At 35.3% G+C, this 64,316-nt stretch overlaps 2 protein-coding genes across 2 annotated transcripts; one reads left to right on the top strand and one right to left on the bottom strand.

Annotated features, from left to right (window-relative positions):
- Nucleotides 1-18,725: 18,725 nt before the first annotated feature.
- Nucleotides 18,726-23,885, top strand: LOC148865027 (vacuolar protein sorting-associated protein 2 homolog 3-like). The gene is made up of 11 exons (XM_088981570.1): nucleotides 18,726-18,971; nucleotides 19,202-19,246; nucleotides 20,583-20,617; nucleotides 20,695-20,745; nucleotides 20,905-21,009; nucleotides 21,120-21,191; nucleotides 21,339-21,410; nucleotides 21,537-21,617; nucleotides 22,310-22,345; nucleotides 22,443-22,498; nucleotides 23,383-23,885. The coding sequence occupies exons 1-11, from the start codon at nucleotides 18,938-18,940 to the stop codon at nucleotides 23,432-23,434; spliced, it is 639 nt and encodes a 212-aa protein (XP_088837696.1). The 5' UTR covers nucleotides 18,726-18,937; the 3' UTR covers nucleotides 23,435-23,885.
- A 12,269-nt stretch (nucleotides 23,886-36,154) lies between these two features.
- LOC148865026 (casein kinase 1-like protein 10) lies at nucleotides 36,155-63,958 on the bottom strand. Its single transcript, XM_088976934.1, has 14 exons — nucleotides 62,652-63,958; nucleotides 62,485-62,525; nucleotides 59,272-59,341; nucleotides 58,910-59,058; nucleotides 58,727-58,822; nucleotides 46,010-46,080; nucleotides 41,004-41,065; nucleotides 40,816-40,879; nucleotides 40,617-40,701; nucleotides 40,289-40,415; nucleotides 40,101-40,174; nucleotides 39,954-40,017; nucleotides 39,196-39,329; nucleotides 36,155-36,744 (listed from the first exon to the last, which is right to left on the bottom strand). The coding sequence occupies exons 1-14, from the start codon at nucleotides 62,725-62,727 to the stop codon at nucleotides 36,466-36,468; spliced, it is 1,392 nt and encodes a 463-aa protein (XP_088833060.1). The 5' UTR covers nucleotides 62,728-63,958; the 3' UTR covers nucleotides 36,155-36,465.
- Nucleotides 63,959-64,316: the final 358 nt, after the last annotated feature.

Below are 64,316 nucleotides of genomic sequence, written 5' to 3'. Positions count from 1 at the left end.
CATGAGTTAACCTAAACTATTGAGTTCTTGAACCATTCCCCGAATGGAAAACATTTTCCTTTTTAAGACAATTTTAAAATTTGTATTCTATTTCTACCATCAATAAAATTAATTTGTATTTGTCATACTCGTTTTCTTTAATATGATGGCTATATAATATTAGAGATGCCCCAACTATTCTATAAAACTTTATATTTTTTAATTTTATTGTTCAATTATAATAACATGGGTTCACCCTTTTGGTTTTAAATTTTGTATTTCATTACATCATTAATAAAAGTAATTATTGTTTATTACACTTATATTTTTTTCATATGAAAATATATAATATTAGAGATGTGTAAAATTTTCTATTTTATGTATTATTATGTAAATTTTTGTATTTTTCTATTTTTTAAAGATATTATTTAACTATGACATTAAGGGTTGATTCAGTGATCTTAATAGTTGAACCATTTGATCCCCTATTCAAGGAGGAAAATGGTTTCATTTATGGATCAATTTTGAATTTTGTATCCATTTCCATCATTAAAAAAAACTAGAAAGGCATATAAAAATGGGGATTAAATTTTGAAACATCTCTTTATTATTCTAACTATCTTTTCTATTGTATGTTAACGGAATTGTTCAAAGCATTATACGTATAGGTTTTCAGGGTTACCCAATTTTAAATGGTAGAACCCCTCTTAATGCATATGTCTTTGAATTTATGTATTGAATTGTAAAATAAAATGTATTACGGTAATTAAGGGAAAATTTAAGAACCATAAAGCAGAACATAAGAAAGAAAGGTGGGATGTATATAATGTATTAGAGTAATTTACCAAAAAATGTAAAGATAAGATTAGGTGATTAATTAAAACACAAATATCTTTTGAGTTGAACACCTGTAAATCAGTTACTTAGGGTTCCAAAGGGGTTCTTTTCTAGAGCTGAATCATGGATTTGAGTACATAGACAAAAGGAAGCATCTTCATTGTCACTTGTATAAAGCACCTTTTGCCTAGTGCTTTAAATCCTGGTCCAACCTGGCCCATGGTTGGACAAGTTTTCCCTTTTGGTCAATCATTCAACTATTCATACAGAGATGACAAAATGGAGAAGTATGGGATTGGAGAGAGAGAGAGAGAGAGAGAGAGAGAGAGAGAGAGAGAGAGAGAGAGAGAGAGAGAGAAATATTATATTATATATCAAAATATATTTATATTTTATTTTTTTTTAATTATCTTATTTTAAGTAAATCTGTTTTTTAAAAATAAATTTAATTTAAAAATTTCAGGGATTCAGGTCCCCCAACAGGAAACCCATCTCTGCCTGGGATTGGGGATGGAGGGTCATTTTTATCCCTGACGGGGTCAGGGACAGGCATTTGTTGCAAAGTTAAAGGGGGGACGAGAAGCATGATACCCACTCTAAACCCACCCCATTACCATTCCTACATTCAGATCAACTAGGGGTGTACATTCCTATCTGAAAAGAAACAGCAAATTTGGTTGATCAGTTTTTTATAATACACACCCCCATCGGTTTGGCTAACCATAGGCTTTTTCCCAAGTCAGCCAAAATGGAACAAAAAAATGGGAACTCTTAAAAATGAACCAAAACCAAATTGATAGATTGGGTTACCCTTTTTTTAGTTTGGATTGTCGGTTCTGGTTTGGTTTTCAGTTTTTTCATAAGCACCCTAAGATGAACCGATCACCTCATGATGTAATTATTATTAAAAAACTTAATATAGTATAAAAACCATTAACCCATTGAATGGGTCAGATGGGCCAATGGTCCAATGTTGGCTAATACAACCTTTTTTAATATAAAATGTTAGAGGTTGAGTCGAACCAGACTTGTATTAGGTCACTGGTGTTTTTCCCCTTTTAAGATATGGTTAAGTAATTTACCGAAACACCACCACCTTTCATTTTTTGTATTGATACTTCAACATATGCACTTTTTCTGTTATGGCTCAGTTTGGAAAGAGTATAAATGCAAATATGTACAGTATAAATACATACAAAATGATACAAAATATAAGGTTTTGCACTCTACATATTTACATTTATACTCCTTCCAAACTCAGCCTAATGGGTTTTTCTCTTGATCCAATTTCAGGCTAGAGAGGCTAAAGTTATATCAATCAAACGTGGTAAAGGACCCCCACATGCCCATGAAAAGAGAAATGAAAACAATAAAAAAAAGTTTGGCTTTGAGTCTTTTCACTTGTAAGGACAAAAGCTTTAATAGAAAGATTGATGGAAGGGACCAAAGAGAGTCACATGTCAATAACCACAGAATTTGTATTCACAAGGCGCCTTCTTTGGTATTTTATGCTAGCATTTGGATGCGTTTGAATTGATTTGGGAGGGAAACAAGGAAACATTGAAAGTGGAAGCAAGAGGGCAAACGTATTAGGTATTTTCCTTTTTTTTTTTCAATTCAGAATGATTTGTTCTATCTAATGAAATCCAAAAGCATGAGTAGCTTTCCTCTCCCACTCACCTACCCACCTACCTTGAATTTTCTCTACCACTACTTTGCCAATCCATGATATTGGATGTCTACGCATGGATCCAACTTTTTGGTACAAAGTTGTATACGTTTCAATTCATCAATTAAAACTTGGGTCGACGGAAGTTTCATTTTGCTAATTGTGGAAACAATACGTTATGTTTTTGTTTTACAAATCAGATTCATTTATATTGACAAACACGTAACACCCCCTTAGATAAGCGATGGGATTTTCTGCAAACAAAATCTTTGTACAAACTCTGAAAGTATGGAAATTCAGATGTGGGAACATCTCTCCATGAATTTAACACACATGTATGGGACATATTCTTAATGTACAACTAGGTGTTATGTGCACGAAGGTTTTACTTGCAGGAGATCTGAGCTCCTTGGGTTAACATAAAAATTCCATATAGGCCAATGTATATCATTTTTTCCGACTAAGGGGCATAATATACCCGCCAACACCAAGGGGTGTTCGAAGCATGGCTCACTTTGTTTTTGAAATTAAAAACAACTGCCACATCAATTGTTTTCATTAACATGGAAGTTATTTTTATTTTAAAAAACAAAACGAGCCATATTGCCAAACACCCCCTAAATTTAAATTTATCAAACCCATTCAATATAGATATAGTTTTCTTTTGTAGCATACCGATAAGGGTTGATAGACTCAATATAAACCAATATAGGGATCAATATGGTCCAATATACATTGATAATTCTAAAAATAACTCTATATTAAATTTGTATTTTTAATTAATTAAAGTACAATACAAATACTTGTAAAAATGTGCTATACACAATTACTTGCATATTAAGTTGGATTGATTTGTAGAGATTTCCAGATCCCACGCATATATTACACATTTTATAATGTAGTATTTAAGTTTGAATGCATTATGCATATTTATTTACATTAATTTACAATTTAGGTCTACATGTTGACTCAATTATCAGTAAGGTTAGTTCTCAGCTTTCATTTTAAACTTAGACTATAAAATGTTTTTTCTTTTTTTAAATTTTCAGTAAAGATAATAGGGTTGGTATTGGTTTTACCTATTCCAACCTGATTAAAAGCCCAGACTGTTTCTCATTTTATTGGGGATATATAAGATACATTGAGAAGGGAGAGAAAAAAGAGGATCAGTGGGCTTGTTCTTAGAATATAAAACTAAAGGCTTGTCAATTATAGTGGGGTCTTATCAGGTCAGGCCCAATAATTGATAAGCCCAACTAATAACGGGGTCGGTTTTGGATTTAATACATACAAGCCCTATAAGAATTGGGTCCACGGGATCAACATGTTTTCTTTGTTAGGTCAGGATGAACCGTAGAATTAGTGTCGTCAAAGTATTTGTGATATTTATGTGGGTTTCCCTACCATATCTCTGTGTGTCTCAATTAGATCTCTTCATAGGCGGGACTCAGGTTGAGCTTTTGCCAAATTTTGAATGAATCCAGGTTGAAGCCCAAGACTGAACAGTGTAAAATGTTTATGGGCTGGGTTTAGGTGTGTCAATGGTCCAGTATTTATTGGATTGGATTGGATTTAACCAGTATCAGGTCCATTGATAGAAGATAAGAATATAGGTGTCAATGGATCAGGATTGAATTAAAACTTAAAACCAATCTAAATTAAAATAAATTTGAACAGATTGGACGGCCCAATCCAATTGACACCCCTAGGTCTAATCTCAATTATCCCACTGTACGTTACTAGGTTGACATTTTTCAAGCATACCGTTTAAAACCAATCGAAACGGAATACTTTGGGCTGTGTTCCATTTTTTCCTCACACTTTGGGCTGTGTTTGGTTTGATAGAAAATAAGAGAAAAACAGAAAATGTCAACTTCACTTGAGGGGAGGAGAAAAACAGAGTGAATGCGTGCCGTACTACTGCAGATAATGGCTACCTCAGTAACATTGAGGTAAAGGTTAAAACTGGTTTCCACTTGTACTTTGGGTGCAACCATTTCCTACAAGGGCATTTGTCATATATATACAAAATGAAAATGAGAAATGAGAACAATCTTATCAAACAAGTACTTGGTATATTCCTCACCTACCAACCAAGTCACGAATGAAGAAAGAGGACGAGAGGACCAGCTATTGTATGTCTCATCTAAATGAGTGTATGTACCAGAATTCAGCAGAAACAGACCAATCCGTAAGAAGAAAATAATGCATCTCAATTCTTTTCCTTAAAGAGTCAACAATATATAATAAGCGTTCGAGATTTAGACAAATAATATGAAAAATGTCTAATTCTTTGATTGATCAGTTAATTTCCATCCATATTTATCCATGGTTTGGAGCTATTTGGATATTGGATTGAATATGAATCCTACGAACGAGCCCACAAGGTGTGAGCATGCCAATGACCAATAGTTGAGATCAAGGTTTTTAAATCCGATCCGGATAACGAACTGCTCAGTGTCGGGTTCCTGGGTTGAATGGTCCGATCGTTCAAATTGAACGGTTGATTCGTTCTGACAAAAAATTAGAAAAAATAAAAAAAAATCAAAACCATTAAATGGTTCGAATGGTTCAACCGCCTGGGTCGATGATTTGTTGACAAAATCAACATTTTATTTTGGCTAAAAACCAGTTTTGGTGAAAAACGGAACAAGTCACCTATCGATTCCGGGTTTTTTCAGTCCGGTTTTGAAAATCATGGCTAAGATGGTTTGTCAGCAGACTCCAATGAGTTTTGAACACAGTAGTGCTTTAATATGATATTGGCTTGATGCGATATTTAGTTTTTGGGAAAATTATAGTCTGTACATTTAAATTTACGCTGCATGTTGGTTCATAAACCAATAAAATTCTGACAATCATTTGTACATAAATTATGAAAGTCTCTTCCATGTCATCAGATGCTTATGTGGCTATTGCCAACATGGGACTATTAATCCATATTGGACACAACATGAATTATTTGGAAATAAGAAAAAAAGAGTTTTCACTTTTTCTCCCGCTCCCTTTGTCTCTCCCACTCCCTCTACCTCTCGATCTCCCTCCCACTGTCTCACTCTCATTGTCATTTCTCGATCTCCCACTCCCTTTGTCCCTCCCACTCTCTCAGTTTTTGTCTACAACCAAATCAAACTCCCCTCTCTCTCTCTCTCTCATTCTCTGTCAATCTCTTCTATCGCCCTCAGTCTTTCTCCTGCTCCCTCCCTTGTTTTTTTTTTCTTAGAAACTTATACGGTATTAATCAGCCCGTATAAGTTATAAGTTAGTCAAAGGACCAACAACTTGTACAATCAAGTTATACATTTTGATCAAGTTGGTATAGATTTCATAGCCAAGAGTTTCTTGTGAATTTTTATCAAATTGGATTGAGGGAGTTAGAACCATACCAAGTTGGTTTTATGTTCTTTAATACGGTCTAGTTAATACCATATAACTGTGTAGGAAAAAATATATAAAAAAAGAACAAGAGAGGGAATGGGAAAAACTGAGAGAGAATAATAGGGATTGAGAGAGAGAATGAAGGAGAAGAGAGATCAACTGAAAGAGAAAATGACGGGGAAGGAGAGATTAAATAAAAAACAAAATGAGAGAGATTGAGGGAGAATGGTAGATTGACAGAAAGGGAGAGAACGATAAAGATTAACTAGGAGAATGTAAAAACCTTTTCTCAAATCACATAGTCGTTGAGCAGGGAGAGACAACTGTAGTAGTGAGAATGGGAAGGAGATTTAAAGATAGAGGGAGTGGGAGAGAAGTTGATTTTTTTTTTTGTTTTTAAATTTTCAAATAATTAATGCTGTGTCCAACAAAGATTAAAAATCCCATGTTGACAACAACCACATAAACCTTCGATGACATGGCAGGGGTTTTCATAATTTGAAATGTGCAGCATAAATTTAAATGTATAGTTGGCTCTGACTATAGATTTCCCTTAGTTTTTCCATCGAATGATAGAGTGTTCAAAAATCATTGGGGGGTCTTGGGTTTATCCTACAACGTGGTCGTAGGAAATGTGTTCTCCTCTTCAATGAGGAATAGGACCAAATCCACATAACTACAGGTTCTATGGTAAGGTCAATGGACCTCATGTGCACCCTACATTGTTCTCACTCCTTAGTCCCCATATAATGTGTATGAGTATTTGGCTGAATAAAATCTAGGGGGCATTTTATAGAAGTTGAATTTAATGAACTAAATGCTATTCCTTTACTAGTAAAAGTGCAATTATGTTGCACATGACAAATGCAAATAACAATAATAATTTCAATATCCTTATTATAACTCATTAAAAAGGATAAATAATTAAATCATAATATATTAGTGGAATTAATTTTTTTTTATTTTCATTGTTAATAAAAATACTTATTATTTATTATACTTATTTTTCTTAATATCATAAACATATAATATTAGAGATGCATAAACTTTTTGAAAAATTTCTTATTTTCTATAATTTTTTTATTTCTATCTATTGCTTGAGTTTTTATTATATAATTATGACATCTTGTAATGACATATTTGACTTGAAAGATAAAACAATTTCATTTTCGGGAAGTTTTAAGTTTTATATTTTATTTCCATAATTAATTGTAAAAATAATTATTGTTTATCACATTTATCTTTGTTTAGTGTGACAAATTTATAGTATTTGAGATATACCAAATTCTTCTATAAATTTTCTTATTTTTTTGTAATTCTATTTATTTTTATTTTCTTATTATTTAATTATGACATCATTGGTTGACCTATTTTATCCAAATAGTTTGATTGTTAGGGTACAAGTTGTGCATGCTAGCACAAGTTTGTGCCCAACCTAGACCTAACCCGATACATTGGGCCTAAGGGTCGAGCCCAAGTTCAAGCTTAATTTGTCCAACTTAGCCAGCCCACATTGAAATTTGATGCACTTGGGTTGGGCTCGAGCTTGGATTGGTCAATCATCCCCATGCTAAAATTTGACATAAATGTATTTGTATATGTATACATGTATTCTAATATGTAAGTATGTATGTATGTATGTATTTAAACCAGGCTTGGGCTCCTAGGTGCAGCTTGAAAATAGAAGAGCCCAAACTTTTGGGCCTAGGGCCAGACCCATCTTAAGGATTGGAAATCCATGCCAGTTCATCTAAAATTACAAGCTCGGTTGGTCCGGGCTCAGATTGATCCCACCCAATTTGCACCTGTGTGGATCACTCACCACCAATTAACTAGATAGAAAAGTAGTTTTTCTTTAATATGATGAGATACATAATATTAGAGATGTACCTAGGTGTTTTCTACACTTTTTTTTTTATTTTTTAATAATTTTGTCTATCTTTTTTTTAAATTGTTAATTAATTAATTAATTAATAATGGCAATATGAGTTGACTAATTTGACCTAAAAGGTCGAACCATCGACCCACCACTTGAATAGGAAATGGTTTCATTTCTAGGGGTTGGCTTTAAATTTGTGTTTGATTTCTATCATTAATAAAATGATAGGAATTTTGTTAATTAATTAATTAATAATGGCAATATGAGTTGACTAATTTGACCTAAAAGGTCGAACCATTGACCCACCACTTGAATAGGAAATGGTTTCATTTCTAGGGGTTGGCTTTAAATTTGTGTTTCATTTCTATCATTAATAAAACGACTTATTATTTATCATACTTATTTTTTCTTAACATAATAAATATATGATTTTACGGATATGTCTATTTTTTTTTGTAATTTTTATATTTTTATGTGCTTTTAAACCTTTATTGTTTAACAGTGAGACTATTGGATGACCCATTTGACCCTTATGGTTGAACTACACATCGCCACATGGACAAAAGGATAATTTAGTTTTCATGTTAGGTTAGAACACATAGGTCTTGTATTGTTAAAATTATCAAGTATAGATTTCATTAGTAAAATTTATTTGTAAGAAACAAAAATGTTTCAAATAAAGGATCTAAGGAGGGAGAATAGGGTTAGCACTTTAATGAGAGAGAATCAAATAAAGTGAAAAATAGTAATTTAAATTACATTTTCTTCCCTCATAGTTAGAAAATGACCAAATTCAAAAGTATGGGTGTTTTAGCCAAAAACAAGTCCACAAGACTCATGTATTTAATATATTGTAAACATAGATTTAATGAGATGGGGTGAAAGTCAATGCCTTAAATATAAGACTTAATAAGAGAGAATGGAATAAATTTAATATAAGTAGTAGTCAAAATTATGTTTTTTGCCTTTATAATAAAGAGGACTAAATTCAAGAATAGGGATATTTCAGTCAAGAAAAATTTCAGAATCTAGGCCTCATTCCCGCTTTTAATAGTATAGTCTTGTATATATAGATAAGATAATCAAATAATTTGAATATTAAATATTTAAGGTATAGTAGTCTATGCTTCAGCTTCAGCCATTAAAGGAGCCTACAACCCCCTTAACCCCTTAAAAATTCACTAATTTGGTCCCTAAAACTTTTATAGTGTTGTAGTTTTGTTAGACTTGGGAAAACATTGGTTGTCATGTCTGTTAACCTCATATGACACGTGCTCTCCCTATTAAAACAAGGATTAAAATATCAATACGTCCATGCCCAATATCAAGCATATCTATATAGGTGCATAAGGATATGGTATATTCTATGAACAGGAGTCCACCTCACTTTTACACTAAGTCATATCATTAAATTCATGCACCTGAACTTGACACATGGCATAGCTAATCATCTATAAAATCCACCCAAACGAACATTGTCCAAGTATTGTACTTGGGCCCACAAAGGAGAACATCGGATTGGTTGAAATCAAACCGACTAAAACCAGCCTTGGTAATAACCAAATTTAATTCGGTTATAAATTAACATTGGTCGGTTTCGGTTGGTTTTTAAATCAACCCGATGTAATCGGTTCAGTTGACAAAAATAGGCAAACCGATCTGACCCATGTACATGCCTAAGATAATCCTTACAAACCTTGTACAAGTAATTTTATGGACTTTTTGCAAAAATAAATGACAAAATTCAATACATTTGCAAATTCGGTTACATTTTGAAAAATATAACCAAATCAGTGAACGAGACAAAATTTAAAAATTTTTAGACAAAACTTCCCTTAATAACAAAATAAAAGAAGAAAGCTTGACACTGACAACAGTACCGACCTTTACGAACCCATTCTAGGGAAAGGAAGGGAAAGAGAGAATTGTTTCTTTGTATTTGGAAAACAACTATAACAGATCGATCAAATCAATTGTAGAAAAAAATCAATACAGATTATCAAGGTGGGTCTGTCTTTCCAAAGCAAATACAAAGTTAAAAAGGAGATTTGATCATATTTCTGATCGTTGGGGATTTACAAAACAAAGACTCCCCGGAGAAGGCATGGACGATGATATCTTGGTGCTGTCACAAGTTCAGAGATTAGAAACACTGCACTTCGTAGCAATTGTTCCAAATCCTTTGCTTCGAACATATGTTTCTTTAATATATTTCTAACATTGAATAAGATCATGGTATGGGGTTCTCCAGCTATTTTCACCACTGGAATTGGGGGAACCAACAGCCAAAACCGTAGCTGGAATTGGGAGGAATCGGTAGTTATACTTTGTCTCGGCTTGAGGGTTGAAGATGTGTTTCATCAGTTCTGTTTTGATTTTCAGTGGGCTTTACAAACAATTGGAGAGCATACCCAGATGGTTGCTGATACGGTTCAAGGAGGAGCCATGGTATCTTCACAGAAGGGGGTTCTTCTGACTCATGCAGATTTCTCCATTGCTTCACATGGTAGTCCATACAGAGAGAGAGAGAGAGAGAGAGAGAGAGAGTTTGCTTCATTGCTGTAACATTTGAAGGAAGGAGACAATGAACGATGCCATGGAAATTTGGGTTGGTGTGGAAAATTTAAGAAAATGGTAATTTAGTCCCTAAAAAGAAACATTTTGTTGTTACCACTATTTTTGTAATATGTTTCTAAACATATTTGATTTTATTAATTCATCAAAATTTGTAATTTCTTTTTTTTTTTGTAAAAATCCCTTATTTTGTTCCATTCATCATCATAAGATGCAAGATAGCTTAGTGGTTTAAGGTTTCATTTAAGATTTAGGTGTAGGGTGACTTGGATTTGAATTGCATATTTCTTAAATACAACCTTAAACCACTATGCCATCTTGAATCTTGTGACAATAAATAAAACAAAATAATTTTTATTGACTTTAGTATTCACATGCAATTCAAACAAAAAATATCCCACTATTCATTTGTCCAATCACCTATACAAGTGGCTGGGTTGTACTCATTTCTGGATTTATTGATAATTGTCACCTATAATTGATATTTTTTCTTCAAATAATTAAACCCATTTTTTAGTTGTTTTCGTGATTGCACTTTCCCATTATCTTTTTTTTCTTTTCTTTTTTTTTGAATCTGTATATAGGATTCTTTCCTTAGCGATCCACCTTGTCTTCCATGGATAGACACTTCATCAAGGCATAGGTCCATTAATAGTTTTTGTAATGTTGAATCCTTCCAATTGGTTTTATCAAAATTATCTCCCAAAGCCATTCCTAACCCTATAAACATTACCACACAAAACCAATCATTCTCCTTGTCAAACACTTATTAGTAGACTGTCAAATACTTCTATTTTTCTATCAATGATAAGGTATGAACCAGGTCAAAGTAGAAAACATAATCTCAAAGCAATTAGAAGTATCACAAAAAAAAAAAAAAATCTCAAAGCAATAAGAAATAATAGACCAACTTCCAAAAAAAAATCTCAAAGCAATTGATGGGAGCTCTATGATTGGATCTTGAAAAACAAATCATTTCACGCCTCACAGATTTACCATGAGAAGAAAACATGCTTTCCTGTCCTATGTCTTACTTCTATGTGGACCCAATAGTCAAAAGAGTTCTATTCAATAACTGTAACAAAAGGTTGGGGCCAGATAACATTCGAGGGGGATACAAGTATTGGACTAGGAGATGAGAAGTGATCCTTTTCATCCTGAAGCAAGTGCAGCAGTTGTCAAAATAATATCATCTCTACTAGAACATGGACATCCTTGACGGAAGAGTTAAGTCAAGAATCCAATGTACATATAGGGTCAAATGTGTTGATTAATGTCTAATTCCACACCCTAATTCTATAAACAACTTGTAGAAATAGGGAAAACAGCGATCACTATGCACATATTTATAGCAATCATGTGTGTTCTTCACTTATATTATGACTTTGAACTTCAAACAAAAGGTTTTGTTTTCTTCCATCTTGTTAGCTCAAGAGCTTGCATTCCAATTAGACTTGTTCATGGGATGGGTCGGGCTTTGCCTATGTATCAATAGAATACATTTAGGCCCGAGTCTAAGCTTGACCCAGTTGTTGGGCCTAAGTCTTGAGTCCGAGCCTAGCTCTCATATAAAGCCCAGATAGAAATTTGAAAACAGATTTTTTTTCTTTTTTATTCAATAAAAAAGTGTTTTATTTATATTAAAAGTCCTCAAAACTCAAACAGGTATAATTCCAGTTCTATTGACATTGGACAGGTTAGTCCTGTTTCATTTTTTAAGGTATGTTGATCATAGCTACTAACCATTGCTAGTGCTCTCATATACCCCAAGGCTGAGTTTGGAAGGAGTACAAATGCAAATATGTAGAGTGTAAAACCTTATATTTTGTTATTATTTTGTATGTATTTACGCTATACATATTTGCACTTGTACTCCTTCTAAACTGAGCCTAAAACATTGATGTCTTACTCAAAGAGAAAATTCCCCCGTAATCAAATGCACAATATTATTTCAACCTACCAATTGATTTTTATGAGGTTATACCAACAAAAATTCTTGGTGGATCTTGAAATGACAGAATTAACGAAGAAGCAAATGCAACATTTACCATTTCAAATCTCCATCTCACACCTAGGGGTGTCAATGGGCCAGTTTTGGGTTGGACTCCATCCAAATCAAAATCTATTTGGATGGATTGGACGGACCAATAAGACATTGAATTTGGACGGACTGGACGGACCAATATGATATATTGGATTGGACATTGTCCGTCCATAATGAATTTATATTGGATTGAGCCAATATCTGGTCCATTGATAGAAGGTTAGAACATAGGTGCCAATGAACCAGGTTTGAGTTGAAACCAATTTAAATTAACAGGAATTTGAACAGATTGAACAGTCTCTGAATCAGTCCAAAATGGTCCAAAATATTCATTGGACTGAATTGGACCAGGTCCATTTGTAATGGACTCACATTGGACTGGACTGAATTGAATCAAATCCAGTCCAATTGACACCCCTACTCACACCACCGTGCATGTGTACATGTAAGGAGGAGAGAAGGAAGTGAAAGAATGAATAGAATAAAATGCATGGACTAAAATTTTGGGATGGTGCGTGGTTAATTATATATTGATATGAGGCCAAAGCAAGGCAAGCATATGCATTCTATATATAGTAAATATTTAAGCATTAGTCGTCAATATACTTTGGTTAACTAAAGCATGAATCATATAAATAAATACACAAGTGTTGGCATTAATGGAGAAAAAAATGTAGAATATCCAGCAACACAAATGGAGAAAATGAATTAGGTTCAAAAACCCTACAACACAATACCCTTATACCTAAGGATTCAAACTCTGTTTTTATCAGCAAACCTTAAGCCCTCTTACCTAGTGGGATGATGAAAATAACCAAAATAAAAAACAAAGAAGAAGAAGAAGAAGCAAAGTAAAAGCTCGGTTAGGTGTATGACATCAGAATGCTATTCGAAACCCTAAAAAATGGAGAAAACGGTAAGAAGCAAGTGAAAGCTCGGATTTGCAACAACGAAGAAGCAAAAAGAGATGACAACTCAGATTTGAGACATTGAACATACCTGGGGCAAAGCTTCGACAGTGCAGCGATTGTCTTTCTTGTTCGAGAGGAAAAACACAAATGAACTTACGTTTGGGTTTAAAACAAGGGGCGTATCATGTCTTTTCAAAATAATTTGGGGTATTTTTGGTTTTAGGTCACGTCTGAAACGCGTTTGAGCACATTAAGTTCTAGGCTGCAGTCTTATCATTTCATATCTGAAAAGCATTTCAGATCATTCTTTCAGACGCAAAGCCAAACGAATTTGAAAAATGTTATCAAACGTCTCCTTAATCCTCTTCTTGTTTGGGCTTATAAAGCTTATTCCAACTAATAGCATCTACAGTGTTACTATTATTTGAACCTGCCACCAAAAGTCTCTTTGCATTTCTAAACTTGTACTGGTAGAGTATGGCTATTCCCATCACATAAACAATTATTGCTTGAGCCACTATTTTAATGAGTGTTGTTCTACCTATTTGACATAATAGCTTAGCCTTCCAAGTAGCTATGTCCCTAAAAAGATTCAACTCAGAACATATTTTGTTGGATCTTGATGCCTAAATATTCTTCTTGACCCTTCATTGTCTTCATTGCCAAGTGCAAAACCACCTTTTATGCTTGTACTGGATGTTCATGTTGAAGTATAAGCTAGACTTCTGTAGATATATCTTTTCACCTGAAATTTTATCAAAATTAAGCAATAGATCCTTCGAAACTTTCAACTACTTAGACTTAGCTTGGCAAAATAGGAAACAATTATCTACAAACTACAAATGTGTTATGTTAATCTCATTTCTCCCTAGTTTGACTCCATTAATTTTTTCCTTCTCTATCTATTCCAACATTGTTGATAACACTTGCATCCCTATTATGAATAGGTAAGGGTAAATTGGGTCCCCTTAATTTGATGTTTCCCCCAACCTCTCATTGTATCTTGAAGGACTGAAATTGTTAAGATGCATTTGTAAACCAAATTACACCATTTTGCTACGAAACTCATTTTCTCCATTATCCATTTTAGAAACCTCAATTGAGCCTATCATAAGCCTTTGACATATCCAGTTTTATTGCTATTCATCCATTTTTTTTTATGCATTTTATGCACGGCTTCCCTAGCAAGAATAATGTTGTCAATTATTTGTATTCTTGGCAAGAAACCTGCTTGATGTGGAGAGATTAGCTTTTTGGAAGTATTTGTTTCATTCTTTTGGCCATTTATTTGATAATAATGTTATATATTGTGTTGCAAAGATTTATTGGCCTTACATTGGTTAGAAGATTCCCATACTTTTCTTTTTGGGAATGAAGATTATATTTGTACTATTCATCTCCTCCATCATTGATTCATTAGGGGAAATCTTTTATACACCTTTGGACCCACAACAAGCCGATATTTTTGAAGAAATATGGATTCATTTGTTGTATTATCTGCCATATCTCTTCTCTGTTGGTAGTCTTTCTAATGCAGTAACTTGTTCTTCTATCAATGTTGGTAGTTCAACGTGATTAAAGTGATTTAGCACCCCTATTTTCCCATAGGCTGCGTTTGGAAACAATGCAAATAGAGTGTAAATCTAGGTTAAGGGTAAATTTGCATTCTGGTTCACTTTTGCCTGTGTTTGACAATATTATATTTATGCATTGACAAATGACAGAAAACACATTTTTTAATACATATTTACATTGATAATAAGATGTAAAAGTACATCAATAAAAAAGAAGTAAATTTGCATTCAACTGGACTTTTGATAAAAAAGGCATATGCTTTATTGGAATTTGTGTTTGCATCCAGTACAACTAAAAGTATGTTTGGTAAGAAGGTAAATTTGTTAGTGCAAAACTAACCCAACTTTACAATTTATATGGACCATTTTACATTCTTCACACTCATCGCATCGTTTCCAAACATAGTCATATGTCTCAATGATGGCTTATAAATCCTCCTTAGGCTGCCTTTGGAAAAGATGCAAATAAGTGTGAATGCAAATATGTAGAGTGTAAAATGGTTCATATAAATTGCAAAATAGGGTTAGTTTTGCATTAACAAATTTATCTTCTTACCAAACAGACTTTTCGCTATAATAGAGCAAACACGAATTCCAATAAAGTAATTGCTTTTTTTTTTTTTATCAAAAGCCCACTTGAATGCAAATTTACTTCTTTTTTATTGATGTATTTTGACATCTTATTATCAATATAAATATGCATTGGTCTTTCATTTGTCAATGCATAAATGTAATGTTGCCAAACATAAGCAAAAGTGAACAAGAGTACAAATTTACCCTGAACCGGGATTTACACTCCATTTGCATCGTTTCCAAACGCAGTCTTAAGGACTTCTTCTATTTCTTTTCTACATTTGGCCCATCTCCCATCTTTACCTTTTATACATTTCATTGAGTTCATTCTCCTTTTAAACTGTCATTTGGTGAAAATATCTTGTATTTGGATCTCCTCCTCCTATGCTATAGTTTTCTTGACTTAAGAAGTTTCCACACATACTCCTCTCTATATAGCCAATCATTGTATTCTTTCTTCAGTCTTTCAATTTCAAATTTGTGATCCTCCATAAGATTTGCTTGTTGTTTTCTTTCTATCTCCTGTTCTATCCTTTATATCCTTGTTTGTATACAACGGAAATGTTTTTGTTCCATTCTTTCAGTCTCATCCAAGGTTTTAAAAATCGGACATGACAAAGAACTATTTTGGCCACCAATTCCCGGGTTAAATGGTCTAACCATACGGTTTGAACGTAAGGCCCATTCTGATTTAAAAAATAATAATTAAAATAAAAAGTGGCCAAAAATGTCATTTAGATTGATGGATCAACAGTTCAACCACCCAGGCCAGTAAGTCACTGACCAAGTCAATAATTTTTTGCTATAATTTTTGGCCTAGAAACACTTTTAGGGTGAAACATAACCGATTGCTTAGACAAATCCTGGGTTGACTGATCCGGCCGTCCAGTCCAGTCCGTTTTCAAAAGCATGGTCTCATCTATCATTTTTTTTTCCAATTTGGCCATTATTTTGAAAGCTTCCATTCTCACTGCCTCCAAGCCCTATTATATCTTTACAAGTCTTCCTCCCTCTTGATGTAAAAGGTTGTCCTACAAGTTCCAGATCTTGTAGACCAAAATCTGCTATCAATTGATTTACTTGACTTGATATTTTCTCTCTCCTCAGATTTCTTCCTTTTTAATCATTTTCGTAAAAGGTTGTCCTACAAGTTCCAGATCTTGTAGACCAAAATCTGCTATCAATTGATTTATTTGACTTGATATTTTCCTCTCCTCAGATTTCTTCCTTTCTAATCATTTTCACGAAATTATGTCATTGAGGTTTACCTGTCAGTTACCATGGTTTTTGTATGAAACTTGATTTATTCCAAGGCTGTATTCGGTGCAGGTGGCTTTTTGGGCCTTTGTCTTTTTTGGCAATAATTGGGCCTTTGGCTTGAACCAATAAATTCGTTTAAGCCCAAATGTTAGCTTTTGCCTTTTGGTGTGTTTAGGGAGCCATCAATATTGCTCTGAATTTTAAAGACTCTCTATCATTGTTGAAGAAGACTCAAAGCTCGTGGTTGACTGCCTCAAAGAGAGAGTAAAGCCCCCGTGGAGATTGGAAAGCATCATTTGTGAGTTTCTTTGCCTTAAAACCGAATTTAGTTTAAGTATCTCCTTCTAGCATACCTATCACGAGGCAAACAGGCAGTGAATTGACTAACAAGCAACACTCCTTCCTATCATCCCACTATAAGGTTCAGTCCCAACAGATCTAAGACAAATTTGTTTTTTTGATTCCTGGGGAAGGGCTACCCCCGTCTCGTGTAGCCCTCACCTTTTTTTTTTCTATATATATAACCTTGACTTGACTCTCCTCTCATTCTCATCCTAGCAGAAAAACAAAGAGTTCAGTCAAGTCAATGTTTCCACATTAGATGCCGAGCTTGGTCGGATTTGATGGGAGGTCCCACAGCCACCAGGCTAAAGGTGAAGCGTCCGATCAGGACCTCTTTAGTATTAACGCTTGATAGATGATGCCTCGTGGATCTATGTCTAACCAGGATTTCACTTTATGGCCTTTCTAGTCAATTAGGACAAAAGAGTCAAATTCAATGGCTTTATTGGATGGCCTACAGTGCCTAATATGAAGCGTAGCGTAATGATAGCTTCCAAAGCTAATTTATGCTTAAATGCTGGAAAGATATGATGCCAAAGAAAACAAACAAACAACACAAACCGACAAACACAACAGAAACAAACTATCTAACTACGACTACTAAACGCAAACGGATCGGATTCGAATCAGGCTGGATCTGATCCGATAATACATTTTTGATTCAATCTGATTTAAAGATCCAATCGGGTCTCATAAATGGCGGTTTAAATTTGAATTTGTTAAGGATGTCAGATATGTGAATATGATTTGATCTGATTCAAATTCCGTAAATTTTATAAATTATTAAAATAAATATAACAATTTATATAAAGAAAATATAAGTATTTTTTAACTATTTTCATCATATATATATGTCTTTTTATAAAATATTTACAAAAAGCAATATAACTATTTATAAATAAATGTTTTTATAAATATATTAGTATATACATGCCTTTTTTATAAATAAATATGTTTACATATACAACAAAATAGAATCCTTTTGAATGAGATAAGGGGTGATTCAAGTTCAATCCAATTTTCAATCGGATCCCATTTTCAAATCCGAAAATCCAATAAACAGTTTTCTGAATCCAACAAAAATAGTATTGGATACCACCTTCTGATTAAAAGTGAAATCCAAGATAGCAACTGTATGCTCTGCTCCATTAGCCAATCAACGCACAAAAGAGAAAGAGATTTTTAAAGGTATAACAAACTGCAAAATATCCAAGACGAATGGGATCTCTTGCGAGTGAAACACGTTCTAACACCTTTTCAACACAATCTAACACATCTCATCATGAGATAAGGCCTATCATAAAAGTGGGATCCACCATGTATGGGATGTGTATCCATGATGTGCAAGGTATTTTTATGGACAGATGCTCAGACTCCATTTGAATGGTTATAAATTTTTTTCGATATAATGTCTAGGGGTGAACATGGGTTGATTTGGTTTGGTTTTATGGCAAAGCTTGAACTATCCTATAAGAATTGATTAAAAAAATACTTATTCTTTAAAACTTGATTTTCAATAAATATAATATATGATTTAAAATTTATATTATCTTTATTTATTAAATTTTGTAATTATTACTTTTACTTTATTTATTGAATATATTCAAGTATTAAAATAAAAACAAATGATAAAAATGACTTATATGTAACTCAATGGTCAAATGAACCGATTAAATGCATCCAGGCTTCGAGCTCGGGTCAATCTCCGGGTCAACTTTTCGGTTTCCAGTTGACGCGTGTCACGTCGTCAACAGAGAGAATCCAGTATCCTTCCATTTCCAAATCAGCAGCGATCTTTCTTTCCGTCACCCCGGCGGTTCTCTCACCATATCACTCAAAATCTCCAAATCAAAAATCGATTTTTTTTTTTTTCCTTTTAACCATCTCAATTTGCTGCAGAATTCGGATCGAGAAAGCATGAATATCTTCACGAAAAAACCCACAGCCAAAGGTTTATTTTCTAGTTTCCCTATGTTTTCTTGTCCACCAGCTTTATCTGTTCTGCAAAATTTTCCATTTAACTTTGTGGTTAATTTCATTTTTTGTTAATTCTGTTAATATGAACTCTCAATTTGATTTTGTTGTTTCTACTTTCGTGATGTTATCGTGTCTCGATTCTATTTGTTTGAAGTTCTGATTTGGTTCTGTTAGATGACCTACTTTTCTGCTGTGTGGTTGCAGAGGTACTTCGAGAAAGTAAGAGAGAAATGGCGAATGCTACGCGAGGTATAATTTGTTTACAATTAGTTTTTTTATTATTGAAAAGCGAGAATTTGTTTTTTCGCTTGCGACATTAGTTTCAGCGTTGCAAATATGGATATATGCACTTTCGATCAATTGCACGTTGAACTTATGGGATGCTAGAAATAGAAGGAATTCATTGGTAAAATTCTTACTAATTAGTTAGAACTTAAAAGAGCCACTGAAAATAATCCGGACATTTTTTTAGAAGTGACAGAAGGTTCTTGAGGGCGAGTTTGCCTTTTTCTTTTTTTATTAAGGGTTTTCCTTTCTGTTCTTATCTGAAGAACCTTAGGAAGGATGAGGGCTTGGATTTTCAGTACTATTCTTTTTGTAGAAAACCATAGTTGGCTAGGTTAAGCTTTCTCATTTTAGAAAATTTCATTTCTACTTGTTGATATGAATAGAATCTCTTTGATGTTGGCACTGATAAAAAAATTGCAAATTCTTGCACTTAACATTGTCAGAGAGAACTAGTTGATTGGGCATAATTTGGTTTCTTTAATTGGATTTTGGAGTGTGCCGATAGCCTCTGTTACTTAAAATCTTATATTCCGCGCTTGTTGAAATGGAGGAACTAATTGTTCGGATTCAATTTGGTGTGGTTTCAGCATTCATCTTAGCTTGGTCATCTTGATGCAGATAAGGGTCAGCTTCTCTGTGTTTGTGTGTGTGTGTGTGCGTTTGAATGAGTGTGTAGGATGATTAATTCTTTATTGGAGATAAGGGTCAGCTTCTCTGTGTTTGTGTGTGTGTGCGTTTGAATGAGTGTGTAGGATGATTAATTCTTTATTGGAGAGATCGAGATAAACACTTAATTCTAGTTACAAAACTACCTCCTAGCAAAATAAATAAATAAATAAATAAAACAATGGAGCAATATTTTTTTTTCTTGTTAGAAAAAAAGGGGAGCACCATGCCTGGTTGAATAGGATAAACAAAGGCTATTATCCAATGTTGGTCCTATATATATGGTAGACTGGAAATGGGCCTATTTGGCAAATTTTGCTCAGTGGCCACTCTCAGACTTGAACCGAAGTTCTCATGCTTGTCAGCCCAAGGTTTTACCTTAACACCAAGCAATGGCCCCTGTGCCTTCTGAAACAAGATAATATAATTAATTTGAGTGATGCACACCATGCTTGAGGTAGGTGCGATTGCTTTTATTTGTGGTTCTGGCCTTTGTTCATCCATTCTTTGTACTGTGTGTCATACTAGTTTTACTTCTTTTAGAACTATACTGTGTACTTATTCTGAAAGTTTCATTTTTAAGCATACTTATTTCTCATAGCAATTTCTGTTTGATGTTTTTCTTGCTCAGGAATTGACAGGGAAATTGCAGCATTGCAGTTGGAAGTATGCTAAGAACTTTTCAAATGATATTCTCATTTTTAATTTGGTATTACATTTAACTTCAGCAACCATTATGACAGGAAAAAAAGCTTCTTGCTGAGATCAAGAAGACTGCCAAAACAGGGAATGAGGTAGCTTTTCAACATAATTTCACTGGATCGTTTTGACCTAGGAGATAATTGTTTCTCTCAAGCATTTTCCAGGAGTACCTAAAGCTTTATCTTTTTCTGAAGCTTTTAGACTTGGTTGTTATGGTCTATTTTCAGTTTTTCTTTCATTTTCAACTGCAGGGAGCAACTAAAATTCTGGCTCGTCAACTTGTCAGGCTGAGAAAGAACATTTCTAATTTACAAGGTAGTCGAGCTCAAATGCGAGGTATAGCAACTCACACACAGGTACAGTAAAAATCCTCCTCAGTCTCTCTCCTATGAGATTTGCTCTATTTTACTTGTTGTGTCTGTTGCATATTTTTTCCCTTCTCAGCAACATTTATCCCCCTTTGTAGGCAATGTGTGCTAATACATCAGTTGCTGCTGGCATGAAAGGTGCAAGTAAAGCAATGGCATCCATGAATAAGGTTAGATAACAACATCTAAGATTTACCACATAAAGGAATAGACCATGTACCAAATTATCCTTTTACTCGATCTTTCATTAGATTATCATGTACATTGTCTTTTTTTTCTTGTCATTTATTTGTTAAAATATCATTTCTTTTTTGCAGAAAATGGCACCTGCGAAGCAGCTCAAAGTGATGATGGAATTTCAGAAGCAATCAGCACAACTAGATATGACTGTAAGATACTGCATTTTCATTCATGAATATGTTTCTATTCTTTAATTATGCCATGGGGGGAGGGTGGTTACTTTTGCTGCTTGCTGATAAGCTGGTAGCACTTACTTTCTAATTTTTCATATGCAGACAGAGATGATGTCGGATGCCATAGATGATGCTTTAGACAATGATGAGGCTGAAGAGGAAACTGAGGATCTGACCAATCAGGTAAACCCTATATTTGCCTTCACTTGGTCCTAAAAACTATTCTTTGAGGAAAACCTTTAGGAAGGGGATGGATCCATTAGTCAGGTTGTTTATCTTAAATGATCCAAGAATCTTCTACGTGGCAACTGGCAACAGTGTTAACCAGATAAAGGTGTTGGATACAGATTTTACACTAAATATTGAAGCATTGAACATGATATGGCACTGTTATACAGGTATCTGGGTATCATAGACTAGTAACTTGTTTTGGAGCTGGAAAGAATTCATCCGCTCTTCTGTATGCCACCTTTTGCTGTTAGAGATGGTTTGGTCACGTGCATAGAAGACCATCTGCAGCACCTGTTAGAAAAAGTGATCTGTTTACAAGTTGAAAGGGATAGAAGAGCTAGGGGCGGACTGAAAAGACTTTGGTGGAAGTAACAATAAATGATTCAGGTGCCCATAATTTAATGATGGATATGGCATTGAGAAGAATGGATTGGTGAAACAGGATTGATGTAACCAACTTCATATAGTTGAGATTTGAGACAAGGCATAGATGATGATGATGATGAATTGTAGTTTGTTGTAGATATTAAAAGGCACATAGCTTTGAACAAAAGTATAATCACTTAAATGCTTCTCATCAATTCTTTATATGCATTTCCTTTATTTGTGAACTCTTTCTCAAGTTGGTCTTTATACTTTTGCAGGTATTAGATGAAATTGGTGTGGATATTGCAACACAGGTTGGTATAAATGGTATTCTATTTTCTGGGATTTCTCTTTTGTTAGTTCATTTTCTATTCTTAATCTGATTTTGCGTTTTAATGGGACCCTTAACAGTTATCAGCTGCTCCGAAAGGAAGAGTTGCCGGAAAGAAGACTCAGGATGTTGGAAGGTAAGCTGACCCCTGTGCTTCTTTAGCTCCTCTCTGCCCCTTCCTAGTCTATAATGTCCTTGCCTGGTATTAATTTTCTTTTAGCCATTTTGTATATCAAGCGAGCAGTAGATGAACAAAAGGTAAGAAGAAGCTAAAAATTTCGCAAATTACTGTATAAGCGGTCCCAGGAGGGGTTTGTCAGTGTCTATTCTTAAAAGCATATTAAGTAATTTTCCACGAAAAGCATTAATATCTCCTTACATAATCATGCTTCTCAACTTATTGTTGTACATGTAACCCCCTCAGTTTCAAAGATGGCTTATCAAGTGTCTAAATATGTTTTATATTATAAACAAGCTGAGTCTTATTTTAGTAGGGTTTTAAAAGAGAAAGTTCCTTGAAAAAAAATTCAAATAGAACTAATCTTCAGTCAAATATTAGATTTGGATGTTTGATAAATAGTGACATTCATGAAATGAACCTTAAGATTCAAACATAATTGTGAGATTTTTCCTGGAAATGATTCAATCATCAGATTCAGATCAGACCCCTGGGATTCATGGTTTGAATTGTCAATTGTAGACTTAATATTTTGACAACATTGTGTGGAATGTGCTAACTATAGTGTATTCTTATTTTAATCGAGGGAACTGTTTTGGATCATATCCTTGTGCTCCCGTGCTCTGACTTATCAGGTTATACTTGCTTCCCATCATTGGGACAAGATTCTGATTAGTCTACCCTTCCACTTGTATAAGCCATTTTCCTCCATTCCTCTACATCCACTGACAGTATTAAGATCTTCATTGATTTGTTTATCCTACTGATTTTCTTTCATTATTTTTAGCTCACTGGACAGTTTTATTAATACTTGCAACTCTTGTGTTTTTCTTGGTTAGCAGTTCGGATGTGAGTGAGCTTGAAAAGCGGTTGGCAGAACTTAGGAACCCATGAACTGAAGATCAAAAACTTTGGTTTCTTTCATAAATTAACAGCTGCCTGTTACGCTTTAGATCTTGGCTGGTGTGTAAATCTTGTATAGTGGTCTTGTTATATGCTGATACAAGGTTAGAAGTTTGTGTCCTTAAGGCAATACAATGCACGTGGCTCCACCTATGATTTGATTTGGGGCCTTCATTTGGAGATTTGATTTTTCAATGATTCATTGACTATAAAATGTAACTATGAATTCATTTACTAGCAAAATCATGTAGAGCTTTGGATGATTAGAGGAAGACTCTTCCGAGGTAGATCCAAGTCTGTGGAGAATTTGAAATTGTTAAAATCCCATCAAGGCATCAACTGAAGTGTTTGTATTGTGATGTAGATGGGCCATGTACACAGCATTTGCATGAAGGACGTGAAAATCACTAGCTCTAATAACACATATTAGTGTTTTGTTTCATTTTGCATTTAAATTATGTTTTCCTGGTAATGTTTTTATCAGGAACAATGTACCATGAAAGATGAGAACAAAGATAGAAGAAATTGATGGCAACGATTTTCATTTCTTTTTCAATACTACATGTTTTTGTTGAAAGATTCAAATGGTTTCTTTAAATCTATCTCTAGTGGAAAATGAGAGTTTAATAGAATCTTGAATATCCCAAGATCATGCCGATGGTGGTGTGCAAAACCATAGTTTCAAAAACTAAAACTAAAACATAAATTTAGTGAAGTTTGATCTACTTTGGTGGAGTTCCTTAATGCAGTTTTGATTAAAATCTGCAACCTCACAAGTATTTGGATTTCAAGAATAAGTCTACCTGAAGCAGTAACAAACAAAGCTCTAAATTCCCTTTCTTGATTTTGACCCAAGAGAATAAGGAAGAGGGAGAGGGGGGTGTTGGTTCCAAGTGTGCTAGCAATCCTTTTCTTAGATTAGGGTTTTGTTTGCTAGAAAAAAATGATTCCTTCAACCCTAAGGCCGTTCCATGCACTCCTTTTTTATAGAGCTTATCTCATAAGTTATGTTTCTATTACAGTTAGGAGAGTTTATCTCATAAGTTTTTTATAATTAAATTAGGTAGGGGTGGGCATGGGTCGGTTTGGTCTGGTTCTATTGGCAGAACATAGAACTTACCCTATGAAGGTCAGTTCTAGGGCCGGTTCTGGCCTTGGTGGTTCAAGATTGACTCCAACTTCCAGGGTCTATCCATGGAACCTGTTTTTTTCTTTACTCCCTCATTCAAAAATAAGAAGCATGTTCATTAAAAACTTGATTTTTAATAAACCTAATATATAATTTAAAACATATGTTATCTTTATTGATTAAATTGAGTAACTTAATGTATAGATTATCATTATATGGTTCAAAATATAATTTAAATTTAAACTTTGTAAATATTACCTACTTATTGTACGTATTCAAATATTAAAATGAAAACAAATGATCAAATAACTTAACTCAATGGTAAAGTGGGACACCATATCCTTTGTAACCATGAGTGCTTGGGTTCAAATCTTTATATCCTTCAAAGTATTTTGGGGTTTATTTCAAGGCAAGTTTGGTTCCACCAAGGCCAATTAATGTCAATTCGGGTAGGATAAACCCCTAGACCCTATCATGTAACAGATTGGGTAGGGTTAGTTAAAGACCGGTTCGAGGTCGGTTCCATTTGGTTCTAGGTAGAATTTATCTATTTGCTCACCCCTATAATTAGGTCCCTCCACTAAGACCCCCTAATTTGTGTGACCTCTTAGATTCAATACTATTAAAGTAGTGGCAAATGATGCCAAACTCCTTTAGCATCCCAAAAGGAACTTCTTCCATTTGAATTAAATTAAAACTTTTACGTTTTCCTTGAATGTGAATAATTGATCATTATCAGAAGGGTTCCACAGATTGTAAGTGACACCTAGTAGTATGTCTTGACCACCCTAATAGTTTGAATTCAACATATTGAACCTTTCCATCTACAGTTACCATGTAATGAAATCGTTCTATCATGCAATATTTCGAAAGAGCAAAAGGGCCATGGTGAATATGTCAAAACCTTCTACCTCAATTATATGTCCCATAGAACTAATAATGACTCATGATGATAATTGGAACTCTTTCCATAAACAATATTGCCTTGGCTAAGGACTTCTTGAGTCACATCAATTTCAAGCGCATAGGACATTTTCCTCCTCATGGAGAGGGATAGATTCCATTGCACTATAGTTGACATGTGCATGCTTCAATCCATTGGTTGGGGCATAAGTGTTTGTACCATCAAATTATAGCATCTCATACACAAGATATTAATGATGCCTCAGGTCTATGGATCATCTACATGATTGAGATGATAGAAACAATACTTGATAATTGATTTCATGCGATTATTCTATCTACAAAGTTTTCTACATATGCTAGTTTTTGCACAACCACATCGTCTCTGCAAATGATTTATGATGATGTGATAACACCTCTCTATGTATTTGGACTTTTGATGAAACCTTGGCTCCTTTACTTTGGTTATTAATTACCCCATCATTGTTGTTGTAGTATAGTAGCAAGGCTGAATTATTGGTAGGGACCATTAATTGGTTGTAGTACTCTATTTGGAACTCTTCCAGCTAATGACTCCACCATTATAGGTAAAAATAAATCTTAATGTAGACTTCCTATCATTTATATCTAACTAGAAGTCAGAATCTATGAAGCCTTCAAGCTTCAACTCTTCTCCTTCATAAACCAAGAACAAAACCTTAGTCCTTCTTAAGTACTTGAGGATGTTCTTAACTACAATCCAGTGTTGTAAACCTGTATTTGACTGATACCTGCTAGTAAGACTTACAACATGTGCATTATCAGACCTTATACATAATATAACATAAATGATGAGGCCACCCATTGTAGAAGCTTATGGGATTCTGCTCATTTACTCCCTCTCTTCAGGAGTCTTAGGACAAATCTCCTTGGATAGATGAATTCTGTCTAAAGGGTAGTAAACCCCTCTTGGAATTCTCCATATTGAACCTTTTCAAAATATTTTCTTTGTGCATTAACTCAGACAACTCAATCAACCTTCTAGATCTATTTCTATAGACCTTGACTCATAATAAATAGTTTTTATAATTCTTATTTTTTGTATATAAAATAAAATATATATTTTATTTTCTAGAAAAAACTTGGCTTGCAATTGAGCTCGAGCTGAGTCGAGCTCGAGCTCAAGTCTCTAGCTCAAATCGAGCTCAAACCTAACACAATTTCAACGAGTCAAGCTTGAATAGCCAAGTATTTGGCACGACTTGACTCGAATCCACCCCTAAGGGAGTGAGGGACATTGAGTCTTGTTTTGCACAATTTACTATGTATTTTTTATTTTTATGTATTGGGTTTTAGCTTTTCGTGGGAATTGGGAAAGAGGTTAGTGGACCGAGGAGAAGTATGAGTTTCATTTCAGGTTTCAAAGCTAAAATCTGCAATCAAAAATAATTCTCAATTTTTTGTATTTTTCAAATCGAAACCGATTGATTTTTTTAACTAATTATCTTGGGTCAAATCAGTCCAGTTTGGTTGGTTATAAGATTTTAGGGATAAGTAGACTGCACTCCCCCTCAAATCTGAAATGAAAGCCACCTCCTAGTCTACTAGTAGCCCCCTATAAACCGCATCCTGCCCGTGGATTTGGCATCAATCCACGGTTAGGATTCGCCCCACCTGTATGGTGGAGTTAAGATTTCTAGTGGTGGACTAAACTATAAAAACCCCAAAATTTTATGAACCCTACTTGAATAGGGTCATCTTTTTTATCTTGCGGGTATTGGGGCTTTCCAGATAATTCCTCTAGCCAAATTCTTCTTCTTGTAGTATAACCTTCTTGAATAAACTCTTTTTCAAGAAGGGAAATTGTCTAAAACTCACCATGAGTTTTCAACATTTCTCTTAAACTCACCACAACTTTTCAAAATGTCTAAAACTCACCATGTCATTAAGTTTTTATTTTCTAAAAACTCACCTTCTGTTAGTGCACCATTAATGTTTCTTAATAGAGGTGTCCATGTCAGCATAAATAACAATTTCATGACCAAATTACCCTTAAATTGCAAGCTAGAGGAAAAGGGTGCACCATTATCCAATCTTTATATTATTCAAGTTTTTTTTTGTCTTTTTCAGTTTTCAATTTTCTTTTTTGCACTTTTAGTGTTTTATTATAATTTCTAATGTTTTTTATAATATCTGTTTTTTTTTTACATTTTTCTATTTTCTACAATCTATAAATTTTCCTACATTTTTTTGTTATTTATTTACGATTTCTGCGTTTTTCTATAATTTTCAATGTTTTTTCTACAATTTTTATTTTCTGATTTTGGTTTTCAATTTCTATAGTTTCTATAATTTGAAAATAATTTTTATTTTTTTTGTGATTTTTATAATTTCTTATATTTTTTGTAGTTTATATGTTTTTATGTATTTTATATTGGAATATATTTTTTGAACTTTTTCCTTTTTTTCATGTCTAAATATTAAAATATATACATCTATGAAGGTTAAAATAGTAATATATTAACACCCGTTAGTCTGTTTAATGTCAAATTAGTGGCATGGTGAGTTTTAGACAATTTCCCTTTCAAGAAAGATAGCATGCCTACTAGCCAAGACTTCCTAATAGATGGGGAAGTTGAAATAGCATCCTAATAATGTAAATCGGGCATATCCAAATCTTAACATTGTTAAGATTAGGCTTCCTACCATGTCACATCTCATGCGGGGTTGTAAGAACAAATTTGGAAGGCACATTTTTCAAAAGATAAGTAGTGGTAAGGAGTGTATAACCCGATTAAGATATATGGGCAAGTTTGTGTAACTTAACATGGATCACACCATATTTAATAGAGTGTGATTTCTCTTTTCAAAAACTCCAATTTAGTTAGGCTTCCTGGTAGAGTCCATTGTGAAATGATTATGTTCTCCTTGAGGTGATTTAAGAATTTGGTACTAAGGTACTTTCCTCCTTGATCTAATCCAAGAACCTTAATAAACTTACTAGTTTGTTTTTCTACCTCACTTTCAAATTCCTTGATGAACTTTTTAAAAGATTTAAACTTATGTTTCATAAGATACACATGACACATCCGTGAATAATCATCAATAAAAGGTAATGAAGTAGTAATATTCTCTTCTAGCCATTATGTCTAGGGGTCCACACATCTTTATATATTAGGCCAAATATATGTTTAACCTCTTCCCTTGTCCAACAAAGAGTAACTTGGTCGTTTTCCTTGAAGATATGACTTATAAGTTGAATAGGTCTCTAAGCTAAATGAACCTAGTTGTCCATCCTTGACCAACTTGTTTATCTTATTCTCACCAATATGACCTAGTCTGAAGTTCCCATATACTTAGGATTTATGTCATTTCTTGGTCTCTTAGGAACATAAATAATTTTATTATACTCAACATTTGTTAAGGAACCAACTAAATTAACATGGTATAAGCCATCCATTAATGCACCAAAACACTAAATTTAGGGGTTTTTATTGTTCAGTCCACCTACAGAAATCTTAGCTCCACCGTACAGTTGGGGTAGGTGCCAGATCAGAATTGATGCTAATTCAAGGGCGGGTATGGGTGTTATAGGTGGAGTTGTTTTAAATTTTGAATTATTATAGGTCTGCAGTTCAAAGGCTTGAAGGCAATGTTCATCCTTTGCATAGTGAAAGCACTTCTATTTATTCGTAGCATTTTTGCTTTCTCCTTTATCTCCATACTTCTCTTCTTCTTATTGGACTTTCCTTTTGGAGGGGGAAGCATTGTCCATGGCAAGAATTATTTCTTTATTATTCCCACTGCATCTGTGGTTACAAGCATGTTAAGGAGTTTAGCAGGTGAGTACTCCATCTTGTTCATGTGAAAATTCATCATTGATGAAGATTGATGAAGGGTGATTTGGTTTCAGATCGTGCATCATCAATCATGAATTAGAAAATAAATTATAGGTTTTTCCAATCATGTGCCAGATCACACATCATCAATAAGATTTTTGCCTAGGAACAAGAGTAGAAACAATAAAATTGTGAAAATCATCTCCTTAAGGCTATGTTTGGTTTGAAGGAAAATGTAGGGACAAGAAGGGAAAGGTAGGGAAACTTTTACAAACCTTGTATTGGTTTACTTGTCTTTCCCTTTCTTTCCCTACCTTTTCTTTCAAACCAAACATAGCCTTAATGTTTGGGAGCAAGATCCAGATATTACACAAATTCTTGGAAAACAAGAATCATCAATAACCTAGCAAGATCGAACCTTGATAGGTTTTTCCAAGAAAATATTGAATTATAGGTGCAAGAACAAGATCTAGTCATGTACATCAGCATAGACAATGGCTTTGATACCATTGAAATATTCTAGTGGTTTCTTTAAATCTTTGTGCAGCATAAAACTGAAAGTTAATAGAATCTGCCCATGGTGAGGTACAAAACCCTAGTTTCAAAATCTGAAACTAAAACATATCTTTAGTGAAGTTCGATATGCTCTGGTGGAGTTCATGAATTCAACTTTAACAAATTTGCAATCTCGCAAGTGTTTGGCCTCCAAGGATAAGTCCACACAATGTAGTAGTAGACAAAGCTCCAAATTTCCTTTCTTGAGTTTGACCCAAGAGAATATGGAAGAAGGAGAAAGGAGCAGTTCGAAGATTATGCTAGGAACCCTTTTCTTATATTAGGATTTTATTTAGAAGTGTAAATCGGGTCGGGCCACATCCCTCTTCCATATTCTCTTGGGTCAAACTCAAGAAAGGAAATTTGGAGCTTTGTCTACTATTACTTTGTGTGGACTGTGGCTCGGCACAGCCTGACATGATTTTGAGTCAGCTCGACCCAATGGCTCACAGGCCGTGTCGCGGCTCGACACGATTATATAGGCCAATGGGTCATGCTAAGCTTGTGGTTTCAGGTTGGCGGGCTGGGCCAATACAACCCGCATAGTCATGCTATGCCGCCCATGACCCATAGGCTGGCACGACCTGGCCCGTAGCAAGCCATGCTCGACCCGTCCGAAGAACTAGCCGTTGGAGACCCCTCCACCCCCCCCCCCCCCCACAACAACTATAAACAGTTATATAGGGGGTATTTATGTATTTTGGCTTTTGGGGAGATAAAATGACAATAATGCCCCCCAACAACTATATAACTAGTTTAGGGGAGTATTTAGGTAAAGTGATAAATAACTTTATAACAAATTTTAAGTTTTACTAGGCTTTAATGGGCACATACTAGCTCAGTTATTGCTAGAAGTAATTTAAATATTTTACATATTTATGGAATTGAAAATAAACTTTTTTCTATTAGTTTTGATAATGTTAGTAATAATGATTCAGTAATAGATATTTTAAAATCTCAATTAAAACCATTTTTAGATGGTAAATTATTTCATATTATATGTGCATGTCACATTTTAAATTTATGTATTCAAGATGCTTTAAATATTTTTACTTATCATATTTCTAAAATTAAAAATTGTATAATATATATTGGAAGTTCAAGAGCAAGAAAATAAGAATTTAAGTATTTAGGTTAAAATTATGGTTTAAATTGTAAACATTTTGTATTATATGTTCAATATAGATGGAATTCCACCTATTCTATATTAGAAAATTGTATTGCTTACAAACAAATTCTTATTGATTTTCAAAATGCAAAAATTCCACACAATCTTATACTTGAGGAAGATTGAGAAATGACAATTTGTATAAAAGATTTTTTACAATTTTTTTTTATGATGTAACTAATGAATTTTCAGGTGTTCATTACTCAACTAGTTGTATTTTAGTTAATTATTTATTTATAATTAGTGAATACTTTTTAAAGTATAGGAAAAATCCACAATTTCAAAGAATTATTGAAATAATGGAAAATAAATTTAAAAAATATTAGGAGAAAATTTCTCTCCTTTATTGTTTAGCTGTAATATTAGATCTTAGGATTAGGAAAGATAGTTTAGAAATTTTACATGAATCATATTGTGAAAATATGAATATTGGAGTTGGAAATAAAATAGAATAAGTTAATAATTTATTATTTGAAATGTATAGTTTATATGAATCTCAAGTAGGTGGGCATAAGAAAACTTGTACAGGTGCAAGTTCCATTTCCAATTTTAAAATTATTGTATTTTTTCAATTTTATTTATATTAGTTCTTATTTTTTCAACAATGTAATTTTTTTTTATTTTCAATTTAAAATTGTATTATATTTTTTTATATTTATTCCATTTTCTATATTTCATTCATTCATTGTCCATTGACCATTGTATTGTTTAAATATTTAAGTTTTTTTTTTTTAATTTCTTTGTTAGACTTTTTATTTTTCCAAAATTTTCCCAAAGCTCAAAGGAATTATTGAATTAAGGAAAATGAAGTATTTTAGCAAAAAATAAAAACAAATCAAAATGTAAAAAAAACAAAAAATAGTTTGGCTCAGTTAGGCCCAGGCCCAGTGCCCGGCCCGTAGCCCAGCCTGACATGGGCAAGGGCCATTACATGGACCGCAGCCCGCACGGCCCAGGCCCAACATGGATTGCATGGGCTCAGGCCATACCGGGCTGACCCCCCAAAGTATCCTAGGGGAGGGAAGCATGGCACGATCTGGCCCACGGGCACGCCCAATTTACACCTCTAGTTTTATTTGTCAAAAAGAACTCCTTTAACCATAGGGCCACCCCATGCACTCCTTTTTATAGAACTCATCTCATAGGTTATACTTCTATTACAATTAAGAGTACTTATCTCATAAGTTTCTCATAATTGCAATTAGGTTCTTCTACTAAGACCCCTTTTAGTGATTATACCCTTACTTCATACATTGTCTGCATTTTGCCCCTTAATGTGTGTGACCTCCTATGTTCAATATTATTAGGTAGTGGCAAATGATGCCAAACTCCTTTTGCATATTAGATGGAACTTTTTTCATTTGAATTTAATTAAAACTCTTTTAGTTCTCCTTTGAATTTGAACAATTGATAATTATTGATGGGGGGTTTCACAGATCATGAGTAACATCTACTAGTATGTCTTGACCACCCTGATAGTTTAAATTCAACATAGTGAACCTTTCCATCTATAGTTACCATGTAGTCGGATCTTTCTATCATGCAATGTTCTAAAAGAGCAAAAGGGCCATGGTGAATATGTCAAATTCTATTGGCTCAATCATATGTCCCACTGAATTAATAATGGCCCGTATGGTAACAATTGGAACTTTTTCTATAAACAATGCTGCTTTGGCCAAAGACTTGTGTATGCTTAAATTTTGTACATTAACATACACCATGCATAAGACACTATAGCTGACATGTGTATGCTTAAATCCCTTGGTTAGGGCATAAATGTTTGCATCATCAAATTGTAGCATCCCATGTACAAGACATCAATGATGCCTCAAGTTTAAGGATCATCTACATGATTGAGATTATAGAAATATTTATTGACAACTGATTCCATAGGACTGTTCTACTAATGGGTCTATCTCAATGACTTGTTTGCCTTAATTAGTGTATTTAGGCAAGTGACTTGAGATTCATCACCCCTGAAGGTAAGCATAATATGTGCCATTCTATTTGAAATATCAAAGCCCTCTTGATAAACCTATGACTGGGAAATATTTTAGGATCTTGTACCAATGATAGAGATCTCAAGTTCTTAAACACTTAGGGGAAGTTCTTTGGATTTTGAGAGGGGAGGAAAGTTGGTTAATGGAATTTTGGTTTCCATTGACCAAGAATTCCATGTTCTTTTTTTTTTTCAGATTTATGTGGGGATCAGGGAAAGTTTATTTTCCTAGGTATCACTTACCCGGGTAAGTGATACCCATCTCCCAGGTGGGTAAATAACTTTCCCACCTAGGGGGAAAGTTGCCAACACATGAATGAGATAAAAATGCCCCTTTTAATAATTGATTTTTATGGATAAAATGGTCATTGCCTTATATATATGAGAAATAAAAGAACATGGGTAAATGCACTTACCTGGGTAAGTGTTTCCCAGGTAACTGCATTTACCCGGGTAAGTAATTTACCAAAAAGCAAACAAGGCCTTAAGAGTATACCAGTTTGATAAAGATACTATAGATTATTTATATAATTATAAGCAAAAAGACATGAATGAAAGTTTCCCTATTTGTATTAAACTAAAGTATGAATGCTACAAGATTGCCCTTTTACATTATCACTAGATTGGTTTTAAGGCATATGCCTAACATTTGCATTTTTAATAATATGCATTTCAGTACAACATGCTTTCGTATATATAATTATGTATATTTGACCCATCCAACCCAAATGGTTGAACTGTTGACTTGGACACAGAGACAAAAATGGTTCAGCTGGCTAGTTGGATTTTAAAACATCTACCAAGACCAGAAAAGAGTTTACCTTGTTTGCTAGACTAATTAATTATATCCCTTAAGAAGCTGAAAGCATTGGTTACTCTAAGAATCCTTGGCTTGCATCAAAAGAGAAGGTATTCCTCTCTGCAATTTGGGTGGGCTAGACTCAAGCCCGATCTGAGTCTGCTCGAATAATATACATACATATACATCAAGTTGAACTTCAACATGCCTTAGGTCAATTAGACTAAAATACTCCTATCTTCAAATTTGAGTTTAAAAAGAGAGAGAGAGAGAGAGAGAGAGAGAGAGAGAGAGAGAGAGAGAGAGTTTGAAGAACTAATTTAATGAGAATCAAACTTAATTAGTATCAATCTATCGAGCCTAACTGAATTCAAGCATAAATTGTTTAATTAAAGCTCAATTCAATTGCACCCTTATATGCATTTTATTTATTTTGTAAGTATATACGCATTTGTAAATGAAATATTTTACATAGTTTCAATGAATTTCACTCCTAAATTAGGGCATAAATCCCAATAAAATATGGCTATACAAAAATGAATCCATAAATTATTTCAAACCCAACTATGAACAAATACGACTAAGCCTAGTCTATCAAATGAGCCCAAGTCTGGCTTGAGTTGTGTTGGTTAAGTTTGGATTGGACCAGGCCCGAGTTCGAGGATTTTTATCTTTAGGGTTAAACCCAGGTTAACCCAACCCTACCCGTCTAATTAATTTGCACCCCTAGTAGCTTATTATAAGAAGATTGTCTAGTAACAGCCTAACGGGTGTCAATCATGTTGAAGAGTATATTCCCCTCATTCCTCAAAAAAGGTCATTTATTATAGTTTCATGAATTTAATAAGACCTATAGAATATAGTTTTTTTTTTGGTAATATAGTTTGCATATTACTAAATGTAAGTTTAATCAATTTTTCTTTTCGGACTCTTAGGCTATCTTAGGTTTGAAGGAAAATGTAGGGAAAGGTATGAAAACCTATACAAGGTTTGTAAAGGTTTCCTTGCCTTTCCCTTCCTTTCCCTACTTTTTCCTTCAAACCAAACATAGCTTTAGGGAAGAGCTACCCCCAAGCTTGTGTAGCTCCTCACATTTTCTATCAAAAAAATAAAATAAAATAAAACACTACATTATACATAACACTACATATTTTGAAGGCAATACATTGCAAGCTTTTCAGTGTGGCTTTGATTGTATGGACATTTATTTATAATATATAACACTACATTATACATTTTATTATAATCTTCATTTTATCCCTCCATGGTTGACCTACTGTCTTCTTCAAAAATATAAAGCTGAAACGTTGGTAACACTTTTTTTTTTGGTCCTGTATTCTAATTGAGATAAAGAGAGCAAATAAATTGGAGGCAGATTTTACAGAACTAGCGAGGTTGTTAGAAGATTGTTCATGCACTACCACTGTAGTTTTTATGTGAATTGACTTATACGAACTCCCGAGAAATTCTTCACCTGAGAATTGAGGGTAGGGTCTACCGTTGTACACACTCCAATCACCAGAGTTAGAGAACGATGAAGGGCATGTTTGTCCTTTAACTTTTTATGTTAGTGACACTACAAATATATATATTTTTTGTCATGTGTAAAATATATATATATATATATATATATATATATGGGTTTTATACAATGAAAGAATATGCGAACCTTAAACCATGCGATTATATTCAAAAGGCTATCTTTTATAATGTGAATTTTACTGGTTCAAAACCATGATTAGCTGGTTCTAAAATGAGAAACAAAATGAAAACGTCCTTCAAAACACTAGTGTCCGAGAACCAGATGGAACACAACCATAAGAAAGATACACCTAAATGTAGACCAGGCATGGTTCCATACTTCCATTGCATTAATATACGAATATTCCTTTATATCCAGAACATGATAGACGCATCTATCACTTGGCCAGAGCATCATTCGCAGATCGGATCTGTTTAATTCTCTAGTTTTCATATACCACGGGTATTCATTTGCTGTTTAAAAAAGGCATTGTGCATTGAAGATTAATATAACTTACACCTTCGGCTCAGTTTGGGGGTACAAATACAAATAAGTAGTGCAAACTCTTAAATTTTGCTTGTTTTGTATGTATTTGTAGTTTGTAACTTTGTACTCCTTCCAAACCGAGCCAACTGCAAATAGGATGAAATATTTGAGTCAAAATCAGAAGCCATGCTTATGAATTACGACCACGTACCGCAATGAGTATACTTGTTTTTACATAAAAATGACACGAAAGTTGGAAAAATAGGTAAAAAGTAAAATCTACGAACTGTGAACCGTTTTTAGTCTCAAATTGAAGTTGTGGGCAGGGCATATGAAGAAATACAATATTATTACAACTATCCAAGTCACAGACATATTAACAATTCCCTAAAATGGAAAGCTTTCTCTTTCTTGGTGAAGTCTACAACACATTATAATGGCTGTGCCTGTAAAAAAAGCTTACTGGAATTGTTCTTAAAAAGGAACTCCGTTGAGCTCCAGCTATGATGAAAATCCTTGAATGAGATATTTTGCATATACAGAGGAACGATAAAATGCTCATTACTCAGAAAAACAGCAGCAAGAGGGAGTGTTTTCCCCTTTCGTGTAGAAGTAATCTCTTCTTACCAGATAGCTCTCTCCTTTACTTCCTCTTCTCTGTGCCAATTGACAGGAGCTCAAAGCTCCGAAAAGTATCATCACGAGCACTTCTTGTGGCTGCTGCACGAGATAAGGAAGATGATTTGGACTCAAACCCAGGTTGGACCCTTTGGGTAGTTGACAGACGGCCACTGCCTGAGACCATACGGCTTGGCCGGTTCTCACTTGGCTCACCAGAGGAGCCAGGCCGGCTGCTTGAGATGACAGCCCTCTTTGAGCTGCCATTTCGAGAGGAAGGTCGTCCCTTTTCTGAATCTGGATGCTGAAAAAGCAAGCAGGAAATGGCATTAAAAAAAGAGGCAAGCATGAAGCTTCAGGGCTTCCGAAACCAGTACCCTTGCATGTCTCTTCATGTCATGCAACTAGGATGCAAAACTTAGTGTATTGGCATTGTATATGAAATGTGGGGAAAAAAGTCTCTTCATGTTGAACATATCAATTGAAGTAAAATGCACCCGAATTCTAAGAGTTAAATTAAAAGAGGGGAAAAAAGACATCTGAAAAAGAACAAGTACCTCATGCCAAAGAAAAATGGAAGGCTTGAGATGTGTGCACGTGTACATGTGTACACATGTTGGATACACACCGACTGCATTAAGGCCTAAGGACTCGATGGCTACAAGGCAATCATCAGATTTTTTTTTTTTTTGACAAAGGTAAGGCAACCATCCGTATTAACTAATCATACACCCAGTAAAATACCATAATATGGTTTAAGCTTCCAAGGAAAAAGGTTTCAGGTCAAGTAGGGAAGTACCCAACATAACTATGCTTGGACATGGGTCAGTCCCGCAGTCCACATCAGAGTCCTATGTTCATGCATATTTTAATTTTTAATATACAAGCTCTCCATAAAAAGTGTTTTGAACACGTGGCAAGGTGGTAAATAAAGGTTAGGAGAGGATCATGGAGGCTCTTTTGAGTACCAAACTAAGCTGTTACTTAGAGGAGCTCAGTAAATGATCACTAGCAAAACCTGTCACCTAGTGTTGTTCTACATTATAAATATTATTATAATCTAATAAAATCAATATACTAAAATTCTACTATATTATATATTTTGTTCAGTACCATTAACATATTAAATAATTGTCCTCACAAACAGAAGTGAAAACAAGTGATCTGGGAGATAGGGGGAAGCAAAGGAGAGGGAATGTGAAAATTGAAAATGTGTCTTCCAAAAGAAGCTACAATACTAGATTGTAAGTTTTCTTTAAGGCTCAATAGTTCATTTATGAAAGTTAATCATATATTTTAATCCTGGTGTTGGGCTATACCTAGTCATTGTCTAGGCAACACCTTACTTGAAAGAACAAAAATAAATCTAACCCAAATAATGATCAGGGAATGGAAATTTGTAAATGAAAAACAGTTTGGAGACTAAAACAGTGTGACACTCCAATCTCCGAACAGAAGAAATACATCAAGGGGAAACAAGGTAATTTTTAGCTTTGTCAATTCTCATCCTATTTGCACTAGTGACTGGCAGTGGAGCCCAAAAAAATTTAAAAATACCTTATGATGAGAATTGACAAGCTAAAATAAGACATCAAGGTAAAACAAGACAAAATACTATTTAATGGACAATAATAGGAGCCTTGCTGGGCCTTTTTTTTTTGATACACCAGAGACTTGAGCAAAACGAGAAAGAGACACAAAGAGATTCTATAAGAATGATGTAGTCCATCTCCCTCAGTGTATGAATTAATCTCACAGTGATGACCTTCATTAGCTAATCAATCTGCTGCTTGATTACCTTCTCTATACATGTGATGATAGCTGATCATGGCATTTAACTCCTTAATAAATCCAAAATCTGGCCCATATGGTCAGGATTAGAGACAACATAGGACCAACCTAAAGCTTGGACCTACAGCTCCAACCTGAGGCAAAGACCAAAATGACCCACCTGAGCCCCTATCACAAATCGGACCAGTACAAGGCCAGGGCAGATTTGATTGGAATAAAGGTTATGTTGCTCATACTGTAACTTTTACATCATTAACAGTGACCAAAAAGGATTTTATTCATAGGAGAAAAATATAAGAATTCCAACAGTTCTCCTGATAATTTTGAACTTCTTCAAATTAGAAATTAAAAGGACACAAAATACCATCGGTGCATACATATTTTAGATGGTGTTGCATAGTGTGGTCGTGTTCTCAAGAAACACTGCCATGTCAGCACCATGTAGATGTTTTGAGCAATTTCTTATTTGGTTGGAGTAGTTCAAGTAAAAGTGGTTGTATTTCCTTTACCTTGGTTTCTGTGAAAGTAACTTCTAGTGAAAACAGCTTTTTCACATTTCTTGCTTGCGGAGGTGTTTTTCACCTCTTCTGTCCTATGTGTCTTTTAAACAGAACAAACAAATACAATCCGGAGTCTGTGCACAACTGACCTCTCCCAATTTGCAAGGTGAAAATGTTGCCTCAAGCAAATGGACACGGTACCAAACACTGCATTAGTGTGTGCATGTGTTTATGCATGGATGCAGACTAGATATCATGAAGGGTTCGACAAGCTTGAGTTGGTCAGGCTGGGCTTGGGCCACTGAGATCAGCTAAATTGGGATCGGGCCTAGCCCATGTCCAAGAATTAAAGCCCACCTCATGCAAAAACTAAGGTTTGCCTGGGGCAAGGTCCAGATTGGGCAGAGTCCAAAGAGAAATATGTAGCAAGAAAGCCCAATGGAAAAAGGTTTATCTGTACTTACAACATCCTTGGAAGATGGTGCATCCTCTAAAACCTTGTGTTTGGAATGATCCCCATGGATACCAATACCAGAACTGTTTCTTCTAGCAAATGCCTCAACTGCACCTGAGAATCTATCTCGAATTTCTTGTCCCACTAGAAAAAGAAATAGCAGAAAATAAGAACTGATAAAGACATATAAAATGAAAGTCCATAAAAAAAGACGTAAAAGGAAAAACAGACTTGATTTATAAACATAAAGTGAAATCTTTAATTTTGAATCTCAAATTAGTATTTTAAAACTCAAAAAATAACGACATAATTGTAAGCCCTAATTGTTATAAGCCAACCTTAAACCCTGTAACACACCCAGCAGATCTTCTTTTAAAGAGTTGCTGATGGGCACTCACACATGCAATAACGTTTAGATTCTAGTGCTTTGCGCATAATAAATTTGTCAATTTTACAATTCAATGAGTCCCAAGGTGGGCAAATGGTTTGGCTGATGCTTTAGCAAAACAAAGGGGTTATTAAGGACCAGTTCTTTTGGGCTCAATTGTAAAGTATGATACTAACAAGGACATGGGCTGGAAGATCTATCGGATGTTTGTAAAATTTGTAATTTGCATATATAATAAATCATTTCTAGTTACTGAAAACCAGGCACCCACTAAAACCATTACTTGAAAGTTTGAGGTGGAGACTATGTTGTACAATTCAAAAGAGTTTCAACTTCCAACAAACAGGGCTTGGAGCCTCATGGCAAGAAGGCAAACAGACCTGAAGTTCTCTCTGGTCTTTCTATGGATGGGCCTGCATTTAGAGCTGGTTTCCCACTAGGCAGCTGAAAAGAGACACCAGAAATAACATTAGAAACACATCCATTGAATGCTAATATTTTATACAATGAAATCGAGGCACCCTTACCCGTGATCTAGAGTTGGAACCAATCTGAGGATACTTCAATATGGTCCAGTCAAATACATAGTCAAACTGATAGCCTAGAAAAGAATATCAAAAGTATCACTCAAACAAGAAGTAATATCACTGACTGATAATAATTTGAAGCACTAACAGCAGAAAAATAAATGTCAAGGGCCTGCTTTATGGCTTACCTTCTCGAATAAATAGGTCACGGAAAAGCCTCTTCAGGTATGAATAATCTGGTTTGTCCTCAAACCTCAATGATCGACAATAGTGGAAGTATGATATAAACTCTGAGGGATATGATTTGCAAAGCACCTGTGGAATAATTTTCAAGTAAATCCCGTCAGAATACCATGCTGTGCCATGGAACAATAATTTTCTTCTCACTGTAGACTAGAAATAAGAAACAACAAAACAAACTCCTTTCTTTACAGGACCACATTCTATAAACCGACATTGTAGATGTTCTCAAATTGCCTCAACAGAAGCTACCTTGAAGGTGGCAAGGGGAAATACCTCTATGGAAGTTAGCATCTTCTTTTCGCTGATCTTATCATACTTCTGCTTTTTAGTGCCAGCTTTCAACCCCTGCCAAGGAAGACTGATGCACAGAAACCACACAGTTAAAAAATATGAGGATAAGAAACAAATAACTTTGATAATTGGAGATGACAGAAGAAAGGTAAAATAAGGACAGGAATATCTTATATTTAACCTTCCCCTTAAGAAGTACATAAGCACATAACCAAGAGACTCCAGATCGTCTCTCCTGCTTTGTTCTGTATCGAAAGGAAGCAAGAACAAGATTGGTCATAATTTGGATCCCCTACCATACACCAAAAATGAAACACCCAAATTTCCATTTACTATCTAGCAACAAATATGCAATAGCACTCCACATACCAACTCCAAGATGTGTATTAACACTTGCATATCGAGCTGTTCCTGTAAGATTCTTATTTTCTCTGCAAGGAAAGACCTCATCAGCAGCTGGGACAAGTCATCAAAAGGCAAAGGATAGCAACGAGAGAATAAATCAAACTCAGACATGAAAATAAGCAAAATTCTAAAGACACCCAACAGGGCCAATAATGTTTTACCCTAATCTAATACATAGGAGCTAAATCCTACAGAAACCATTCACACCAATGATTTAGAAATAGGTTTCTGCTATCAGTTTAATATCCTCATTCCCTAACATGCACAGTTGCGCACAGGAATATGCATGGTCTAAGATGCCACCTTTCGATTCAGTGGTTATGGCCCATCGAATTTAGAACAAAATACACACCTAGGAATCATGCATCCAATCAATTGAAAAAACAAGAAACAAAAGATACATCAAATATCAAAATTTTCATAGTGGAACCATGGAAGCAGACAAATAAAATCTGTATATAATATAGTTAGTTTTAATTTAGAAAGAAAATTTAGTTTTTTCCATTGAACTTCATCAATAATGGTTATAATGAATCAATGATAACAGTAACAGTTTCTTGATGGGAAATTGGTGCAGGAAACAAAGCAAGAAATGGAATTTTTTTTTATCAGTAACAGTGAATTTTATTAATAAGAAGGAAAAGCTAAATTACAAGGTAAGGATCTAAAAAATCTTAACCCCCAGATACCTTAAAAACCTGAATTCTTGAAACAATTACAAAACAGCCCAAGCATTGAATTTCTGTTCACCCCTTGCCTAGCTAGACCATCTGCCAGTGCATTAGCACTTCTCACTATCCATGTACAATGGATTTCAATATCCTCGGTGAGCCACTTGAATTTCCTCTTTTAGCCAATTTACTACAATTTCAGAGCCACCTTCTATGATCAGTTTTTTACAGTTCATTTCCTTAACCTTTTGAATCCCTTCAAGAGCTCCTAGGATCTCAGACCTCAGAGAATCACCCACCCCAATTGGACCAGAATACATAGCTAGCAGGTTCCCATTTTCATCCCTTATTACTTCCCTCAACTCCGGAGGGCCCTGGATTACCCGCAAGAAATGGAAATATTAAACAACTAGAAACTTCACATAATGTACAAACTGCACTGTCAATAACAGATCCTCAAAGAAAAATAAAGGAAATGCCAAGTGAAATAGTTTGAGATATTAAAAACCTCAACCAAGCATACCTAGGTTTTGATTTTTCTTTCTGTCCTTTCCCACACATTTCTTTTGTGTTTTCCACATTTTATTGGACATATCAACTGGAAACTATATGTTTCCCAGAGAGCCATCCACTGGGAAACAATCCAAAACAATTAATTTCGAATGACACCACACAACAGTCTTTTGAAAAGGCAATTCTAGCACCTGAGGCACAAGGTGACATGTGCTATTCAAAGCAAGAATTAAAAAACAATAATACAAAAACTGTAAACCTGAATTTTAAAAGAAATTAAATGTTTTAAAAAGCCCATTTACTCGAATTGAAATACAAAAAAAAATGCAAACCTGAATGGTTTCAGTATGGAAAACCTTCAGATTTAATTCTTTTTTTAAACACCCCCCAATTTATCCAAGTCCTTGGTTTTTGTTTTCAGTCACCACCATGGCTTCCAGCCTCTCTGCCTGTCCCTCCATTATAGCTACCGCTGGAGGTTTAAGGTTTTCCAATATCACTAAGGCAGCCTTTTTTATCAACAAAGGCTGAATTTATTAAGTATATAACTAAACTGGAGGTTTCTTTGCTGTGAGTAAATTACCCACTTCAAACTCATTATCCAAATAAAATTAGAGCACAAATCCTTGAACAAGCATTACAATTTAGCCCAAAATATCTGCTTCTTATTTTTTTCCCCTTGTTTAGCTAAAGCATCTGTCATGCCATATGCAGATTATCCCACCCATTTCAAAGAACATTTAATTCCCTTGTTAAACATTCAATTTCACCGATCTTGTGCTTCTAAATCCAAGGCATTTGGCTGTGAAATTTTGTCAAGGAAGTAACCACCTGGGAGTCCCCTTCCACTTCCAGCATCTGAAACCCAATCTGCTTTGCAGATTTCATCCCTTGAAGCAAACCCAATAGTTCTGCTGCCAATAAATCTACTTGCTCTACAGGACCCGAGTATAGTGCACTATGGTAGTCTTCTCACCGAACTGGTATTGCCTCTGTCATCAGGGTGGTCTATGCATGCAGGAACCTTTGCAAGTGTCCTATCTTCTTTTCTGTTTTTTTTTTTATCAATTCCTATCTTCTTTCCTTCAACAAACGTCTGCAGCTTAGCATCAAACCTTCTCCATCCATTACTGCCTTCAGGAATGCACATCAATGCACATCAAGAGGCTCCTACTGAATAGCTGGAGGAAGTATCATATGCATATTGCATATAGAATGCATGTATATGGAACTACTTTGATGATCATATCCTTCAAACTCCTAATTGCATAGGCAGCAACAGAAAGTGCCTATGCCTACTGCCTAGAAAATCTAGGGATTTTAATGTGGCCTGCTCTTGATATGGATGAGAATGTAGCCTCCAAAAATCAACTTTATCAACAGTAAATTGTAAAGTTGCAAGGGGTCAGTACGTTCATACCACTTTTGTGATATCAGGGCCTCCCAGTGTTTTAAAAGGCATGGGAGGCGTATGCCTAGAGGAGAGCCTCCAGGTGAGACACTCCCAAAACGCCCCGAGGCATATGCCAGAGGCACTGACACCTCTGAGGTGTACACCTCAGGCCTCTTGTGCTTTTTCATGAGGTGTGCTAGAGGCGTACGCCTGATGCGCCTCATGCACATCTGATATAAAAAGATAGAAAAAAAAAAAGAAAAAAGAAAAAAAAGGTAAGGGAAAGAAAAAGAAAGAGAAGAAAGAAAAAAAAAGAGAGAAATGAAAGGGAAGGGAAGAAAAGGGAAGAAAGGATAAGGGGAAAGAAAGTGGTTTGCCCCTTGCCCCTTCGGCTGGGGGGCTTCGCCCTCCAAATGCCCCCTCCGCTTCGACAAGACCCCTTTGAACTAATGTTATGCATCTTTATTCTAATTAATATAAAAGATTTTTATTAAAAATAAAGAAAAAATGAGATCCCCCCTTCCTCTTCATCCTCCTCTTAAGGAGGCTTACACCTCTTGCATTCTGAACTATGCCTCATGCCTCTAGGTAGTGGAATGCCTTGCATCATGCCTCCGTGCTTTAAAACATTTCAGTTGACTTTGTAAATGCAAAGGGAACAATCCAATGCATTATGTTAGATGAAAACATTTTTTTGGGTAACAAATAAAAAAGAAAATTTTATTAATATAAAGAAAGAAGTACATCAGCTAGGGTGATGAGTATTGCCACAAATTCGACTCAACTCCCAATCATACATCTTCTTGAAGAAAAACATCCAAAAAACAAAAAAAGAAAGACCAACTTCTTGACTCTAATTCAAATAGGGATCAAAACACAATTCCAAGATCTTCCTTTGAAACCCCTTCAAATTTTGGAAGTATGAGAATCCAATCCAAAATCCTTTTCCACATAACATTGCAACTTGACTCTAATGGCATTGAACACATAACCAGTCTTATGATTAATGATGTGATCTTTCTCTTCTATATTCGAGATCTAAAACTTTTCTTTCCCACTATCAGATATATATTCTCATCCTTCTAGTCCTAGTGGTGGATGGAAACCCCACCTTTAGAGGGGACTCATGAGTTGACATGTGTCTACAAGCCAACTCATGTACAACTTTCCAAAATACGTGATGGACTCAGCTACAATGCAAATCGGGCGGATTTACCAAAATGCCTGCTGCATTGAGATCTGTCCATTAATCCTACTTTTTTTTCATTCACTAAATCAGACTCCCAGACATGTGCCACATTCCAATTCCTATGTCTGTGTTCATGCACACTGTCTAGTCCACAACTACTAACCAATAGGCCTTTCTACTTTTCCTCCAACATCAAATATGAGCTTTTGCGCCATAAATAAATCCAATGAAGGTCGCCATATAGATCTCTCCAACAAAGTCATTATTGACCTTAATAATGCATAGAGTTTATATTATAATTCAAAAGCAAAACTTGGAATTTCATAGAAATATGAGTTGCAAGGGTAACAACTTTACTGTCAATAAACTCGTTCTCAAGTTAACATATCTTAATATGGAGAGAGAGGATTTTAGTTGCACTCGGATTTTAATCGAATGCAAGTTCCAACATTCAAATCCAAGATAATCAGATAGGATGTCGAATTAAGCATTGGACTTATGGAGTCCATTGACAGCCCCTGCTAGAAGAGCTAGGGGCAAACCAAAAAGGACATGGTTTGAACTTTTAAGCAGTAAGATTTAAGAAATGATTCAAGGGCTCATAATTTAACAATGGATATGGCACTAAACAAAATGGAATAGTGAGACAGGGTTCATGTAGCCAATTGGACAAGGCTTAATGGCAATGGAAAAGCTGGTAACCCATTGAATGGGTACATATCAATAATTCAACCATCTGAGTTGATGGGTCATTGAACCAATCAACAGATTTTTGTAGCTAGACAGGTTAGACACTGAACTGAACTGGAATTGCAACAAGTAATGAGGTTGACCAGTCCAACCAGATTGGTTAATAACATGTTGAAAGCATTGGCTGTGGGGTGGGAGGACTTGGGTTAGGTATTTTGGTTAAGCACACCCTTATAAGAATTTAAAAAAAAAAGGTGTAATTCATCTATAGGGATCATCCTTTTTCTCTGTCCCTAAAAATTAACCATGAAGGAGATAGAACCGGTATCTATGAACAAGTCAAGTAACTCAAAAAATATATTTTTTGACAACAATAATTCCTTGTTTGCAGGACAGATTCCAAAATGAACAATGCCCACACATTTGAAATTCAAAACACAAAAACAAGGTAAGCAACATGAACAACATGAAACCACAATTTTGGATTAATACCAGAGTACAGTCAATGAGGTACCTGTATGGTATGTGCTTATGAGTTTGAAGGTCCCTATATTTTTTTGCAAGGCCATAGTCAATGATATATACCTGTGGTGGACAGAAAATCAAAATGAGAAAGTTGAGCATTGATAAATACAATATCCCTCATCACATTCAAAATCTAAGGTCCGGATGTCAGACCAGTAGGCAAATTGCTAAGGCACTTTATAAATACATTATAAAGTACCTAGGATTATGCGAATATCTTGGGTTGTGGTGTTAGAGGGTGGCCTTTAAAGTACCTAGGGCCAAGGATGAAAGTATCAGTATCGAATATCGTATCCACAGCTTGGATATGTGTACAAATATGGATATGCTTTGAAAACACATTGATACAAGCGAAAGATATGGAAACGCTTGGATACGATAGGGGAATTCATACAAATCAAATAAATACATTGATAACACTAAATCTAGAGCTGAAATATCTATATGAATAAGGTATAAACACATGAGAAATGCATACTTAATAGGTTATATGAAGAGAAACATTACAATCAACAATGCCTGCACTCTAGAACATGTATGCATTATACAATAATTATCACTTTATTTCAGTTTTTATAATTATAATTTTCAGGTTTTATGGAAAAAATAATTTATTTAGTATTTTTATATAAATAATAACTCTATTTTTTCAAATAATAAATATGTTTTCCTTTTTAGCATATGATTATTTTATTTTGCATATAATTGTAAAATAAACATATAAATAATTTAAGGTAGATAAAATAAATTATTTTTATAAATTTTCAATTTTTGTTAATTTTTTGGGGTAAATTGAAATCTTAATTATTTATTTAAGTTTTTATAATTATAATTTTCAATTTTTTTTAGTTTTGTTGGGAAAACATATTTATCTATTATGGTTGTTCATAAGAAGGCCCAACCCGACCAAACCAACCCGAGTCGGTCGGGTTATCTTCAGCACCGGTCGGTTTCAGGTTGTAAAACATCATAAACCACAAGAAAACCGAAACCGACCCGAACCAAACCGACTTAGCTAAAGAAGCATGTTATTGTATACCTTGTTTAGTTGTTCATAATCCTTTGTGCAGTGCATACAAGTTGATATAATGTTTGAAATTCATGATTTCAGTTTTCGTGGTGAAACTAATATCTAATCCCAGATGCTTATCAATTTGTCTTTTTTTTTCCGTCTTCACTTCTAGCGAGAATAAATTCTCAAACTTGCACCACACAGGCACATGGGGGGCATGGTTGAACTTAGAGCCGAAACCGACCCAAACCGACCAGATCGGTTTTGCTCAACACTGGATCGGTTTCGGTTTCAAGTTCAGGTAACCCGACCAGGTCGGGTTGGTTGGAAAAACCTCAGTAACCCGACCCAACCCGACCCGTGAACAACCCTATTATCTATTTAGCATTTTTATATAAAATAATAACTCTATTTTTCAAGTAATAAATATATTTTAATTTAAAATATTTTTATAATTTTCAGTTTTTATTAATGTTTTGGGGAAAATTAAATATTAAATTGTTTTTATTTAAGTTTTTTATAATTATAACTCTATTTTAATTTTTCAATTTTTACTAAAGTTCAAAAACAGTCCAAAAATGGCCAACATACAAATTTGTCAAACCAAGCATCGATACACATATGTATTGGTGCATATCGGACCGTTTATGGAGGCATATCGTGCCAACGCACACAACTTGTGGGATACATACCCAGTCATGGTGAATCCTGTATTCATAGCCATGGACATAGATATGATATGCCCTATATCAAAAGTATCCTTTTGATACTTTAAACCTTGCCTAGTACCTTTGGGAGGAGGGGGCAACCTAGGGAAGTGGATTTTTGGGAGGTGGTAATAGAGAAGTTTGTCAAAAGACTAGCTTCTTTTAAAAAGAATTACATCTCAAAAGGGGGGGTGTACTTTAATCAAATCCTCTCTTTCCAATCTTCCAATTTTTGTCTTTATTAGTGTTTAAGGTCCTTGTGAGAGTAGTGCAAAAGATTGAGAAATTAATTAGGTTGTGTTCGTTTGTAGTGTAAACTTCATTGATGTAAAACTCCATCAATAGAGTTTCACACCGAACCGTTTGAAAATTACTAAACCGTTGACAAAGTAGGCATAAAAAAGGTGATTATCGATGTAGTACTAAATCGATTTTATCAATGTAGTTTTTACATTGATTTACATTGTAAACCTCATCTCCATCCAAATGCAGACAAAACAGAACCAGAAGTGATGGTTTACACCAATGACGTTTTACACTCCATCCAAACGCGGACAAAATCGAACAGGCAGTGACATTTTACACCGCAAACAAACACAGCCTTAATTCTGCATTTGGTTGCTGTGCAATTTTATTTGCACTAGTACAAATGCATGGGAGTGCAAATGAAAAAAAAATGCAAATTCCCATTTAACTTTGTTTTGGGTTTTACTTTATTCTGCTTCATGTCTTAATTTACTTCATTTGTACTGCAATCAAACAAAATAAGCTAAAATTTGAAACAAAAAAATAAGTCAGAATTTACATTTAAATCATTAGCACTGCTATGGTTTTGCATCAGTACAAATTTGTTTGCATTGCAACCAAACACAGCCTAAGGATTTTTTTGTGGGATGGGAATAATAATAGAGTAAATCATCCTTTGAAGTGTTCAGATGTGAGCAAAGCAAAAGAGGGAGGATTGAGCATAGGAAGAAGTCAGGAAAAAAAAGGGATTTATGGGTAATTGAAAGTATTTATAGGTTGCATCCCAATGGATGGAACTTAGGACCTAAGAGCTTCTACAAGAAGCACATGAATAGAAGTTTTGACTTTACTTCCAACCTCCCTCCAATATATAAGATATGTTATTTCAGGACAAGGGATGAAACTTGGGGAGTATTTTCAGTGGGAAATTTTTCACTTTTCCATTTGTTCCTAACAGAACAATATCCAAGGTTTAAAATGTCGATGTCGATGGAAATGTCGCTTACCAAAATATAGGACATATGTCGGAAATGTTGAGGGGAAATATTGTAAAAATTAGAGACATTGTGGAAATATTATGAAATATGTGGAACTATGCAATGATATTTTGTAAAATGATAAAAGAAGCATTAATACATATTTCTAGACTATTATCTTATTCCCAACCATTATATAAAGTTAAGAAACTAGGATCAATAACAAATTAGTAAATGACGATTTACTGATTTATTATGCATTTTGATGTTTTTACAAGGTTATCTGATATTTTATTTTCTTATTTTTAATTCTGAATTATTATAAATTCTAATATATTTATTTCACACTAGTAAATAAAAATATATTTATTCTGATTTTTTAAATATTAAAGTTATAATACATTATGTTTTATTATAAATTTAATAAACTGTTTCTCTTTTTTCTAGTATTAAGATTATGATAAATTCTGATTTCTTATAAAACTTAATGAATTTATTATGATTTTTAATACTAAACTTATAATAAATTATGATTTAGTATAAAATCTAATAAATTTATTCTGATTTTTATATTAAATGTAGAATATGATTTATTGTAAAATTTAGTAAACATTTTCTGATTTTAATAAATATTTTAAAAAATACTAACTAGTTAATATTTTATTACTTGAAAAATATTTTATGTTTTATATTATAAAGTAATTAATTTATTCTTTTTTTATATATTTTGTTAATTCTTTCTTATAAATATTTTATTTGAAATATTAAATAGAAATTATTAATGGAATAATTTATATTAATATACTGTATTATAATAATATATTATACTAATATATTATATTATTAATGTACATTAGTTGACATCCTATCGACATAATAGGAAAAAATGTCTTTTTTTGGTTATTTGGACCGATTTGGTCGACATTTCCGAAATATAGGAAATGTCAACCAAAATAATGTAATTTTTATATTACCATCCATTTTCATGTCGGTGAGCCTCAACATCGACATATGTTGGGCAACATTAGCGATATCTTAGACCTAGAAAACGAACCTATTGTTGACTTGTATTCCTGTGATGAATTTGGATTGGTTTTGGATTAGGGTTTAAGGAGACCCTTAAGAGAGAATGAAACCAAAGAGCTGATTCCCTTACTCTCTAGGACCTTATCCTTCTCGTCTTGGGTTCTAATGAGAGGGTATGGACCCTTTTGGCCAAAGGAATTTTTCACCTGTGCATCCTTTAAATTGCTTGTTATCCCAATTGAAAGCCTAGCTTTTCTGGCTAAGAGTTGTGGTGGTTAGCATCTAGTGATGTAATCAGATCAGATTCGGCAAAATCCGACTCCGATCCAATGATGGAAGAAGTGATTGAACCCACAACGACAAGGGCTGCACACTGGGTATTGATATGTAAAGAATTTAGTGGTGTTAATATTAATGATTTGTTAAGACGGTGGAATATTAGCAGGTTTTCAAATCAGAGCGCCTCAAAGAGTGGTGGAGTGTAGTGGTGAGATTGATTCACTCTTTAGGTGCCTCTTTTTTTTATATAATAAAAAAAATTATTAATAGAAAAAAAGAAGTAAAACAAGGAAGGTAGCAAGTAATCACCCAAGAGAAAAATGAAAAAAAAAAAAAAACACTTCAACCAAAGAAAAAGACCTAACAAACCACCCCAACCATACAAATGTAGGTGGCATCTGAAAAGCAACATTTTCAGACTTCATGGTCTTTATCACTATTTCATTATTATTTTAACTCTTAATAATTTATCTTTAATTTATAAATTTATATGTATTTTTCAATTTTATTCTTATTTTAATAAAATATTTTTTATTTTTTATAATTTACTCATTTTTTCAATATTATTTTGAATTTAGTAAATTATTTTTTATGAAATAATGCAAATTGAACTCAAAATTACCAAATAGTCTATTCTAGGGGTAAAATAGTAAAATCAATGAATTTCAAATGCTGAAGGTTTAATCCAACACAAACAACCTTCTTTATTCATAGCCTCTAAAAGGTTGAAAAGCAACTATGTCTCTTTTCAGATTTCAGACATATCTTTTTAGCTTTTCAGATTTATCAAACGCCACCTAATATTCAACCTATTAAACAAGATACCTGTTGTAAACTAAAAATAGATGCTAATAGAATCAACACCTTCATAAGTTTGGAGTTGGTGCCAAAACACATCAATAGACAAAACTCTTTATCCATTCAATGGTTCAAATGAGCTATTACAAGGAGTATTTAGAGAGAAACAAAATGGATCTTCTAAGATCTACAAAGTATTTAATTTTCTTGAACTAAAAACAGGGGTCATTACATGGTGTTATGGTAAAATCTTAGTCAATAAGATCTGAGAACACGGGTTTGAGTCTGAGAGCAGTCACTTTGTGCAAAAAGCAAATAAATAAAGAAAGAAAGAAAAATGACAAAGCTTAGGTCTGTATCCAGTCCATCCCTCCCAAGACCCCAGATAGCTGGGACCAACATTGGATAATGGCCTTATTTACAGAAAGAACTAAAAATACTTGTAGAGAACACTGATGTGGGCCCCACTGTGTTCGTATGACAGCATGTGTAACCTTTGTTAGTCATGTCAGTGTTAGTTGGTAGTTATCTTAGACAGTTTGTTATTTCAGTTTGTTATTTATTTCAGTCTTTTATTTGTTTTATTTGCCATGTAAGTATTAAGGGCAGTTCTGTCCTTTCCTACATTTAGTGAGCATAACCTATAAATATTAAGAGAGTGGCGGCGGCAGACTCGTTCAATCTGTCCCTCCTTTCAAAACCCTTGTGCACTTCAGCTTCTTTTCCTTTCTTCTTCCTCTTCCTTCTATTTTTTCTCAATCTGAAATCAGTTGGGGTTCAAGACTGATTGTAGTCTTGATCGACTACTTGGTATCATCAGAGCCTATCTAGGGTTTCTCATGTGAGTTTAGTCCAGCCGACCACATGAGAACTATCTAGGGCTGGAAGCTTACAAAGGACTGTTCGTTAGCTGATTCTTGGAGGTTACCAGAAAAGTTTAGCAGTTGTTCGAAGACTTTCGCAGCTTACAGTGTTTTGGTAATCAGGAAGAATCTGAGGAGGTTAGGGTTCAAGCCACGATTGAAGGTAACGATCAAAATTCTCTGGGTAAGTCTTTATTTTTCCCTTGAGATTGCTGTCAGTCAAGATAAGTTGGACCTATCTAGGAGGAGCGGCCGAACCCTCCTATTTTCTCTCAGAGGTGATCAGTTTTTTAGGGTTTGTCATTAACCCTACGGCTAGACTTGACTGTGAATTCTCTTGGAAAGTGCGGCTGAACACTGTTTATGTTCTCACAAGGGTCTTCCTACCCCTACGATTGAAACCCTAATTCTGCTTCAGCTCTACAGAGTGCTTTCTAAGTGAGTTTCAGACCTGGTTTTGGCTTCCAAGCCTGTTTTGAGAGTGAGAACTATTATCAGACTGCATATATTCTAATTGCCGATTGGTTTCAGATCAGACCTGAACTGATTTCATACAGTTTTCTGATTGTGATCGATTGCTTCAGAGCTGTTTTCTAGTGTGGAAACCCTAATAGTTCTTAACTACTGATTCTTGACCAAGAATGGAGTTCAAAAATCAGGGAGAAGGTGTGTTTGAGAACAGCAGTTCTGGGAGTATGGCTGAGACTGCGTTTCGGATTACAACTGCGAGATTTGATGGATCCAATTACTTGGAATGGGCCCAATCAGCCATGATGGCTATTGGGGGAAGGGAAAAACATAGCTATCTATTGAGAGATGTGAAAGAGCCTTCCAAGGAGGACCCAATGTCTACCAAGTGGGTTCAGGAGAACTACTTGGTTATGACATGGCTGTGCAACTCGATGCAGCCACATATCAGCCGAAGTGAATAACCTTAAACAAGGAAAGAAACCAGTCTCCGTGTATTTTTCTCTACACTGAAATCACTGTGGCATGAAATTGATCATTTGGAGACTCTTGAGTGGGAAAGTCCAAAAGATGCACAGACCCATAGAAAGCAAGTCGAGACCAATAGGGTGTTGAATTTCTGGCTGGCCTGAATTCAGATTATGACATTGTGAGACAACAGATACTGACAAGAGACAGTGTGACCCTTTCTCAAGCATACTCCCTGGTGCATAGTGAAGAGACCAAGAGGAAGGTTATGATGCAACATCAGCCCTTTCTCCCAGCCCTGGCAGCAGTTAAACCTAAGTCTGGGGGTGATACAGAAAGAGACATGAAGAAGGAAGACAAACGGGATCTGGTATGTGAACACTGCAAGAAACCCAAGCATACAAAAGATACATGTTGGAAGCTCCACCCTCATTTAGTTCCAGCAAAACTGAGAAATAAAAGGGGTAATGCTCATATGGCTGTGAATATTGATTCTACATCCTTGTCAGGCACAAAAGGCACACCCCTAGATACCTTAGCTGCTGTTCGGGCTGCCCTGATACAGTTGGAAAAGGAGGTTGGGAATTCGGCCTAGTCATCTCAATCACCATCAGCCTCTGCCACATTTGCATTTGCTCATTTAGGTACCTGGGCCTCAGCCTACCATGCTTCAGTTCCAGGTAATACTGAACACTGTTGGGTAATAGACTCAGGAGCATCTGACCATTAGACTAGCTTGCCATCATTGTTCACTACTTATCACTTGTCTTCTGGTAGAGATAAAGTATTCATTGCTGATGGCTCTCCTGTTCCCATTTCTGGCAAGGGTGACATCAAGTGATCTGATACTATCTCTTTATCCTCTGTCTTGCATGTTCCTAAACTTGATACTAATTTGCTTTCAGTCAGTAGTATTACCAAACATCGAAACTGTTCAGTAACCTTTTTCCCTAACCGATGTGTTTTTCAGAACTTGGAGACGAGGAAGGTGATTGGGACGGGCCATGAGACGAATGGGATCTACCTGCTTGGAGAGAGTCCTCATTGGAAAGAGCCAGTGGATAAGAAGTCTTTTGTTTCTCAGTGTGTGAGTCCAGTTATGCTTTGGCATAATCGATTAGGTCATTTATCTTTTTGGTCTTTGAAGAGTTTGTTTCCTGCTTTATTTGAGTCTGTTGAGATGTCAAATTTGAGATGTGAGAGTTGTAAGCTTGCCAAACATTGTAGAGCATCTTATTCCTTGAGTAATAAAAGAAGTAATAATTCTTTTGATATTGTGCATACCGATGTTTGGGGGCCATATCACCTCCCTTCTATGGGTGGGTACAGGTATTTTCTGTTGTTTGTTGATGACCATACCCGTTTTTCTTGAGTCAGCCTTATGCGTTCTCGAGATGAGGTTCATACTCTGACCCGAAACTTTCATCAGATGATTTTAACCCAGTTTGGGGTCAAAATCAAAGTCCTCAAATCTGATAATGCGAAAGAATACTTTGCTAAGCCATTGGCCTCTTATCTACTTGATCATGGGGTTATTCACCAGAGCACTTGCCCTCATACACCACAACAGAATGGGGTTGTCGAGAGGAAGAATAGGCACATTTTGGAGGTGGCTAGAAGCATTATGTTTACCTCCGATGTGCCTATCCGTTTCTAGGGTAATGCTATCCTCATGGCAATGTATCTCATTAATCGGGTTTCTTCACGGGTTCTTGATATGAAGCCTCCATTTACCCTTCTATACCCAGACGAGGAGTTGTTTACTGTTCTTCTTAAAACCTTTGGGTGCACCTGTTTTGTTCAGCTTCTTGGACCTCTTCGTTCCAAATTTGACCCTAGGGCCTCCAAATGCATTTTTCTCGGTTATGCACAAACTCAAAAGGGTTATTGCTGCTATGATCCTGTTTCAGGGAGGAGATTTGTCTCGATGGAATATCACCTTCTTTGAGGAGGCACCCTATTATCCTAGGGTTTCTCCTTAGGGGAAGAGTAGTGAGAATGCGAATTTGGGTCTTTTCCTCGAGGGGAGTGCAGTGAGAGTGGGGTTACCTCATCTGAGGTTGTTCCTTTACCCATTCCATGGAGTGATGAAGGTTGTACTGGTGAGGGTTGTCAGAGGGATCAAGAGTTGAAAGTCTATCACAGGCGATGCAGGCAGGTTGATCTCGATCATCAGCAGTCCAGGCCATCCCCAGCTCCTTTTGCGGATCCGGATCCAGGTACTATACACAGGGCCCATTGAGATACCTTCCACTGTTGCTACTTCTCCTCCTTTTTCGGATGACCTTGACCTTGACCTTGACCTCTATTGCAGTCCGTAAAGGGAAATGGCGTTGCACCACATCCACAGCTCACTGCATTTCCCAATTTCTATCCTATGATCGCCTATCTCCCTCTTACAGGTCCTATCTCACTTCCATTGCTGATATCCCTATCCCCAGAACAGTGCAAGAAGCCTTACCAGTTCCAGAGTGGAAAGATGCAATGAAAGTTGAAATGGATGCCCTTTTGAAAAATAATACTTGGGAGCTAGTTGACCTACCCAAAGGAAATAAACCAATTGGATGTAGATGGGTATTCATTGTGAAATATAATGTTGATGGCTCCATTGAAAGGTACAAAGCCCGGTTGGCTGCAAAAGGGTTCACTCAGACTTATGGTATAGACTACTTGGAGACCTTTGCCCCAATAGCCAAGATGACCACTATTCGAGTTCTATTAGCCCTTACAGCAAGTTATTCTTGGCCCTTGTTCCAGATGGACGTTAAAAATGCTTTTCTGAATGAAGACCTACAGGAAGAGGTCTGCATGCAGTTGCCCCCTAGATTCTATGATACAAAGACAGGAAAGAAGGTTTGCCGACTGAATAAGGCATTGTATGGATTAAAGCAGCCCCCTAGAGCTTGGTTTGATAGATTTAGACGAGCCCTTGGAAAATTCGATTATGTATAGGCCCAGTCAAATCATACACTATTCATTAAAAGGGTGGACTCTTCTTTGACCCTGCTTGCTGTATATGTGGATGATATTGTAGTGACAGGGAATAATAGTAGTGAGATTGAGTCCCTCAAAAAGCTCATTCATCAAGAGTTTGAGGTGAAAGATCTTGGTGCACTACGATATTTTTTGGGTATTGAGGTTGCTAGATCTAAACAGGGGATCTTTATCTCTCAGAGAAAATATGTTCTAGATATGTTGGCAGAAACTGGAAAGTTAGGTGTCAAGCCTGCAGATACACCCATTGAACAGAATCACAAGATCAATGCAGAGGGTGGGGAGCCTCTTGAAGACAAAGTTATGTTCCAACGGTTGGTTGGAAAGCTCTTATATCTCTGCCTCACTCGGCCAGATATCAGTTATGCAGTCAGTGTTGTCAGCCAATACATGCATTCCCCTAGAACTACTCATCTTCTTGCAACAGAGAGAATATTAGCATACTTGAAGAGATGCCCAAGTAGAGGTATATTGTTCAAGAACAATAATCACATGAAGGTGGAGGTCTATACAGATGCTAATTGGGATGGGAGTGTTGATGACAGGAGGTCTACCTCTGGATATTGTGCCATTGTGGGAGGTAACCTTGTTTTTTGGAGGAGTAAGAAACAAAGTGTTGTTTCCCACTCTAGTGTCGAAGCTGAATACAGGTCAGTTGCTAACAGAGTGGCTGAAATCACTACTTGAAGAGTTGGGTATTGATCATGAGAAGCCCTTGATACTGTATTATGATAATTAGGCGGCTATTAATATAGCTCACAATCCGGTGCAGCATGACAAAACTAAGCATATCGAAGTTTATTGACATTTTGTCAGAGAGAGGGTCTCATCACAGGAAGTGTGTCTCCCGTATATCACCTCCAACATGCAGCTCGCAGATCTTCTCACCAAGGTTGTACCAAAGAAGAAGTTAGAGGCAGACCTATTCAAGTTGGGAATGACAAATATATATTCCCAACTTGAGGGGGAGTGTAGAGAACACTGATGTGGGCCCCACGGCTGTGGTCCCCACTGTGTTCGTATGACAGCATGTGTAACCTTTGTTAGTCATGTCAGTGTTAGTTGGTAGTTATCTTAGACAGTTTGTTATTTCAGTTTGTTATTTATTTCAGTCTTTTATTTGTTTTATTTGCCATGTAAGTATTAAGGGCAGTTCTGTCCTTTCCTACATTTAGTGAACATAACCTATAAATATTAAGAGAGTGGCAGCGGCAGACTCGTTCAATCTGTCCCTCCTTTCAAAACCCTTGTGCACTTCTGCTTCTTCTCCTTTCTTCTTCCTCTTCCTTCTATTTTTTCTCAATCTGAAATCAGTTGGGATTCAAGACTGATTGTAGTCTTGATCGACTACTATACTTGTAACTAAAAACCCATTCAAAATATCTTCAGGATCCACCCATCATTCAGATATTCAGAATCCAGTCAAAGATTTGATCAGGAGCATTAAAGCCAAATCATGTCGGTTGCACTTAAGTTGACATCTAACTTATTGGGGTTTTGGAAGACTCAACTTATTCCAACTTTTAAGTTTTAACACTCACGGAATTTGGTTGGGTTCACATGTATATGTGAAGATTTGATAACTAGCAAATCAAGATAGCCACATGAAGGCCCATATAGACCAAGAGAAAAGTATGGATTTGGCTTCCATTTTCTTGGATTTTGGCCCCACACCATTTTCCCTTCATTGGAAAAAAAAATAAACATGAGTATGAAAACTGCCTTGTTCCCTGAGCTAGAATTTCCATGACCATATGAATTCCATAAAAAGATGCTTCTACAAGCTAAAACCATAAGTCTATTGCACAATTTCAACAAAGGATCCAGAAAACCAAAACCTGCATTTCCATGCTTGTGAGCCCAAGACTTTATCATCACACCAAGTAATAGAAGACATGTTGGTTAAGATGCTAAATTTCAGTAACTTATTGGTAGAAAGAGATTCCCACATTGTAGTTAGGTGGCTTATAAATGATGGTGTGGGATTATGTCACTATAGGCATGAACCCTGAGGCATTAAAAACTAAAAAGATGTTAAGCAAGCTTGGAATCAGATATAGGTGGACAGCAAGATCAGCCAACAGTACAGGTGATGCAATAGCAAGACAGCCAATGAGTGGGGATAAGCTGCCTTAAGGTTTCATCTTCTAAAAGGGTTAACTAGTAACATGAATAGAAAAATAGGGGTGGGTAGAATAAGCTGGCCCATTGATAGGGATGCTTCAGCATGACAATTACACCACTATTTGTCTTACAAGGCCAGTCCCAAGTACAGAAAAGGAGGGTTGCATCAGGTTGGCAGCTGGCGCTAAAACTTTTGCCAAACTCTCGTGATCATGGATCCTTATTTGTCTTTTCATGCTCATGCTAGGACCTCCACTAGACTTGGGTGGAAGTAATACGAAATAGTTTAAGCATTACTGATAAAAAATAGCCCATACTGCCTCCTTGTACCCTCTTAAAAAATAGCCGAGTATGCAAATACCAAGAGACCAGCTGAACAAGGGATTCTGCCTAGCAACCCTAGCCACCAATAATTGGATGGTGATGCAATGCCAAAAAATTTGCTCAAGAGACATGCACATATGCATGTATACCAGAAGATGCCTGGTGGGTGAACCAAGAAGATACTGATAAAGAATGCATGATTCCTTTTTTTCCTGGCACATTATCATTTATTACAGCAAAACCAAGTTGAGAATAAAACACACACAGTATATAGGGAATTAGAAAAGATCACCATGGCTAAAGGAAAAATCAATCAACTCCAAGTAGAGGAAACAAGCCCATGTAATATCTGATATGCAGATAATGAAGCTATTGCTTAAGCAAGAATTATTATTAAAAAAAAAAAAAAGAAGGCAATACCTGATTTGCTCTACGCCCTAAACCCATTAAAAAGTTGTCAGGCTTTATGTCACGGTGAAGAAAGCCCCTTGAATGCATATACTCAACTCTGTTAATCTAGAAAAAGGGGTGGGTGGAATATTTAAAGACAGTTTAAAAATCAGGTAGAGACTTAGTTTTATAAACCAAATAAATTATACTTACTAATTGATCAGCAAGCATCAGAACTGTTTTTAATGAGAATTTCCGACTGCAGTAGTTGAATAAGTCTTCCAGGCTTGGCCCAAGAAGGTCAATAACCATTACATTGTACTCACCCTCAACTCCAAACCACTTCAGGTGGGGAACTCCCGCTTCACATAAAACAAATAAATCAGATTGAACTCCAAGTTTAAGTTGTTAAGCAAATTAACTGCATCCAGTTTTCTGATGATTCATCATACAAAAGAAACCATTTTTCCTATATAAATCTACTTCCTACTCTGTTATCATATCATCTGCTACAGTCAAAAAGAAAAAGGAAAAAAGAAAGAAATAAAGAACAAAGAAAAGGAGGAGAAACTTACTTCCTCCTTGAAGAAGCATATATAACTTTGACTCATAGTGAAGTTGAGGGTGCTTAGTCTTCACAGATTCCTGAGTAAAATATCAAGGGAAGTTTAGGTTGAATATTCAAGGAATAAGTATTCTATGTCCCATTGTAGAAAAATGCATACAACCAAAAATACAAAATAAAAGTTCAATATTCTCCATTGTTCCTTTTCAAAAAATGGAAAGAAGATTACATGCTTTCACAATGGTCACTAGTAGCAAATGCTAAGGGGCAATCTGATAACTGTTGAATTAGCTGGACTGAATTACTTATTGATTCGCCTTTTGGTGGATAAAATAGTCATAGAATGAAATATTAGGAGTAGTGGCCAATTAGTCATTCCAAATTTTTTTTTTTTGATAATTGAATGATATTTATTAATCAACAATGATAATTAGTACAAGGTCCCCAAAGAGAGGCAGGAGATGCAACCTCTCCAAGCTAGTTAAGTAGAGCTTTCCAATATACTTGAACAAGTTAATATGTAGCACAAAAAAGACCTTCCCTGGAAACCCCCCATTTGGCCAAAAAATCGGCCATAGTATTAGCCGACCTGCTTACCCATTTAACCTCAACTCTCATATTACTGGTTAACCACTTCACCGTTTTGATGAGGTCTTTGTACCTCCAAATGGTAGCATCTGGGTTAGAAGCCACCCTGTTACCACCTGTGAGCCCCCTTTAACTAGGAGATGTTCCACCCCAAGCTGGTTGGCAATCTGGACCCCTTCTACAGCCGCTAGTATTTCTGCCCTTGTAGAGTCCCCCACTTCCACCGGGTCAGAGAATAAGGAGTAGATGTTGCTGCCCTTATTCCTCGTAACACCCCCTATACCTGAAGTCCCAGGGCTACCTTGGCTGCTCCCATCAAAATTTAATTTGATGCCACCTTTTGGAGGTGGATTCCATTCTACCAAACTTCTATTTTTCCTGGTAGAAATATTAGCTATTACTGACCACTCCGTCATTCCAATTTCCAACATGCCATGTTGCAATTAAATAGAACTCTCCTAACTGAATTACTTATTCACTAGACAAAAAACAAGAAGTAACTCAACTCAGCCAATTTAACAGTTATTAAATAGCTCCTTAACCGAATGATTTTTTGCTTTTCTTTTAATGAATAAGCTATTAAGGAGGTTGTGAGCTTCTTAATGGCTTAAACTGAAATTAGTTTGGTTATTATACCCCCAGATATTTTACATTTAATTATTTTATCCACTAAAAGATAAAGCAATATGTCTTTGGTTCAGCTACTTCATCCGTCATCAAATGGCCCCTAAGTCTATGGTAGAAAATGCTGAAGCTGAAGACCATGAGCAGAAAAATAAAAAAGTAACACGTACAAGTAGCTTATCAAAGACATGATGGTGAGATGATTCTTAGATATTCATGGCTGATTGATGAAGGAAATGCAACCCCTTTGCTGGGCTTGGAAAGGATGTTAGCAGGAGATTTCCAAGTGGCTATTGGATGGATGCTAAAACACATGATTAGAGAAGCTCAATCTTTGCCATCCTCTTTGAAAAGATCATTCAAGTGGAAAAGTGTGGGGAGCAAAAACTTATTTTGGGAAGTTTTTGGGAGGGTATAATATTTGTAATAATCATATTTCAACAACGAGTATGTTTAGTGTCCATGCTTTTTTTGGTTCCCCTAGATCATATAGGAGGCATACTTCCTATCTTTTTTCTGAAATGCAATCTTCTTTATCATCATCATCTAAGCTTTTTTATAATAAAATAAAATTTAATGAAAGAAAAAGAAATTAATAAAAGGAAGGTGACCAAAGGTCACCCAAGAGAAAAAGAAAAAACTACGGGTCTGTTCGTTTCCTCTTAACTCTTATCTCTTAAGAGGAATCTTTTAACTTTAAAAGAAAAATGGTTGTTTGTTTCCTCTTATCATCTTATCTCTTAAAGTGTAATCATACAACTTTTTGTTTTCCAATGATACCCCCAAAAAGATAAACAAAAACTCTAATATATGGGGTCAAATTGATATCTGATAATTTTCAGAATTCAGAACAACATTCTCTTCATTCAAATTTCAGAGGAAAAAAAAGTTCACTAATACCAATATGCCTCTTAATGTAATTATTGCACTTTCAGATGTCAAACTTCAGAGCAAACGAACAGGCCCTACAGATCCCACCCAAACACCCAAAACCGTACAAATTGGCCCCTAACAGATGACCATCAAGACAGCAAGCTCCATCATGACACCAAGCCCAATTACAGAAAAAACCAGGATCCCGTAAAACCACAAGGGCCAATGAAACATGAAAGCCACCAGAAAAGGCAGACGGCAGACCAGGAGCTTCCTCCCGTCATCATCTAAGCCTTATTCCCAACTAAACGCAATCTTCTTTATGTTCCCAATAAAAAAATAAAAAGGAAGAATTGTTTATTCCTTATTTATTTCTTTTCAATAAATGAAAAGATGATTGAATGTTTTCCATGGTGGTTGTAGCAGCAAATGTTTCCATCCTGGATATCAAGTGAAACTCCTAAAAGGCCTAAGGTGTTACTCTCAATTTCTCTGTTTTCCATTTCTAATCAAAACTATTTTTAGTTTCTTACTATTTCTCTTCCAAACTGATATGGTTGAACAGGATCTTGTTGACTTATATAATATATGAATTCCAAAAGCAAAACAGACAAAATATATAATTCATTGCTTGGAAAGTTGTGCGCAAAAATTCGAGGACGATACAAACATGTACAGGGAGGTGATTATGTGAAAAATCTAGATAAGGCAAATATACATGTGAGAGAGAGACAAAAGAGTTGCGTATTTTATTTGCTTAGTACAGAAAAAATGGAAGTTCCATTACAGATGCCAAAGGTAGGGAATCTTGAAAAGAGAGACCACTTTTACCGAAGAGATTGAGAACTTGGTTATAAAAAAAGTAGATTCAATATGTCATAACTAGCGGAACCAAAAAAATGGAAGCAATTTTTTTTGTTCCCTTCATTTAACGTTACAAATCAAACGGTTTTTCCCCTTAAGGACATAACCAATGCTCAGACAGCAAAATCACAACAAAAGAAGAAGTGGCATCTGCTTAATCCAGATATCAGGGAAAAGTTACTGAATTAACATTCTAACACATGCCAACGGTAAATTAGATCCTATCCAACACTAAGTACAAGTGCAGTTCTCCAGAAAAAGATGGACGACTTACCAGTTTGATAGCCACTTCTTCTCCACTTTGGACATTAACCCCTAAATCAAATTGAACCACCAAAACAATAACATATCAGGAAAGAGAAAATACGTGAATGCACAATGCAGAAAAAGACGATTACGAAAGAGAATCAGTATGCCAGAAAGGAGCAACCAGCAGCATACCTAGATATAGCTCACCGAAAGATCCGCTCCCGATCTTCCTCCCAAGCTTAAACTTCCCACCAATAACATGCTCCATGATTCAATCCCGTTAAAACGACCTCAAACCCAATCGCTTAAATATGATGGCGACCTTAGCCTCTCCCTTGCTCAGATTCCGACCAAATTCTTCACCCTTCCAAAACATAAATAACTGAACCCTCAATGATCCGTCTTCAAATCCTCCTCCCTATATCTCCCAAGAGATCCACAGAGTCGCAAAATTTCACAGTGCAACTAATAAACAAAGAAACCTTCCGTTTCTTCAATATTTCAACAAAAATTCCCTCAAATCGCTTAGGTTCCTGCTAAGAGGCGCACGCAAAACCGAGTAAAACAACAATTACCGATTAAACGATCCTCCTCATCGACCACCAAACCAGAACCCCAGAACCTCCTCCCAAACCCAACAAAGCCGATCTACTACAAACAAAAACTGATCCCAGAATCTACATCACCAGAGGAAACAAACCCTAAATCTCTGCTTACCAGCTGCGAATTGAAACCCTAATTCCCGCACCGTCAACCGACATTGCTGAAAAGATCGAATGCGATTGAAACCCAATCCCCCCAAAAAGGAAATCTCTAACCAAAACTATAAAATATAACAGCGGAAACCAAACAAAAAAAAATGCCCAGAATTTATCAGCAAGAAAAGCAGAAATTCGAAGATTATCCACGGATCTGAAGACAAACCGATTCGAATTTATCCGAAGAAAAAATAAAACGATTATTCGAGGGGATTTCGGGAAAAGAATCCTTGAGATAAGAGAGGTGGTAGAACGCGACGGAAGAAAGTAAGAAAGAGAGAAAGGAAAGAAAGGAATGAGAGAGGAAAAGCTGGTGGAAGATTTTTGCTTTTGTTTTTTTCTTTTCTTCTTTTATTATTTTTTATTTATTTTCAATATAAAGAACAAGGGGTGAACGGTGAAGCGATTCGTTCTCCTTTTTACCTCCTCTCTCACTCTCTCTCTCTCTATCTCCTCTCTTTCTCTCTCCCTGTCTCTCTTTTTTTACCCCCTCTCTCACTCTTACTCTCTCTCCTCTCCCTCTCTTTCTCTACCCCTGTCTGTCTGTCTGTCTCTGACCTCGGCCGTTTAAAGAAGAGAAAGCAAGCTGGGTTGTGTAACAAACGTGCTTGGCCTTTGATTTGTTCAGGTTCTTTCTCTCTCCTCTCTCTCTCTATCTCTCTTGGCTTTGTGGGAGAAACCGAGAAAAGAAGGGTTTAAAATGTAGCGATTTTTGTCAGCCTTCGTTTGCTAACTTGCATCTCTCAAAATATGCTGGTACAGGGGGCTATAGATTCTAGCCTTCTACCTGTTTAGATTATAGATGGGTTGGTAACCGAAATTACCTAAATATGATATTGGATTGGGCGGTCCAAAATCACACTTGCTCCAGATATTGGGATTGTGACATACTTTGTATATGTGTGTTTTGAAGAGATGGATGGATTGGATTCTCTGTGAGGTTGTCTTCATGTTTAGTCATTCACACCCGAAGTCTTCAATCACGGATCGATATATACATTCAAATAGTTTTGATAATTTGCTAATGATCCAATAGTTTAATTGGCCAGACGGTATCTCTCCATGTACTGAATTCTAGTGCTATGCCACAAGTAGACCT

Source organism: Nelumbo lutea, chromosome 3 (assembly GCF_056320005.1).
Source record: "Nelumbo lutea isolate HS-2025 chromosome 3, American lotus-T2T, whole genome shotgun sequence".
Taxonomy (NCBI): Eukaryota; Viridiplantae; Streptophyta; class Magnoliopsida; order Proteales; family Nelumbonaceae; genus Nelumbo; species Nelumbo lutea.
This window is presented reverse-complemented; position numbering and strand designations above follow the sequence as displayed.

Bases quoted from the DNA above. Each gene is read 5' to 3' on its own strand.
- LOC148865027 (XM_088981570.1), top strand. From the start codon at position 18,938: ATGAATATCTTCACGAAAAAACCCACAGCCAAAG. The intron at 20,618-20,694 runs GTATGCTAAGAA...CCATTATGACAG, and splicing joins TTGCAGCATTGCAGTTGGAA to GAAAAAAAGCTTCTTGCTGA. The intron at 21,192-21,338 runs GTTAGATAACAA...TCTTTTTTGCAG, and splicing joins CAATGGCATCCATGAATAAG to AAAATGGCACCTGCGAAGCA.
- LOC148865026 (XM_088976934.1), bottom strand. From the start codon at position 62,727: ATGGAGCATGTTATTGGTGGGAAGTTTAAGCTTGGGAGGAAGATCGGG. The intron at 62,526-62,651 runs GTATGCTGCTGG...AATTTGATTTAG, and splicing joins TTTCGGTGAGCTATATCTAG to GGGTTAATGTCCAAAGTGGA. The intron at 40,880-41,003 runs GTATGTGGAGTG...CTTTCGATACAG, and splicing joins TAATACACATCTTGGAGTTG to AACAAAGCAGGAGAGACGAT.